Genomic DNA, 70,514 nt, shown 5'->3' with positions numbered 1-70,514 from the left:
GACAACATATTTTGGTTATGGCTTCCATAAAATTTAGCTCAATGTGAACTAGTTTCAGATTGAATGTAAGAATCATTTTTTCTTGAGTAATTCTACATGTAAATTAAGTATTTATCAAGTGTCCATAAAAAAATGAGGTGGCATTTAAATTTATCATTGGGCATATGATTGATCAAATAATGATTTTGATCAAATAGTAATTTTAAAAGCCACCTTATTTTTTTATGGACACTTAATGTACTATTAGAATTACTATTTTTCTTCGATATGACCTAAGTTTTTATTCACCATTACTTTAATATTTAGCACTATCCTTCTTCCAATAGAAACTTTTGGCAATTAGGATTTTTTTTTTATATAAATAATCGCGAGGAAGTATTTTTGCCGCATTTCTTATTGGTTTACTCTTTGGTACAAATTTTGTGATTATTTAAAAAAGAGAAATGTTAGAGGTACTAAATTTTTTACTAAGAGATGTGTACCAAGATGATGTGGAGCTTATTCATTGGAGATGATCAAAACAATTAATAAAAAGAAATGCTACAAGTACCAATAAATAAACTCCACATCATCTTGATATCCATCTCTGGATACCTCTAGCATTTCTCATTTTGTTGATACACAAACGACTTGTAGTATTATGGGTCTGTGAAGAATTATGAATCAAAGTCTACTTCGTAGTGTTATTTGAATTTCCCAATACAAGGCTGGGCTTCGGCCCATGGCACCCAAATGCACAAAAGCCACTATGTTGTGTTCCAGAATCCTCTCCGGTCCAACTGTTCCTTGGTTTGGTGGGAAGGCCATGTCTCGGCCCTCTAAAGCGCGTGGGGGTACAGATAGTACTTTAAATCGGGCGGGCGGGTCGTCTTTTACGGGTGCCCCATTAGCCCTTTCAGAGTTTCAAGTCTGCAATTTTCCACTTTTTTTTTTTTTTTTTTTGTTATAGTTTTTCGTATACATATACGTACGGAAATACAATCGAAACCGGACTTTAAACGGGGGATCCACGACAAAAAAGAACAAATTAAGGCACATCACTAAACTCAATTATAAGTAAACCTTTACCCACCCACCCGTTGAGTCGGGGCAACTGTCCGAGAGCAAGGAGCGCGTGAGTTGTCAGCGTCTCCCGCAAACCTCTTACGCCAAAATTCTAGAAGAGTCTTTTATCTCCTGATAAAACCCCTCTCTCCTAACTCGCTAGGGTTTTATCCTCTCCATTCTCCAAGCGTCCAAACTTCAAAACAAAAAAAGTCACTCATTTCCTCTTTATTTTATCCTAAAAAGGTATGAAGATACGCCCTTCACTTTTCTCCTTTTGAATCCTATGCTTTGTATCGCTGTGTTTGTGCAAAATTGGGAAGTAGTGTGGGATTTGGGTCTGTCAAATTCTGGCTTAATAGTCTGATTCTCAATTTTTTTGTTTTCTGGGTGGTGTTTAAGAGTAGACCCAGAAATGGCTACGGCTCAGCTGACAGCATCGTCGATCTCAGCTAGAAACTTGGCGTCGTTTCAGGGGCTTCGGCCTTTGGAGGCTGTGAAGTTTGGTGCTTCAGTGGGGCACTTGAGAGTAGGGGCTGGTCTCTCTCAGAGGTCGTTTAGTGGTCTGGTTGTCAAAGCCGCAACCGTGGTCACTCCCAAGGTAGTGTATTTAACTCACCCATTTCTGCTCCTTGTTGATTTGTGTTGTTTTTGCTTAGTTATGAGAGTGTTTTGTATTGGGTGGTTGATTCAAAGATTGTTGTTATGTGGTATGTGGGGTTTGCTTGTTGTGGATTAACGCACTGGTGTGTGGTTGGTTTGGGTTTTCTGGGATAGGTTTCCTTATAATTTCACGTCTGGGTATTGGTTTGAAATATGTGATTGAAGGGTTGAAGTTGATGCAATGTGATTTGTTACGTTTTTGTTTGATAAAATTAAAAAAACTGTATTAATCGAGTTTAGTTATCTTCAATTCTACCCGCAAATTTTAGAAAGATAAGTCCTTTTAGTGGATGCTATTTCCTAGGCTTGGTTAGGAGACCCTTGTTTTATGATCAACCTGTGACTGCGGTATATACACAGAGTTTATAACATTCATGCTATTTGTGGCTTATCTGATAATTGTAGTGTTCTGTTCTTATTTCTGTAGTACACTGCGATTAAGCCTTTGGGTGATAGAGTGTTGGTGAAGATCAAAACTGCAGAAGAAAAGACCGAGGGTGGAATCTTACTTCCAACATCTTCTCAAACAAAGCCTCAAGGAGGCGAGGTGGTTGCTGTTGGAGAGGGTAAGACATTTGGGAAGACCAAAGTGGACCTCAGTGTGAAGGTAACTTTTGCTTATGCTACATCTTTTTACCCCCCAATTCTTCATTGTGTAGTCCTTTCACCAATTGCTTCTACAGACTGGCTCCCAAGTTGTGTATTCCAAGTACGCTGGGACTGAGCTGGAGTTCAATGGCTCAAAGCATCTTATTCTGAAGGATGATGATATAGTCGGTATTCTTGAAACAGATGATGTCAAGGATCTCAAACCCCTGAATGATAGAGTTCTAATCAAGGTTTGTTTGTTACCCCTTTAATGTTTGTTACTCTCGCATGTATTTTCATCAAGTATATATTACTGAGTACAGCCAAGCATAATTCGCTTGTTCACACAAGTATATATCTGATACTTAGGGTGTTGTCTGTGAGCTGCCTTTAGTATGCTTTGGAAAAATAATCCTGGAAATGGGTGTAATTAGGCTTTCGCCCTTGGACTTAGTTTGCACAAGTAGGCAGCTGTGCTTGACATTTCCTGACTGTGATCTCGCATTACACTTTGGTTACTCTTCTGATTTGTCATGTGGGTCGCTCAGAAGGAAAAGGTAATCTTGGTATTTTACCTTATGTGTTTTAACTATGAGTGCAGGTTGCTGAGGCTGAGGAAAAGACTGCTGGAGGCTTGTTGCTGACAGAGGCAACCAAGGAGAAACCTTCCATTGGCACGGTGAGGGTTATATAGCATCTTCAGCTTTGTTTTTTAATCCCAGGCACTGACTGAATACTTGTAATAGGATTGTATTAAGTTGAGCTTTTGGTATGTATTTGGATGTGACAGGTGATTGCGGTTGGGCCTGGTCCTCTAGATGATGAAGGCAACACAAAACCGTTATCCATTACCCCTGGGAGCACAGTTATGTACTCAAAGTATGCTGGGAATGACTTTAAGGGCAAAGATGGTTCTGAGTTCATTGCTTTGAGGGCTTCAGATGTTATGGCTGTTCTTTCTTAGGTCTCTATTAATCATGTGCTTGACATGTACCCCGGAATTTTAATGCGAAAGTGCCTCAAGGCATTTGGATTTTGAATGTAAGCGCACTTGAGAGTATGTTGGTTTCAGTATTTTCTTTTCTTTGCATAGTCAATACAAGTTCATTGTAACATTGCAGGTTCATCTGGCAGTGAATGAATCCATCCTGCAAGGGAGTTTATGACCACGTTTTGTATTACATCCAATCAATTCCCCACCCAGTCAACATTGCTAATCTCATAATGTTAGAACTTCTGTTTAGAGGACTCTTTAAGCCCATTGAAGACATGATTTTTCTTAGTACAAAAACTATTGGAAAACCTAATGTATTGAACACAGATTTCAAACTTGAGGACTAGACCATCAGTGAGAAAAATTCACTGCCTGTGTGGGATAATTCAATTCGCCCAAGTGGTCACCTTTTCACATTCCAATCACGTTTCCTGCATGGTTCAACAGAAAGGCAAGCATTTTATAACTGGTGTATGATGAGGTGCAGGGTTGATGGTTGCGAGAGGATACCTACCTCGAGTATTCATGTATCTTCAAGTGCTTATTCCTCAACGTGGCATTCCTTATATGTTGCAGTGAAAATGACTGTTAATGTGAAATATTGAGATTAACCCTTCCAAATGCTACATGTAATTCCTTATTCTCCCCATTCGGTAGCAGGTGATTTTCATATTTTGTCAGCAGTCGAAGGCTAGCATGCAGCTTTTGCTGCTTGTGTAAATTCCTTTTAAAAAAAGAAAAAGCTAGAGAAAAAAAACTAACGATTTGTTGTTTGCTAGCTAAAATTGTTCTACGCTTTTATATCCTTTTTGTGTACTAGATTGTGCTCACTTTCTAATAAAACTAAATTACTTAGAAAGTGTGCAATAGTTTTTTTAGGGCTTTCTAATGGAATTGAATTACTTATATATTTTTCCACAATCTTAGGGAACAAATACCAAATTCTGCCAAACAAGAGTCCATATCTATAAGAGTAAAGTGCAATGCTACATATTACATTCTCATTTCATTGGCCTTGGGCTGATGTAGCAGTGTTAAAAAAAAAAGGACTAATGTGCATTGTTACATCGGCACAATGAGATGAGTATAGTATTTAATATTTTTCATTAGAGTAATGTCATATTTCACATTTTTATCATACCATTTCACAATACTTACCCCACCACGTCAACAGGACATCTACACTACAGCATCGCTATGAATATGATACACTAAAATCTCACTAGAAGAGCATTATTGCATTGTTGAAAGAGAACATAATTGTAATCTGAATTTCTTCCCTGAAGATGAAACTGTCCAGTAATTATCTCGTGGGAAAATAGCAAGCACTGGTTACAAAACTTATAAATGGCGCCATATATGGTGCATAAATATGTCCGGTCGGAAGTCATACTGCAACTACTGCACATTCTGTTGCACATTTGTCTCCATCTTAGCATATACAAACAGCCACGAAAGTGAATGTCAAATCAGTTAAGAAAGGGTTAAGGAATCATATCATACATCTCATCTACTTTTTCTTGATGCATCTTGCCGTAAAAAATCGCCCCTTCCAAGCTAACAGTAGCTACGAAAGCAGGTGCAAGGATCATTGGATCAAGCATGGAATGAATGTCGGCTTGAGCTCAAAGTCAGCACCAGTATTTACGAAAAGCTCCCCCCCCCCAACCCCAAGTAGAACTTGGTGTCTTGTTTATGGGGTAAGATCAATAACAACGTTGTTCTGTTACCAAGTAACTAATATTTTATGGGGGGGAGGGGAGAGGCTCCCTTTACATCTCCTGCTAGAGCTGGGAGAAGGCAACTAGATACTCAGATAAAATCTTAAACAAACCGTGATCTGTGCCAGAAAACCGCATTCTTGAGAACCCCTATCGATTAAATGAGGCAGCAGAGTTATCATCATACCTCCATGCATTACCACTGTCAGTCCCACTACAGGCTTGATTTGGGACAGGGACATTACCTAGATCTCCGTCTAAACTCATCTGCTGTACTTCAGCAGATGACAATATCTTTATGCTCTGAACACAACTTACGAACTCCCTGAGGGCAATCAGAGAATGGCTAGTTAAGAAAAATAAACTGGAAAATCAAAATGAAGTAACTAAAGTGAACTTTAGGGGTGCTGAACTTACTCCCAAGGATCGTCACCAACAAGAAGAATGTCATTCTCATGATCCACATAAACAAGTTTCCAGTCGTTCCGTTGTGGATCTTCTAGCTGCCCTTCAATTCCGAACATGCGAGCAAGATCACGCCTGAGCTCATTATACCCTTTGTAACGTGTTACATCAATACATCTCCCCACAGAGCCACGCTTTTGAACCTTCAGGTGTAAAGCAGTATTAGGAATTAGAGAATTTCATCGAAAACTGTGCCCCATGTATTTGAAGTTCTAACCTAAAGCACTCATTCCCACTCAAAATAGGAAATGTAGTAATTGTTATAGACAGTGAAATGAAAACTGCATAACATGCTTTCACTAAAACCACTTTCATATAGAATTACTAAATATAAATCTTCTTCAAAATGGAATACAAAGATAAAACTATATATAAAACACAACTCTATATATAAAACACAACTCTTTAGAACCCTTCCCCTCCCTCCTTTGGGAACTAAAAAGATTTGACAGTAATATAAGCTGATGATGGGAAAAGAGAATACAATAACAAAGCCTGTGAGTGAGCCTTCTGCTGCTTTTCAACTTGATTTTCTTAATTAAGTTGAAAAGAAGATTTAGGTAGCTAATAATCATGTTATAGAGTAAGCAGCCCAACAAGTTATCACTATATGTGCAAGTGGCCCCACAAATTATCGAATATGGAACACTACTCAGGATAAACTAGAAGCCAAATTTTTTATTTCCGCCTGACCTCACATCTAAACGTTTCATCAAATAAAACACTTGAACTTGTAGCAGCCTCAACTCCTACCACAAGCAAAATATGATGCGGTAATAAGCACTTCAGCTAAAGGAATCTTTCCATGATACGAATCAAATGTGTATGTGGCCTCAATGTAGAGTATACCACGTGCTACCAACAAAGGAAGTAAAATGTTTCTCTACATAAGAGAGAAAAAGAAAAAAGAAAAGAAAAAAACCATGCTGAGAGCTCAGAAGACTCATCTTAAATGATCAATCCTCCCAGCGAAGGTAATATTCAAAGTGCAACTTGATCTAATTTTACTGATTATCAATCAAACAATTTTTACCACAGCTCTCTCTATTATATCATGCAATGCATCTTGGAAGAAAAAAGATGAGAACTAGGATCATTTAGTTCGAAGAGAATTTTAGCTGAAACATGCATAAGAGCTCAATTTTACCAGACACACAGTGATATTTGACTTTAAAAATAGAACATCTTTCTGCATAAAATTGCATTATATCAAAATAGTCGTGTCAAACTCTGGAGACTCATACACTCAGGAAACGTAATGAAGCATGCAGATCCACTTTGAATGAAGGTTAGCACAGCTGGGTATCAAAAGAGACTCTTTTTGGTAATAAGGCTGCACTGACTTGCAGAATATATTGTTGTACCTAACCAATGCTAAAGTTAAAAGAGGAAAATCTACCTCGCTTGGTAAAGCATTTCTAAAGCAAAGAGAATAAGCAGATCAATAAACCTTGGTAAATGTTCGCATTCGTTGATTCTGGTTAGCCCACAATCCGCCGCTCAAAACTCCAGTGTCGTTGATAGCAACATCACTTGAACATCCAGGCTTGAAAGGCATGTTTGGCACCCCAAATGTCTGAGAGCTAATCCCAGCAGTGGATAACTCTGCTTCAATATCTCTTGGAGTACCACCATAATTAGAAAGTAAGTTCTGAAGATCTTTTTGAGAGTCATACCCCCTCGACAACAAAGTGTCAGGTGCCAATCCTTCAACATTAGCTACAAATGAGAGATTGTTCCGAGGATGCGATTGGACATCACCATCTAAACCAAAGGTGGGGATTGAGAAGTTCTGCTGGATGGTACCAGCATCCAGACAATATGATGTTCCAGAAGAGGATGCTTCCAACTGATCTGTGATGGTGCTTTTATATTTTAGCTGGTCTGGTCCTTTTGAGCAAGGCAACTCGTGTTTGATCTGTATATCAGATTTGCTCTGCAGCTCCTGAATCAGATTACTCGCAGGCTCAACCAATGAATCCCCCAGTAACATGGCTGGTCCTTGTTGGTTTCTGTTCAGGAGGTTGGATGGGGGAACCTGGCAATTATTAGTAGAAGGTGAGGTTGAACACGAAGGAGCATCTCCTTCTGTGAGACCAGAATGGGCTCCGATTGCTGTAAGTGGCTTCTGCTGGCTCTGAGGCTGGTTCAAATGAATCTGTTGAGATTGCATCAGTGCAGAAGTTGAGAAGCTATTACCATTGAGAAGCTTCTCTGTTGAGAAGCTATTGCTGCTTAGCTGTTGCTGCGGATGTTGAGACAAAGGAAGTTGTTGTACTTGCTGGTTTTGCTGATTGGGCTGCTGTTGGTGTAGCAACTGAGGCTGCAAAAGTGAGCTTGCTGGGGGGAGCAATTGCTGCTGCTGTTGTTGCTGTTGAAATTTCTGTAGCAACTGTAACTGAATTTGTTGCTCCGGAAGGCCTTGTGGCTGCTGCTGTGCTCTCTGTGATAGGCTTTGTTGCAACTGCAACAACTGCAGTGGGGACTGTTGCAATTGTGCCTGCTGCTGGTGCCTTTGTAAGAGACATGATTGCGGTTCAATTTGTTGCTGAAACTGCGAGTCTTGTGGTACAGATGTCAACTGCAATGAACTTTTACTGTTAGAGTGGATACTCTGCTGAGATTGGGTATTGCCTGTCAGTATTTGCTGTTGTTGAAGCTGAGAGTATAGAACTGGTTGCTGCAAACTCTGATTTGGGATCTGGTTAGGAGCAACAATACCATTATTTACAAGACCCGGATGACATATCTGTTGCTGTTGTTGCTGTCGTTGCTGTTGAGGCTGCTGTTGCTGTAGTTGCTGATGAGGCTGCTGTTGCTGTAGTTGCTGATGAGGCTGCTGTTGCTGTAATTGCGGCTGCAGTTGCTGCTGCTGTTGCTGCAGTTGCTGCTGCTGTGGCAGCTGTTGTAGTTCTTGCTGTTGCTGATGTTGCTGTAGCTGCTGTTGGTTAGTAGGATTCTGCAATAATTGCTGGAGGTGCTGCTGTTGGGGCCATGTGACAGGTTGCTGTTGCAATTGACTGACTTGGTTTTGTGGATTTGCTTTGTTAAACTGGAGACTTGGTGAAGACATGACAGGGGCTTGAAAACTCAATAATTTAGATGGATCATCAGCATTAAGGTTATTGTGCATTACAGTTGAAGAAACCATGGATGGGAAAAATCCAGATTGAGCAGCTGAAAACTGATTATTTTGCTGCCTGCTCATCCACTGCACCAAACTCAAAGCAGGAAAGATTGAGCCAGAGGCATCCTTCATGCCAAAGTCATCGCCAAGCCAGGGCATGGCTCTCTTGAAAGCATTCTCTATGTCAGACTCATCATCTGTAAAAGCACTTCCAAAGATTACAATTATGGAACATACAGCAGGAGAAGTTTTGCAAGCAGATTTTGACAAGTGATAGTCCTTTGAGTTTGTAGACTGTTAGGTTTTAATGTTGACAAATTATGTGTCAAAACATGTGGTCTGGGTTGTATTATTTTAGGTTTTGGTTAGGGTTGAGTCGGTATAAAATGGGGTTTAAGAAAAGCAGGAATTGAAGATTTGAAGACTTCGATCGCAAGTTTGATCGATCAAAGTGATGAAGCAGTTCGCATACAAATTTGAGAAAGGTTTTTCGTTTGATTGAAACAGAAACCCTAAAGTTCAATCAATCGAACTTAAACTTGGATCAATCGAAACAGCCGCAAACAGTTTTAATTATTAACCAACTTAGCTTTTAAAACCAAGTTTTCACCTCAACTATATAAGCCTAATGACCCACGGTTTTCAGAAGGCAGAGAGGTGGTAGTTCATTGTTCTTGGAGAGATTCTGAAACAATTTTGAACCTAAACAGATACATCCTCTCCTTATGTGTTAACAATCAAGCCAAAGAAAACCTTCAGTCACCAGAGCTCTGAGTTGTAGCGGACAAAGTTTGTTCATAAAGGAAATTCTTGTAGAAGAAAGGCAAAAGTTCTAAAGCCAGTGCGGTGGGAGGCGAATGGGCCGTTTGCCGTGGTTGCAAGCTGAGTCTAGAATTACAAAGGTTTTGTAAATTGACTAGTTTGTAACATAAATCTTTTATAGTGGATACCTTTGGGGTTGGCTGGCCCCCATAGTGGTTTTTCTTTTAAAGAGTTCTTCAAAAGTTTTTACTTCGTTACCAAAATCTTGTATTTATTTATTTTCTGCTTGCTTTGATTTTCGTATTGATAACTGTGATGTCTGGCTTAATCATTCTTCTAATTGGTAATCTGAATTGTGATAAAGATGGAGATATTCATCATTTCTTAAACATTGGTGTCAATCTGTATTTTTCACAGACCCACACAGACCATACACACACGTCCAACTTTTAATTGCATCACAGCAAAACAGATTTTTCCACCCCCAGAGAGAGAGAGAGAGAGAGAGAGAGAGAGTCTTATATTGTTACAAGAAGTTAATTTTAAATACCATGTTTAGCACCCGAGATGATTAGGGTACCAATTTGCAATATATTCAATTAACAAAATGATAAACAAAGCAAACATAAATTCGGTTCTTAAAAAGTTCATGAAAAATGACTCATCCAAACCAACAAAAATTCATCCCTTCCATCATGTTAGATCCAGAATGATCAAGTTTACTTAACCATTATATTAAGGTGCCTAATGCAGCTCTTAGATGCATTGCTTATTTTACAGGAACTAGTTTGTTTAAAATTTTTGTATTAGGCATGAAATCATATTTCTCAAAGGTGAGCCACCTTCCACACACTGTAACGTCACTTTTAGAAGGAAGGGTGGGGGGTATGGTTTACCTGGCATCCCTGGTTGTCTGGGAAACTTGGGTCTGAAAAACGGAGGCGGACATATGTAGAAAGGAGTTACAACAGGTTCAATTTCCCAGATCGAAACTCGGCTTGGCCGTTCACCAGCTGTTGATTCATCCCATCCAACCTGTCAAAAATGTGAAACGTTGATCGACTAGGTAAGCTGATACAGAAAGTTAACAATGCCCATAAATTTTGACTTCAACATACCAACTAAAGAGCTATTTCAATGGCATGGAGGGGTACACCCTTAAATGGACCCAGAATGATTGACATGTAAAACCACAGTGCACACCTCCTGAGTGATCTAGAATTAAGCAGGATGACAAACTACGCCTTAACCCCCAACGCTAGCATATATTTAGAGAACTAGGCCTGGTAAGAAATTACCATGTTGCCAAGTCCATATAACTTGGAAACATCCTAAAATGCATTATATTGATTATCTACACATACTAAATGCATGTTGCAACTACAAAGCTAATTCCTAAGAAAAGAAGTAATGAATACACACCCTAGAAGGCACAACACAGTAACATATTATTACTTGTTAACAGGTGCCATGGATTCTATTAAAAGCCAACTTATATATGCTAAAGAATACCTGAAGATTGCGCCACTGTGAATTTTTCCATCGCAAAGGATCCAAATCACTGATACCAGTAATTGTACCCATGTATCTGCGTACTCCTGACTCCTCAGTCTCAAACATCATTCTAAATCGCATGCCAAGTGAAACTTGGGTATACATTGCTTTATTATACTTGGCTAAGGGAATCACAAACTCAGAAGGGCTGGCCCTGTCATAATTAAATGTATTTTGTCAGAACTTGTCATAGAAAAATTATTGAATTGTCTTTATTACATAATAATAATGACAACTTAAAAAATCTTACAGCAGTACCTTGGGTTGTAAAATATAGTAAATGGACTGTTATTTGCAGCAGCATGAGCTGCAGCAGCAAGAATTCCGATATGCATGCTATCACTGGATATGACTGATGAGGAGAGAGCTGGCTGCTGTCTATTCGCACGCTTTATGCCCAGGAGAAGCTGGGATTTTTCATCTCTACACAGAACCGGATTATTTAAGCTTAGTAACGGGAGGGAAAATATTCTAAGCTTATTACGTCTCTGTTTCATACCTTATAAAAAGCACAGAATCTCCAGCAAAGAGTCTTTTTGTGCTAACAAAGACACTCCAACCTGTAGTCAGCAGGTGCCTTTTTGGTTGGCCTGCAATTAACACACTATGCAATTTTAATGTATTATTATACCTGCCTTCAATAATCCAACCCATAAAAATATCTAATACAAATTCTTCGTTTGGAACAATGGATCTAAAAGAAAACATTAATAGATTATATATAAGCAGGCATAGTGAAAAGGAAAGAGGGAGAGGATGAATGTGCTGAAGAGATCCATACCGCGATAAATATGCCTGAATGTCCACGGACTGTCATGTAAGTCTCTAGCTACTAACTCCTGAGCTGGGGGTTGCATTGAAAAATCCTATTTAATAAAAAATGGTGATCACTTAGAGAGATAGATAGATACTGGATGTACAAGATGGAATTCTCTAATGGAACAAATTAAAATTTCAAAAACTGGTACGAACTAGAGCCGGGAAGATCTTCTCAGCTGCTCGACGAGGTACTGAAAATCCACCATGTGTACTCGTATCACTAGCTGTAAGAGTTTTGCAGAAGAACTCAGAAGGTTGTCTGCTTTGCTTGAGGCCCAAGTCAGATGCCAGTAATGCTTCCTTGTCATACTGTAGAACAGCCATTTCAACCAATGTTCTATATATGCATACATGATTACATGTGAAAAGAGAAATGTTTCAATATGGATATATTAATTTTCAAATTGAATAGCGGACCTACTTTGTTTACGGGTTGAAGGGTCATCTGTGCATAAACCTCATCAGTTTCAGGATCAGCCTGATTCAAAATGTAAACATATGCATCAGAACCCAATAAGATTTCACTAATTTAAAACAATAGTGTTACTGTGGAAACTCTCATACATGCAATGTGACATTATGAAGCATGCAAATCAGCTTTGGAGGAAGGTTAGGGTAGTTGGGTATGAAATCAGTCTCCTTTTGCATTGATGCTGCAACCTGAAAAAATCAGTGGCCAGAAATCTCCATCAGAATCCAGAATCCTGAAATTGTTGCATTTCCAATAGAAGTAAAAGAGGGAGAAAGGGGGAAAAAAGGTGGCATACTTGCTCGCTGTGGCCTTGAGGAAAGTAAACTACAAGACTTCCAACTGGAGGCAAAGAAACCAGAGGTCCCGCACAAGCATGCCATAACTCTGAATTAATACTCTTCCTCTCTCCTGTTCTCAATCCAGACAAAATGTTATCACCATCATACAGAACCTCAGAAATAATGAGAGAACTATAAATGTCAAATACTCAAATACTTCATACTAATTTAATTCCTATGAAACTTTGATAATAGAATTTCAAATTTCAGATATGGTACTAATTAAACAACTCATTTATATTTGCAAAAACCCACAAGGGTTAGAGAACTGTAGGAGAAATTGTTACCTAAGGCAGGGGCTAAACAGCTACTATTAAGCTCAAGGGTTAGAGAAATTGTTTCACGCTTTCCTTTCACAAACATTATTGCAAGACCCTGATATTAAGATAGTTGTGGGGCACAGCCAAAAACTAATTCCATGCTCTCATAAATTTTTAGGAGAAAGAGTATTACAATAACTGGGATCAAACAAAAACACTGAGGAAGGCCTCATAATCACTAAACCACAAAGATAACAAGTTCAGTTTTCGCAATTAAATACTTAAAATAATAGTTGACCCAAAGACTTAAATATTGAAAAGTATTTATTGTATTAGCAAATAATCTTTAATATCAGTGAGTGCCATAGGGACTCATAATAGCCTGCTCGTGTTCGTTGTTGTAATTGTCGTAAGAACCTTGTTTTGATTTATCTGGTTACTGATATGCCAAATGAAAACACTAGCAAATGCAGGGAAAAAAGAAGAAGAAGAAGTCAGTTTTCTACTATGTAGACAATGATCTCTCAGTGGCTTTACTACTCACAGGTGATCAGAACTCCGCTTTCCAAATTAAGGGAAACATTTTTATATTTCGGAGTCATGCATCCACATTTTCACAGCTTTTCACAGCAAATCATCAACATATTTTGAAATTTGGTAATCATTCTCATTGTTCAAAGGCACATCTAAACAATGCCACTATTGAACTGAAGTTAATTTATGCAGAAATAAATTTTGGCTGAAAAAGAACTAAGTAATTAGAACAAATTGGGAGAGAGAGAGAGAGAGAGAGAGAGAGAGAGAGAGATCAACTTAAATATCATCACATTTTATACGTTCTACTAAACAATTAAAATAAAATGGTTCAAGTTATACGGTGAACTTAAAAAATACAGACGTAATACAATCAAAAGTGAATAAATTAAAAATCTGAAAATCCTCAGTGTTAATTCAGCAATTAAGAGAACATGAAGTGTGCTACCCAAGACACCCCCCCGTGGGGGCCAAAGAGAAACCCTGGAATTCATGATCGAAATCCGGACACAGGGTATTCACAACTTGACATCACCAATCAAAAAGCGCATGAGATACAATTAACTTAAACAACAAACTGGAGTCCATTTGTCTACAGTTCATGGATGCAGCATCAGAAAATCTTGGTTTTTTTTTTCCCCTCTTTTTTCTCTTTTTTATAGGAGCAAAAGAAGAAAACTCCACCACTAGAAGTCTAGAATCCATCACTCCATAGCGAAATATATACTCTTTTATCAACCTTACACGCTGAGAATAACACTGAAGCATCAAAATCAGTTTAAACCCACACAAGAAATTTGAAAGGAGAAAAATTCAAACAAACAGCTATAACATAAAATATATATTTATATAGTAAAAAATTGAAACTGTAGAAGTGGAATCAAGCAACTAGACCTTCTCCAGAATTTGGCGAAAACCCATTTGGGGGCGCCTTCATGCTGATAGATATGAAGGAGCCAATCGAACTATGAAGAAAGAAATTCAATCACCTGCTCAGTTCCACTAAGATATACACCATTCAAACAGTTCTAGTTGAAACCCATTGCCCAATTACCAACAAGGGCTTTAAGAATCGCCTTCGATGCTCAATACAAAGCCTACCCTATTCACATTGAATCCTTGCAATCAAACCCCATCTCCCTACTGCAAAACACAACCCACTACTAGCTATGTCCCGAAGCATTTAACTATGCAACTTCACCAGCTTAAAGAAGCCCAGCAGAGAAAAAGTCACTTTTTCCAGCTATTTCTCTTTTGGTAGAGAGACAAAGCTCAAATATTGGAGAGAATTCACACCCACAGCTCAAAGCTTACTGATAATAACTCTGAATTCCCAGAATAAACTCCCCAAAAGAACCTAAAAATCAGATTTTCTGCAGCTGAAGATTCGAATCAGCAACTGCGGAAAATAAAGAACTATGACAAAGAGATTCCAATTCCAATCCAATCCCACCTCGGAATCCAAATTCCCCAAGCTCGGGAACCGGAAATCCTCTGCAAGCAACTGGGGTAAGAGTGCCACCGTACGTGGCTGTGACCGAATAAGTTACCGGCGGTGAAAAATGGATGGAAAGCTGTGAAATGGAAAGGAAGAGAAAGGGTGTAGTATCTTGGGGTCCGAGCTGGAGAAGATCAAGGTGGAGGGAACCTGAGCTGTCGCCGAAGATATCAGAGACCGAACAAAAAGCAAAGCAAAGCTAAGCAAAGGCAGCTTTCTTTTATGTGAAGAAGCCGACATGAATATGAAACAAACTGAAGCAAGTCAGTCACGGTTAAAACTAAAAAATTACCACCTGTAGAAAAGTTTACCAAAGTTTCATTTTATTTTTCCAACAAATCATTATATTTATTTTTCCAATAAAGCATTAATTTTATATATATATATATATATATTAATTAAATTAAATAATTAAAAGAAAATTTTATTCAATAATTCTTTTAGAACTACTACATCTACATCAGTTTGTAAATAAAAATATTATTTCTAACCTAGATTCATTGTTGAGATAAACGGTAATTTTTTTGATAGTCCGGAAAGGTTCTTGCTCGTTGACGTGGCTAAACATGCATGTTTGACTCAAGGATAATGTAAAAAGTTTTCGTTGAAATTGGGTTTAAAATAATTATTTAAAAGGTTTGTAAGAATTATGCAAGTGTTTTAGAGATAAATTTAAATTTAATAAATTGAATTGAAATTTTTTGCTTGAATCCAAATAATTTGAACAAAAACTTTTTACATTATCCTTGAAGGCAAACATCGATGCTTAGCCTCGTCAACCAGCTCAAGAACCTTCCTAGACTATCAAAAATTTAATTTAAGAAAAATGCCACATGTTTTGTTAATTTTTAATTAAAAATATATGTGAGAATTATATGTTCTAAATAAAAATATTAATTTAATAAATTGGGTTGAAAAAAAAATTATATCTAACTTAATTTGAAAGAAAAAAAAAAAAGTTTATTCAAAAATAATTATATGGTTTTCTTTCCCGGTGTTTGGACCCACCGAACCACATCTTTTTTCTCATGAAAAACAAGATTTTAGTGATTATCTCTTGTTTTATTAATTGAAGTATAGGATTAGGGAATCATCAAATCACTTTAACTAAAGTTAACTTTGTTGACTTAAGTCTTGTTTCGCGTCCACTCTCTCCATGTATCACATGCCCTACTTTACTTTCTTCTAGTTTCTTCAATATATATATATATATATATATATTCTTTGACACTCTATCTACTAATTAATCGGATGAAAGGAAGCTGAATACTCAAATTTTTTTACTCAATAAATAAAATGTCAATAAAATAAAAGGGTAGTTTCCAATTCCTCTGCTCTTTGTTTTTAGAATATATATATTTTTCGTATATTCTTATTTGATTGATATTAAAATATTATGTATTTACGGGTTAATTGTAATCAAATATTGAGATTTGATTATTATATTTTGTATTTACTCAAAACCCTATAAATAGATATATTTGTATTGTAAACAAACAAGTTAATGAACACAATGTAACCCTTGAGCTAATTCATAATAGTGAACGTAGGTATTTAACACCGAAACTACGAACTACCCGTAATTCATTGTTTTTTTTCTACGTCTTACTTTTGCTTTTTTGTTATATTTTACATTTTTACATTTTTGAACCTTTTTTTTTCAACCAAAAAAAATCCGAACATGAAAAAATGCACGATCTATGACATTATTCTTTTACAATGATTTAATTAGTTATTTCCTATTAATTTATGTTTTTATAATAAGTAATGATTTAATATAGTATCAAAGCTAAGATGATGAATTAGAATTGTGTTTTTATCATTTACCTCTAATTTTAATTAAATATTTTACACATTATGCTTTACTTATTAAAAAGAATGAGTATACTAATTCAATGATTGCAATTAATCAATTTTTTTTTATATAAAGTTTAACTTTTAAAATAAGCAATAATTCAAGGTAAAGACGTAATAACTCTCATGCTTTACCTTAAAAAATGTTCAACAGATTGTGTTTATTTCTTGTAAAATAAGATAACTTTGAAGGCAAAAAAAGAGCATAATGAAACTCGATTCTCTCAAATCCCAAATCCATAACCTTACCCCACCGGCCTCCACCCTCCAATAAAAAGAAATAAAAATAGAAAAACAACCACTTTATCTTTAAAATTGTCAATAAGCTATTAATATTTGATTCTTGACCCATGAAAAAGGTACCCCCCAAAATATAAAGAAGAATGAAGAAAAAGGAAGAAGATTTTTATATACACGCTAGAAAAGCCACTAGCCACAAAAGCAGGAGATATTCACATGTCACAAGTTCGGCGATTCCTATTTCAGACACGAGACATCATTAGACTGCAATTAAACAAAAAATTTAATTTGTTTTCCTTTAATATTAAACATTTTTATTGACTACTCTATGTTTTTCCGCAGAAAGTCGTGGTGCCTGACGATTAATCTGGACAATGGGAAGATCCTGATTTTGAGCGTCCATAATGCTGTAGGACCCCCTACCCTTATATTCCTTCCATCTCCTCCAACCCAATAATAATGTACATAAATAAATAAATACCTTATTTGCTATCAATATATTATGTATCATTCATTTCTATGGGCTCGGTAACCAACTACACACCCAAAACTAATTGATGCCTTTATCTAGTGGTGGAGCCAATAATTTATGTTTGATGGGCCTGAATTGAAGCATAAATTAATATTCCTAGCTTCGCCACTGAATGTGCTTGCTTAGAATTTGGTATATACCAAATTTTTTACGAACACGAACATGATAACATCATCGTGACTTATTCAGCTACTCTACATGTTTCAAGCTACAAAATTAAATTCATATCACACTATATAGTAAACACATTAATGACACGAACATGGTAACACAATTGTGACCTATTCAGCTACTCTAACTATACGTTTCAAGCTACAAAATTAAATTCATATTACACTATATAGTAAACACATTAATCACATCTCTCATAATACTTTGTTTATGTAATCTAATATTATGAATTATTATCTAAAAGAAATTTAGACAGGACTATAAAGGAAGAAAAGAAAAGAAAAAAATAAGCATCTATTATTTAATTAGAAGAGAAGAAGTAGACCTTTTTTTTTCTTTTTTTTTCCACTTAAGGTTTAAACTTTTCAATAAAAGAGTGAAACAAACAAAGTTTTGTGAACTTTGTGTGGGGTCATTTCGAACGGGCAACAAAATCTGTAGGAGCCCTTTAACTCTTGCACATATGGAATGAGCTCCCTATTAGTGGCTCTACCACTGCCTTTATCATCGGTTAGAGATGAAGATTCATATTCATATTCTGCATGTGTAAGTAATACTGGTCTCTAGGAAATTTCAATGTGTTAGGATATATATATATATATATATATATATATATATATATATATATATATATATATATATATATTATAAGTTGTAACCTAGGTTATTCTTTTTTTGATATTGTGAAATAAGTTATTCATTTAGGTGGATGCATGCAGGCACATTGCTGAATCACGTAAATTTTATATATTCTATTCTATCTCCTATCTCTCTTTACTTTTTACTATATCGCATAATCTCGACAATCCTAACAATATCCTAATGTTGTACCTAAATACTAGTTTAAGATTAGGGAATATTTGGGGTACTACTATTTTTAGTACAAAGTTATTTATTACAAAGTTATTTATACATAGCTTGTAACTAGCTAGTGAAATATTTCAAGAGCAATATGTAGCTTTGAATATTTGAGAGAGAAAAACAAGCCAATGATTTATGGCGAAAGTGAAATCTGTAGAGGAAAGAATTAATACACGAGTTTGAAGAAAAGTGGATGAGAGAGGAGGAGAATACAGAAAGGGGGACTGAGAACTCCCACGGGAATTAAATCCCAGCCAAGCATGTGAAGTATTACAGCTTTTGTCGGGCCAACTGCCACCAACTCTGACCAGAATGTGGGGTTTGATTTTGGTTTCAAATTAAATACTTTCAATTTCAGTTATTTATTTATTTATCTTTAATCAAATCAAATCAAATCAATTTGAGTGGCTATCATGGATTCCCCGGTTGGCCACTGCCCTTCTCCTCTTCTGACCTGGCCTTGTACGGATTACGTACCTTTTATTTACTTTTGATTATTATATATATATATATATAAATACATATGTATATTTGTTACTATTAATTTTTATTAGAGCCGCCGTACGTTTATGCAATGAATTTTTTCTGACTGCAAATCTGCACTATTTCTATGTTTAGCTGAATTGAAGGCTCTATATATAAATCAAACTCTGAAACTGACTTCTTTATTACACGGGTTAATAGGCCCCATGCCATTCATGAAATGACAATATATATATACACATTGAAATGTGTAACGTTATTCTTAATAATGTGCAGTAGCACTATTTATAATAAAGCCAGATATTCAATTACTCCTATTCCAATATTAATGGGTTTTTATTAATCTTCCACCAGTAGGATCCTCTCCATTATTCTTGGATCTTATTAAAAGCTCATAATTAAGAATGCATGCATATATAACTCCTTTTCTGGATAATAGGATCCTCTTCATTATTACATACATGCACCTATTCCAATGGGTTTTATTATTCTTCCACCAGCATTCTTAAATCTTATTAAAAGCTCTTAATTAATTATGAATACATGCATGCATAGTCCTTTTATGCCAATAAGAATCTTTTTCATTTCACATGAAATATAAATTCATCATTTTATGGTTTAGATTAAATTTCATACATAACACATGCATAAAAATACATTCCAGCAGCCTCGTTACTATATATATACCCAAAAAGTTTTGGTGAATGAACAGTACTCACCAACAATAGTACTGAACAATATTCAATCACAAAATCAATTTAAATTTTCTCTCTCTTCATTATTTATTTATTTTTCATGCATCACACACAACCTCCATTTAAAAAAAAAAAAATTATTTAAATGAAATAGTGATAATGAATAGCTAAAATAGTGAGGCTGTTGAGGATGCTTTGAAAAGGTGGATGTTTAAAACAGAGAAAAGTAGTTTTCGGCTATTTTAGCTAGTAAAATTTGATGAGGCTACTAAAAACAATGCATATATTGACTACGTTAATTATTTAAAATAGAGACCTAATTGGTGCACAACAGTTGTGTAACTGTTGTGTATGAATCCTTTTTCCTTTAAAATATGTGCAAGATAGCCGGTTAGATGACACGTAGAATGACGTGCATAAGTGAACATGTTATTGAAGGCCTATAATTAAATTCTTCCTTTTTAGTTTTCTTTATGCTAAATAGAAAAATTAATCAAGGACGGATGCAATCCAACTTGCGCATGGTTTTGGGAAGGATCTTGAGCAAATGAGGAGATCGAGCTTATGAAGCGTGGACATGTGATTATAGAAAAATATGTGAAACAGAGTATTTGTTAAATCTCTGTATGTTGTTTTGTTTGGTCGTTTTAGACCTTTTGTTTGTACTTTGATGTTTGGTTAGTAAAAGTTCACTTATTCATAATAAAAATAATAATAAATAAATAAATAAATAAATAAGGCAAAAATCCTAAGCGGCCTTGGCTTGAGCTGGAAATCTTGTGCAACCCTAGCTTGGACGATGTTGGCTCGAGCGAGATTATGACTAATTGTGGGACAGAAATCTAGCACGACCTTCATAAAACATTGGCTCAAGCGAGAATGCGACGGTTTAAAATAAATTATACTTTTCTAATTTTACTTTCATGTTGAAACCCTACTTCCATTTAAGCTGCAGAAAAAGAATGACTTGATCGATCACCAACAATTTTAGTGGACGAGAAGGGAAACATGATACGTAAATTAGTGATCGAATCGGGATAGAAGAACTACAACGCCATCAAACCAATTAAGCAAAGGAGACAAGACATAACTAACACTTAAGTCGTCATATGATTTTGCAACCGCATTGAGGATGATGCCCTCTGCGCACAATTTGTGATATTGGAATACAACTTTCTCTTTGCAACGATAAATATGTCCGAAAAGAGTGTCTGCCATTACTAGTTACCGGATGCCAATGCATCCTCTACCACGCCTAAAAGATCTTTCATGACACCCATAACGTTATCAATTCAGATTGATCACCACTTTGATTAAAGTAAATCCTTCTGGGGGTGTTTGTCACGCAAGAAGAACTTATTATGAGAATACAAATGCGCTTGATTGACGTACAAAGAGATTATATATTATTATTATTATTATGTTTATCATTTTATTATATAATTACTAAATAAACATGTATAAGATTTTTTTTTTTTTCATTTATGTTTTTAATACTGTTTTGTTTAAAATATGATGCAAATTTAAAATTTAAGCATATATATATATATATATATATAAATGAATAATAATCATGTCAACTCTCAGGAAACAATCAAGATTTAAAAATTTCAACATTGGAACATATTAGTATGAGAAAATTACGGGTTCACAATTAAACCGAATGATTCCGTTGCCCGTGGTGCTAGCAAATATATATATATATTGCCAATATAGAATGATCCATGTTAGGTATGCACATGGCGCTCGGAGTGCTATAAAAATGATGTTGAGGCGATAAAAAAGAATTAAAGAGACAAGAGAGAAATAAACTCATTAGGGTGTCTTCTTAAACGAAGTGCCTTTGATTAAGCTAATCATGGGATTAGTCCCGGCCCAGTACTAATTAATAAACAACCTGGAGTTGTGTTTTTGTTGTGGCTTCCAATGAAAAATTTTATGCATGCAGTATGAGATGTTAGTGTATCTAAGGACAGTGACATGACATGCATATATATATATATATATCTATCTGATATATGGATCCGGCATCCCGTTGAACCCGAGTCATGCATGGTCCCTACGCTGCGAAACTCAGCATCCACATGAGAGGAGCAGAGTAAAAGTTGTCCTTTCCAAGTGGTGGGGATGACTGACTTTATGAGTTTTGTATTCCTTCCTATTTGATTATTGTGACGGCACAGAAAATGCCGGTTATTTTGGTCACCAGCCTCTATTATTGATGCTCTACTTCACGCAACACTAATGGCTGTAGCGATTCACGTGTTGGGTTCGACCTATTTAATTAAACGAGTCAAAATTATTAATCTTAATTCATTAATTTCATGTTAGATTTGTGTAAAAAATTATCAATCTTTAATGTCGTTGGGTGTCTTATCCGATCGAGTCGTGTCAAAATATGAATATAAAAATAAATTAAAAATTTTATTAGTGCTAAATTTATGGATTGTATCAAAAATTGTCGGTCATGAACAAATCTTTGTGAGAGACGCAAGAATATATAATTAGAGAGAGAGAGAAAACTAGAGAAAGAGAGAGAGAGAGAGAGAGAGAGAGGGGGGGGGGGGGGGGGGGGGGGAAGATCGAGTCGATGTTGATAATGGTGCCACTTAGGTCACCATCCAGGCGATTCAACAATATCTCTTATTTGGGTGATCTCAAGGTTCTTTGTATTATCCACAATATATATATATATATATATATATATATATATATATATATATATATATATATATATATATATATATATATATATATATATATATACTGCATGTTCTGTTTGTGGACCATTTTAACGAGGCACTTTAATTGCGCGCACTATTAAAAAGTGGGGTTTAATCAATCAACTTCCAGCTTGTGGATAGAGATCGGGTTTTGGAGGTGGGGGAATCGTGGGCGAGCATTTCCTTTTACTCCGATCCTTCCCCCTGCGCGCCCTCTCTTGCACCCTATCATTCCCTGCATTTCCTCGATCACTCTGATTCATGCTTGCTTAATTTGCATTTTTTTTTCAATCTATTAATTTTAAATATTTTTTTTTACGTGCAAGTAATAAGATTAACATAATTATAATATTTTAGAATCCCATTCGCTCGATCTATTTACAACAAATTAATATGAAACAAATTTGATGGCTAGCATTTTTGCTGAGTTTTAAGCCCATGTATACCAGTCTTATCAAGCTTATTTGTTCACTCATTCAGAAGATATATATATATAAGTAGTAGATCCCCTGCAGGCTGCAGCATATATATGCAGTGCATGGAAAAAATAGAAAACGTACGACCAAACTAATTGAAGATATTATTGTCATGTCAAGGTACAACCCTAGCTAGCTAGGTTACACATATACAGTGAATTATAATTAAACGTACCCCGGCCCCCATTCAAAGAACCCTAGAGGGTGAGCAAGAAGCGAGATTCACGGCATAGATCATGACTGTTGCCGCGAACCTTCTCATCAAAGCGTCCCAAAGTTTATAATAATAATGACCGTAAATATCATTGCCCTTGTCCCCTTTTTGTGCCACACCCCCACGCTTCCCTTCTTCCATACTCTCGAGTCTCGGCACCAGCGCTTAATTAAACCCTGTTTTCTTTTGTTTTTTTCTTTTCTATTAGCTACACCAACAAGCCCTTTAAAAATATTTCACCAGTTTCTCTCTTCTTCTTCTTCTTCTTCTTTTTTTTTTTTTATTCTTATGATCTTCACAACTATTTGTCTTACCTATGTATATTAATACACGTCATGTCAGTTGATAAAGTATTTAAAAATATTTTGGAGGGTTTTTTTTAAAAAATTTTAATTGGTTTGACCCTGGACTAATGTAATTACTAAAAAGTACGTGGTATTATTGGCATTCACGTGGGAGAGTGAATATTGCTGGGTTTTAGAATCGGCTAGAATTATTGCAGTCCTTCCTCTGGAGCGCGCATCATCATCATTAGACAACCATTTATTTAGTGAAAAGTTTGTTTAAGATTGTTGCTAAGAATGAGAGAGGCAAAATTAACTAACACTTAGAATTTAGAAACTCACTTATATTTGGCACTTTCTTGCAATCCATATTAATTAGATATGTCTTTGTATATATAATTATATATCATAATATTCTCCTATATAAGCTTATAATTAAGGTAAGAAATATATATATATAAAATATCGATTTGCTGGGGGCCTTCTTAGAGCATTCCTAATAGTATCACCAAATTTTATTAGCCAAAATAACTAAAAGTCGTTTTTCTTTATTCAAGTGAGCTATTTTTTTAAAGCATCCCCAGCAATCTGATCACCATTTTAACTATTCACTATCACTATTCAATTTAAATAATATTTTTTTCCGAATTTCTTTATTTTTCTCTATTTAATTTTTATTGAATGTTTGCCTTTTCCTAACGAAAATTGTTTTGTTTTTCGAAAAAGTTTTATGCTTTATTTTGATAGAATGTATTAATAGTTAAGGCCACATTTAAAAACCTATTTAAATAATTGATATTCCAAAGTAATTTCCAGCATTTGAAAAGCTCCCAAATTTTATTATTTTATATTAATAACAGAAATTTTTAAAAGTATTACCAACGGACATTCAACATGTCAAAGTTTGGTCGGATTGTAAAGAAAGGAGAAAAAAGAAAAAAAAAGAAAAAGAGAGAGAGATAAATGACAAATTTTTATAGCTTTTTAATTATTTGGCGAGTGAATAGTACTCATCAAAGTTGATGAGTACTATTCACTCATCAAATTTTTGTAGTTAAATTTGTGATGCTGTTGGAAGTGATTTTTGTACGTTTTCACCAAATTACCTCATCAAAATAGCTAAACTCGTACTTAATAAATTTTATTTGACAACTTTTTTGAACAACAAAAGTTGAAACTTTTATTAGAAAAAACATTAAATTAAATCAATTAGGGACATGAAAATCCTTGCCTACAATACCACATATACAATTTGAGTTTTTTCAATTCAAACTCTATTTATGACACACAAAATAGTCTTTCGGTCTATGATATATATAAGCAGTCTCATTCGCATCCCTTTTGACATATATAACGCTCCACGATCTCAACTGTCGCAAACCCTATTTGATTCGACAATTAATTAAACGTAATTAGTAGTAGATCTATTTTGGTTTGCATTAGGTTGGTGGTTAATCGTACGTACGTGTAAAATGAGTACATGACTTAATATCTTGATCAGCTTTTCATTTATGAAAAAGACGGTGATAATTTGATACTATAATTGTGGCCGTCCACCATAAATTTCTGCAGGGTTTGTTGTTCAATCGTGATCCTAAAATAAAGGAGCAATGGCCCAACTTCTGCTGTACTACTCATGACATGTTGAGAAACCTCCAACATATATATACATATATTTATTTTTCTTTTTTTCTTGCCAGGTCATTCATACCTACTAGCTAAAAGTTAGGAATAAAGAATAATTTTAAATGTCATATTCATATATGTATAATAGTGATGTGACTTTTAAAATTATTATTTGTTTAAAATTCAATAACAATTAATTACAAGTTCAATTGTAATTTTAAAAACCACATCATTATTAAGAAGATACAAGAGGGACACGAGTATCACCTCTAGACTTATTTAAAAGTTAGTCATGATGCAAATTTGAGTGAAAAATCATCCATATCCGACTGGATAATTTAACAAAAAAAAATTTGGTGAGTTGCTACAAATGCACGATCACCAATTTTTTTTTTTTTTTTTAAAAAAACTTTTTTATTCTATCATCCTTTCTCCTCTTAATAAAGAATAAAGAGAGAATAAATAATTTTTTTAGAAATAATATTTAAATAAAATAGTGAAATTTGATGCTTTAAAAAGTTGATAGCTAGTTCAAATAGAAAAATGTAATTAAAAAAAAAAAAAAAAAAACTAAAATAAAGAGAAAATTAGCTGAGGGCGATGTGAATGCTAAAGCGTCTTATTATGCATAGAAGAGAGGCCCAAAACAAGTAGTTAATATATAATTAATTTTGTGCTGATTTATTATGATTGTAAACAACTGAAGACAATGAAGCATCGATCATGCATGCGAAATGGATGATTAATTGCATTTGGGACAACAACAAAGCCATTTTTAGTTTGTTAATTTGATCACTACATTTCGTTAATTATCTTGGATTTTAATGCTTCATTGTAATTGCTTTCTTGGACATGATGGCTATACTTATTGTTTTTTTGCTAATTAGGACTTTTAATTTTAGTTTGTATAACTAATATATATATATATATATATATATATATATATATAGAAGCTTAAAGTGGATGGCAGCTATACATATTGATAATGACTATAATCCTCTCTAATAATGCTTCATAACCATGCATGTATGCATGAATGGATCATTGCATTTGAGTAACCATGCATGCGCCAGACCTTTCCTTCATTTGAGGAGGATGTTCTACCAAACAAATATGCGGCCTTAGTTTGGTAACGGTTTCAAAACACTCTTCTATTTTTAAAATAATAATTAAAAAAAAAAAACCATTAATTTAAAATGCAAAACATTTTTCAGATGTGGACCATATAAAAAAAAAAAAAAAAATTGCCTTCATATTATATATCAAAACACTTTTCAAAACTAATGGTATGTATTTTATCTTATTTTGGATATGTTGTTATGTTATTTATAATTTTTAAATGATATGATACAATGTATATCATTAAATGCAACAAAATAAAATATATATGGACCATATAATGATTCCTCAACATTTCACTTGAAATGAAAATAAACTTATTCCAATATACATGTGGGCACGTAATGTTTACGGGTACATCTTTAATGTACACGTGGGTCGTTATGCTATGAAGAGAAAGGTTTATCGTTACTAGTATTTGAGTAGTGCTACTTTTCACATCTACTTATCACTCATTTTACACCGGTTAGCATGACTTGTTTTAGATGGCTTTCTCTTTACTTTTCTTTTTTAAAAAAATTACTGACACGAAAAGCTATTTATAAACGATAAGTCAACCGATGTGAAATGAATATTATTTCTCTGCAACCCCACAAAAAAGAAGAAAAAAAATCACAATCAAGATGGGAATTTGGGGATGGTGCATTGGAGCCGCTGACAATGGGGACGTGAAGTGGGCCAAACCACGGACAGTGGGCCTCATATTAATTAATATTGGCCTACTTTGTCTTCCAATTGGGTCCAGTTGTGGGCCCAAAAGAAAACCTATCCAAGGGAAGCTAAATTCACCTGACGTGGGGGGTATAGACACCTCATCATTGTGTTTATTGGGGTACGGTTGGTTTAGAGCCTTGAGCCCTTTGATTTTGATCCTTCCTCAGTATGATGTTGACTGGTTATGAATCTGAACCTCCATGTTTAAGTATATACCTACGGATTAGGTGATCAAGTCCAATAGACGAATGGAGTGCAACTGACTAAGCCCCACAAGCTTATAGTAATCAATCATCCTATAACAAGATAAGAATAAGAAGAATGATGTAACATAAACTTAAACCTAGGTACCTACACTTATATAAGTATTTATCGGATTCGGATTCAGCTTGGGTCTAGTTTCAGTAGGAACTGGACTTGTTGGAATCGGGACGTGTTCTTTATGCTCTGTCATGGGACACATCTCGGTTTCAAGCAGTAGTTGAATGCTTGTGTATTCTCTGTTTGTGTCAGAACTTTAATCATCAAATCTCAATACAAGCTCCTAAACTACAGTAGAACTACATGACCCTCAAATCATTCCTGAACTCAGAACAAGCAGAAATACCTTTTGCATCTGTAATTGCTTTGGCCCACTGCAAATGGAGCACTCAAAAGCATTGACTATTCAAGTCCCTCACTCCCAGCTTCCATTCGTTTACCCATTGTCTTCTACCCAGACAATGTAAAAGCTATAGACAATTTACCAGCATAGCTTTCATCAGCAGCAGCATCCCCCTCAACAACTGATTCCCATTGTTGCTGCTTGATACTTAGCACTCATGTTTTACGGGCAAACTTCCTCTTTTTGGACAGCCCCCTTTGCTTTTCATCTCTCTTCCTCTTCTTTGTTTGCTTTTGGAATGACTGTCCAACTAAGGAAGGTTGTTCTTTCAATGCAAAGCTCTTTGCGACATGCCCTAAGTGAAGTTTCTTCAGCATAAAAATTCTTTTCAGCTCACCACGGTGGGCAGTGTATGCACGGATCCAGGAGCAAAATGCGTTCTTGGCCAGGTTCTTGAAAGTAGGCTAAGGAAAGATATGAAAGGAAAAACGTTAAATTTAGAAAGAATGAAAAGCAACATACTAAAGATGAAATATGTGATTATCCTAGCATACCCAAACCGAGGGAGTGATTTATTACAGATCAATGTGCAAATATTATACCTCGGCCAGGATAAATGATTCAAGTGCTTTCTGCACAAGTAGCACCCAGGGATGCAACTCGAAAGTCGGAACCTTCTTGACATAGTTCTTCTCATTGTACAAGGGAAAACTATCCAACACTTTAATAAGGGGATACTCAGTTAGTGATATGCCATGTTTCTCCAAGTCCTGTAAATAATCCAATTCAACTGGCTGCAAAAACAACAATGAATCTCCTCTTTCACCCAAGCGAGCAGTTCTACCAACTCTACATCACGGATCATAGAAACCATTAACCTCCAAACGGACAATTTATACAACATTAACAAGAAAGCTGCATGGGCTAGATTTACATATTCTAAGGACCCAGCCTGGGGAATCTCAAATGCTCAGAAATAAAACTCTATGACAATGAACCCTACATGTAACTTTAACCTCCAATCAGAGAGCACTATTCCGATTAGTCCAGTAAGATCTGGGGAAAACATGTTTGCCTTATTTTCAAAGATGTTTGAATGACTTAGGATGCCTGTGTTCTGAGATGCATTCAACCAGATGAATCTGGTGTTCACTCCACCCTGTATGAATCTCGTGCTCAGATTTGGGATATTATATCATGATGTTTGTCAATTGACTTCTAAATCAAAATTCATTGAATGGGGTCATCTTAGACTGGATAGCATGATATCAGACAACAGAACTCTTGGCACCACTAACAGTTGCCGAGCGAGAAAAAGATTAAAGTAGCAAAAAGTTCAAATAATAATAATAATAATATGGGAAAACTTCAGTTATAACTCCTGATATTTCATCACTTTTGAAAAAATGTACTAAAACTTTAAAAGTGTCAATTTAAGGTATCTATCTTTCAATTTTTTTGTCAAATTCAACCATCCGTTACAATTTTTTGTTACATCCTATCAAAATTTTCAAAATACCTCTCATTTTTTTTGGAAAAAAAAGAAAATTGCTATGATTTAGGTATTAGTCAGAATTTAACGGAATTTGAAAAATAACTATGCTTGAATCTTTGAAATTTTAGAAAAAAAAAAGAGACAGATACCTTAAATTGACACTTTTTAAAGTTTAGGTACATTTTTTCAAAAGTGATGAAAGATCAAGGGTTATAAGTGAAGTTCTCCCTAATAATAATCTTGAAACAAAGAACTGAGGAAGTCTTTGATACCTATGCACATATTCTGTAGCCTCCCCTGGAGAATCATATTGTATGATAAATCTAACTTGTGGAAAATCTAAACCTCTAGCAGCAATATCTGTGGACAAGAGAAGAGAAGAATTTTCTGTTTTAAAAGCCTGAAACGTGGTCCTTCTATCCTCCTGCTTCATATTCCCATGTAACCGAAAAGTTTTGCATCGAACAAACATCTGTCTTAGTTCTTCTTCTGGTTGTGAATAAGCTGAGAACTTGAACGCACTTAACAGAGAATAATGAAAATCTACTGCATCGCATGTTGAAAAGAATACCACAATCTGTATAATGAGTATGTGAGTGAACTTAGACAAATTGAACCATAAAAAGGAAATAACTATTACATCATGAAGATAAACTTTTAGAAACAGTCTGTAAGTAGAGGCAACAATGGCCTTATCCTCAGGCAAAGTATGACGCCATAGCAGTAAGTAATATTATTTATCAGTGAAATCTGGAAAGTACAAAGAGTTTCACATTTTGCTAAAAAATTAGGAATCCGTCAGGATAAGGCAAATTTTCTGAGAAAATTTATCATGGAAAGTTAAAAATGCTATTGATCTTGATATAATATGATTACACTCGGAAACTCTAAACATTTGAAGATAATTCACCAAGATATTTGGACTAGATAATCAAAATCAAAGTTAGACAGCTCAAGTCAAGCCATCTCATATAAAATTTATACTCAAAGTGATGGCTGGTTTGGTCAATGGCGACTTCCTAAAACTAAAATAAACCTGACACAGGGATTTTATTTTACATTTACTTATTCTCTTCTTTCCTTTGGTGGGTTGGTGGGCCGGGGGATTACACTGGGGGCAGAGAAGGATATAAACCTGACACAAGGATTCTATTTTATATTACTTACTCTCTTCTTTCCTTTTGTGAGGTAGTGGGCAAGCAGGGAAGGGAGAGAGAGAGAGGGGGGGAGGGGGGGTGACCAAAAATTATACTGGGAACAGAGGAGGATACAAACAGCTATAGTTAAACCTTTTTACCCGCCAAATCCAGTTTAAAGCAGTTTAGGGCATTACAAAAACTAAAATCTCCCATGATACATTAAACAATGAAAATTTTAAAAGTTCAACTGTCTTACCTTTTGGTTTGTTCCTCTCTCAAAAAGATGCTTTAGAATGGAAAGAAGTACAGCAAGCCGTGAGCCGCAGGGTACTGCATAGAAATTGGGTCAGGACGTTTGTATAGCAATGCTGTGAAGGTTCACAAAATCAAGCTTTCTGTCAGCATATACCTTTCACATATCTCTGAACTAATTGATCTGGAACCCGGAAATCTCCAATTGAAGAGTGTGTGGATTTAACAGGATGCTCAAATTCATCATTCACATCAGATCCCAAACCTTCAACTGATAATACCGGCTGTATCTTCTTGTCATCAAGGCCAATCATAACAGGATTCTCTAAACTAATTTTAGCAAGATGATTTACTTTTTCATTTAAGGTAGCTGATAATAACACATTCTGCCTCTGAGGTTTAGAACTATATGAATCAGCATTCTCCTTGCCAACATGCCCGTTTTTCCTTGAACCCAAAAGATCTAGTATTTCCTCTATTTCTTTCCCAAATCCTAATTCCAAAATCCTGTAAAGCACAGGGAGATATATAGTTTTTTTGATAAGTACACAGGGAGATATATAGTTATAACAGTACTATACATGTCATGGTTAAAAGTACCATAGGAACCAGAGATTGTAGGGTTTAGACTATACCTATCTGCTTCATCAAAGATTATCCAACGCAAATTAGTGTGCAAGAAGGATGATGTCTTCTTTAAGTGGTCCAAAAGGCGCCCAGGAGTTGCAACAAGAATAGATATGCCTGCAACGGACAACATAGAATATCCACATATTGTTATGGACGTGTCCAAGACCAAAGATATTATAGTAGAAAGAAAACTGATTTATTATATCAAAACTAGACACGATTTCTTACCTTTGCGCAGCCTGGCTTTCTCCTTTGACCTGTTTTCACCACCCGTTATATAACCCGGGACAATCCAATGAAATCGGTGCAATAACTTCTGCAAAATTTCATAAACCTGCATGCATAGCTCCCGCGTCGGTACAAGGACCAACGCTATAACCAGGAGATCAATTAAAGTAGAGGATTCAAAAAAAAAGAGCCTATAATGGCATGGAATGAATGGCAACATATCTTGGTTCTAACAATAAACACCAATATTATTTCCCCAGTAAAACGTGATTGTGAAAAATCAGCAACAAAAAAAACTCAAGATTCCATTTTCATAACCATGAATAGAGTTACTAAGACGCTCGTTCTCCTCCCTCAATGCCTGGATTTGAATCCCGCTACACTCATTTTACGTCTCTCTAAAAGAACATAACATGGAAAGCTCAACAAACAAAGCAGATGCACGATTAAAGAGTACGAGGGTGTTTGACTCTCCATTAAAGAGAACACGTACCAAAAGTTCCATCAGAGCGCTGAACACGAGGTTGGTCCCCCTGCAAGTGATGAATAATCGGAGCCAAGTACGCCACAGTTTTGCCCGTCCCAGTAGCAGCATTCACAAGTCTACAGCGCTCAATATTGAAGAGCACAAAACACCAAACAGACGAAACTCTCAAAAGAAGAGAAAACCACCAACAAGTAGAAGAAGAAGGAGAAGAGAGAAGGTCCAGAAGAATACACGTGACGCCCGGAGAGAATAACCGGAATCGCTTGGGCCTGTATCAGGGTCGGGACTTCGAAGCTCATCCTTTCTGTTTATAACAAAGCCGTGCGTTTGCGACTAGTAAAGCTAATTTAACCCAAAATATTAAACAAAAGAAGTTTCTTTTTTTCCAAATTTCTTGCTGGATTCTATGTAATCAGTGAGATAGATTTCTCACAGGTTCAGTACAATGAGAGACAGAGAGAGAGAGAGAGTGAGACCTCGGAGCTGGTCGCATAAGGTGGGGTGGAGGCCGAGGCTGGAAAAAGAGCAGGATGCGAATATCTCGCTTTCTTTGAGTTCCTTGCTCTTCTTCTCTGCTTCTTTACTGGTTTTTTCGCTTCTCTTCGTCGCCATCACTTGGAGGACCTTCTTCTTCGCTGTGTGACTCGGGGCTCGCGTCCTGGAGGTGCTTGTGTACCTCTTCAGATTTTTTACCTAAACCTGAACGGTGTCGTTTTCGTTATCCATTTAACATTTTATACAGTCCGCATCAGGGTTCGGTCTGTACAGTGTCAGTACTTGTATTTGACTACCCGGAAACCGACCTGAACACCGAGGTATAGCAATTAGCATGCTCCACTACCAGTGGGCTTATTGGGCCGGATCAGCACCCGAGCCCGATCCAAGAGCAATGATCAGGCCCAGCCCTCCGTCTGCTACTTGTAAGTCAGCTGCGAAAACTTCCGTTGAAAGAGCGTCAAATCGATTGCTCAGGTAAGCTTTCAATAGCTCTCGCCCCTTTCTCTGTGCTTGGACCCTGTTGCTTGGAGTTATTCGGTTTTTGCCTTTTGGTATAGATTAGGGTTTTGCAATTCGGTGCTTGAAACAAGTTCCAGCTCGATTGAGATCGAAAATCTTGGGTAATTTCGCTGGAACCAAACAGAGAAGTTGCCGAAGATTGAAGGCTGATTCGATGGCGTCTGGAAATGAGGTCGAAGAAATCGATAGCTTGGAGAAAGGTTTGTTGTTGTCTCAGGAGAAACTGGAAGCGGAGGCCGAAGGCGAAACGGTTCTGTATACGGCGTCGTTCCAGGAGACGGAAGAGAATTTCGTCAAGCATCAGACGGCTCAGTGGGTTCTATACTCCTTGCTTCTAATTCTGGCCTGGGGGGTCGGCTTGTTCATGCTGCTTTATCTACCAGTCCGAAGATATATAGTGCGCAAAGATATCCGCTCCAGAAAGCTCTATCTCACTCAAAACGCCATCGTATACAAAGTAAAATCAGCAATTCCATTTTCAAGTTAATTCTTTAGGATCACATGCAAAATTGATATTACTAGCTGCGATCACTTATAGTTGTCGAATTTTTTGCACTTTGTTCCTTTGAGTAGTTCGTCCGTAGTGACTCGTGGAAATTGTTGGATCCTCGTTCATGGATTTAAGACAATGCTTTTCTTGATGCTATGCGGAAAGTGTGCTATGTGTGGAAACCATTTGGATAATACTCTGTTTCTTTAGCTCAGGTTACGAGGCCGGTACCATTTCCATGCTTTGGAGTGTTGAAGAAAGAGAAACATGTCTTGTTGCCTTCGGTTGCCGACCTTGTAATTGAACAAGGTAGAAAAAGTGTTGGCATTATTCTTTTGCATTATCTCAAATTTCTGGCAAATTTCATCAGTGTTCTATTGTTGATTGTTTCTATCAAACTTGCACTTTAAGTAAGATTAAGTAATGGCTAATTGCTTTTTACTAGCCCAAAAGAAGGGGAAAACAAGTAATGACTAGTGAGGACTGATTTTCCACCTCATAGTTAAAGTACTAGATGATTGCAGTTTTGTTGACCCTTAGTTACTGGTTATTACAAAATGGGTTTGGTAGAAACTGGTTGTTACAAAATGTTCATGCCTAAGTATGAACAAAATATATAGCTTAAGGTTGGACCTTCAATTATTCCTGCTGCTTTTGCTCTTCACATGCATGCGAACACGCATACGGGGGCTATATATTTGAATTTTCTTTTGTAGGGTCTCTGATTACCTCAATCCTGGTAACATTTTAGAAATATTTATTGTTACCTTCAGGATATCTGCAATCCCTGTTTGGTGTCTACTCTCTTAGAATTGAAAATGTTGGTGTAAGACGGCCTCCCAGTGACGATGTTAAAATCCATGGCGTTGCCAATCCAAGTGCTTTCAGGAAGGTATCTCTAGTTTAAAATCACATTTGTCTGGTGACTTCAAGTTGATGCATATGATTTCCTTTATCTCACTTGATGCCCTTTTCAGGCTGTTCTTATGCGTCTCGTGAATATGAGAACTGAGGCTTTCTCTAGACAGGTTTCCACAATTGAAGACATTCCAAATTTAAGGGTAGGTCATTCATTATATGCTGCAGACATGCTATTAGAAGCATTAACCGGTTTCATCACTTAATTTTACTGTCACTAATGTATTGGATTATGTTACTTTTGGCATTCTTGTGAAATCATGATTCTAGCATTTTAGTCTCGAGCCTAGTAACAATGTAGGGAAATCAAAATGCTAGCTATATAGCCCTCCTCGCTCTCCTCTTGATTGTATTTACTGAATCTCAATTTATGTCTCACTTTTTATCAACAGCTGGCGTCTCCATCAAAATATTTCAGGCATGATTCTTTTCCGCATTCTGGGGAGCTAATACTACTGCAAAAACTTGAGGAGGTTGGAAGTTCTATGAAGGTAGGAAACCAATACAAGACTTATTTACCACCATAAGTTGGGTATGCACTCTTTTCTTATCATATACATATTTCTTGTATCCACCACAGAGAGTTCAAACTTTAATTGAGGAGCAACAGTCTCAAACATCAGAAGTTATAGATTGAGGTAAGTAGACTCATAATGCTCAATAGAATGACCATTTTCTGGTTTGTGGACTTTGCTTTATTGGACATCTCTTTTATGCAGATTGCAGAAGCTGAATCTTTTGAATAATAAACTGAATGAACACGTATGTAGCACCAACCTTAGTCTACTAGGAGTAACTGGTGGCAAGCTTTCCAACTGCATCACTGTGGCAATCCTAATTGCTTTCGTCCTCTTTTACTTGTCTTTCAAAAGAGAGTGGGCCCTCCAATTAATGGGCAGCCTCTTGGATTGGTAATCCATAGGGCAGTTTCAGAACCCTAACCATCCAACATGTGTGTTTTTGTGCGAGTGTTATAACTATTTATCGTCACATGGGCTTTACGTTATTATTGTCTATTGACTGACTGGTACATTCTGATGCTTTGGAAAATGAAATTCATCTTGTAAATACACTAGAGAAAATTGTCGAGTTCAAGAAGCGTTGTTGGGTTCATGGACAAACTTAATGTATATAGACAAGGTTCAACAGATTCATTTAGGCAGGGATAACTAAAACACAAGTGAATTCGATGAATGTTTAAGTTGGCTACACTTGTACAGTACAACTCTGTACTCTACTACCACTACCTTTGTTTACACATTGAAGAGAGGTGAAGATTATTTATAGGATGGTTTCTTGAATATTCTTATAATTGGTTTGCTTTTGCTCGTCTTTAATTTTGTTATGTTGGTATACCAGTTATTATTCCTAAGTTGACCTAGATCTTGATCTGCAGTGCAGGATGCAAAGTGACATAATAGTATCGTGTCGTGCCTTTTAGACTGAGAACCAACACATATTAGTATTTCTTGTCTGAGCCGCCATTCGAGGAGTGATACTTTAGACCTAGAAAAGTTTATTAATTACAATTGAATTGTATTTGTTTAATTGTTTACATGTATAAGTTGGTGGGCAAGGTCGCACTAGTCCAACTGACTAGATGGGGTTGTTGGTCATTTCATTTAGTTTGTATTTTATCACTTACAGGCAGATGAATTATCTTTTCCATATACATATTTTGATTGATCATCCCTCTCCAGGTCTCTGAATGTTTTGTTATCTTTTTTATTTTTTCCTTTAATCTTGTTTAACCCTAGATATTGGCTGTCACTGTTGAAGAAAAGTGAAGTTGGTCAACTAAATATATATAGATGGAAACAGGACGTGTGAATGTTGATGTACTTGGCCTTTGTAATGTTATGAATTAATGCAGACTTGGATTTTTTCCTTTTTTACAAAATTTTCCGTTCGGCAAAACGAATCAGGATTCCCAATTTCACTTGAAATAAGGAGCATTTATTTTATGATTCAGATTTTGTTTTGTTGTATTTAACTATATATAACCGTGTTGTAACATATATATACCAGTAAATTCATAAAATTTAATCTGGCCATAAAATGGATCTTGACACAGATTCTGATGGCTGAATATGGTTTCTTATAACCCCCGTGTGGGCAAAGGCGGCTCAACTTCCTGAATGAACAGCCCATGACTCGGTGAAATGTGCAATTTTTAGCGCCAATAGGGATTTAGGCAACCCGGTGTGGGGGTACTGGGGCTAACATTTCGGCAATCCTGAAGCCCAGAGCCAGTGGAAAGTGTAACCCCGGGAGGAAATTTTCATTAAAAACAAGACAAAAAAATTCCTGGGAGGGGATGTCTGGAAATAGTTATTTTTCCTGGTTCATGGGAATTACATGGGCATTTAGCCCACTGGGCTATTGTCTTCTCCTCTGAACGTCGTCCACTTCTGCAAGCTGGTGCTGACGGGTTCTTCGGTTGAAACTTGCTGTTAGGCCGTTCTGGTTTGCCTTGGTAAGTTGCTGCCTGAGAGGTGTTGTGCCTAATTTTCCTAGCTTAATTATCTGGCTTATCTCTCCCTTTCAAGTGTTAAAATGGTCATGATTGAAGAAATATTTATTGGAGCTCCAATGTTTTATCTACAATTGGAACTTCCCACGTTAAAGTCTTCAAAATTGAATGATTGTTGAGACTTTGAAAGGGAGTTGGATTGTGGGAAAAGGAAAGTTGGTTTGCAGGTCATTCTCTTCGATATTTTTTATACTCATATGGGCCAAGTGTATCGTTTGGGCGAACAGAGAATTGAAAATATGGTTGAGAAAAGATGGGAGTTTGGGTCACCAATTTCTGACTTCCCTTTCTGGATTCTGCACTTCACGTGCCCTTTTTATTGGGGTCTTTCTCTTGACATATCATTCTATATGTTGCATTTGATAAATAAATAAAAAAAAAAAAGAAGAAAAAAACCAACAAATATTTCTTCTGACTTGTCCACTGTTCATCGCCTGTTTGTACAAGGTTTCTTGCTTCTGTTCCCAACTTCTCAACTACCAATTGAATGTATAGTATTTTCAGTTTTCAAAGTGCCCTGTACCTAAAAGAATAACTGGTTCAGAAAAATGTTTAGGAGGGGGGATCTCTTTTCAGTTTGTTTAGCGAATTTTACCAGTTTGAGTTGATAATGACTGGGCATGGTATGCTACGGTCATTAGGGTTTGTGAGTGATTTATCAAAATCATGAACAGCGCATGGACCCGCAAATAGAGGGCAAAGTACGGATTTGGGCAAATATTTTTTTTCGTTGACAATTTGCGTAGAATTATTTTATTGGCTATGATTTTATAAAGTTGCATACAATAGGCTGTAGGGGCGTGATGATTTCAAATTTTCAATGTGTTTGCATTTGTGCAAAGCACATGTACGCATTTAAGGTTCTTTATTGCGAGGGTCTACAAATGTTTCATTTGTTCAGATTTTTTTTTTGAACACCTACTCAAATAAGTGAATTTTGAACACATTCTCATACGAGCTGTTCTATTGCACATTACATAGGATTCTCATGTGAAAGTGCTGACTTATGTGGTCGTTTAGGGAGAGGATGTTTGTATTGTAGTAAGTATTAACAATGAGAATTGAATATATTTTTATCAGAGGTTCTTACACTTTATGTCGTAGAAAAGCTTTGAGTAAAAAACTGTCTTTTTAATTTAGTAAAAAAGAAGCGTCTCTTAAAAAATGAATAAAAAGTCTTTTTAAATGATTTTGTTTTTGTTGCCACAGTAACATGTATTTTTAATATATAGCATTTTTTACATTATTTAATGTTGAAATTGATCTAAGCAGCACAAGCAGATAAGTGAGCAAAAAGAAACTATATATATATATATATATATCAATTTGTTAACCATAATATAGTGGAATCGATTGATTGGGAAGTGATATATGAGAATCCTAAAAAGCACATGGAACACAAACCAAGGACAGAGTCTGGAATTATGTCAATAATTACCAATTCTGAACCATGGTTTCATCAAATTGCTGACCAAATTTAGGTGAAACTCAAGTTAATCTTGTTCATTGCCTTTTGTCATGCACGACCATTTTCCAATGCAGTCCTCAAATTAGTCATGATCTTGTAGAATCCAAAATTTAGGTTGGAAGTTGACATGGAATTATTCCTTGATCCCGCATGGCCGCATCCCCTCAAAATAAGTGTTAGATGATGGTGATGTGGTTGGTCAACTTCGTCTCCACCCAATACCATATATATATATATATATATATATATATATAGCATTTCAAATAAAAAAAAAAAAAAAAAGTACTCATAAAATGCATTGACAAAAAGATCCATTTTTGAGGAGCACAACTACTGGGATCTTCGGTTCTTACGACACGCAACAACTATTGATTTCACGTTTCCTGCGTTGTTGCAAATGTTGGGTAGTTTGTTTGTCCTCCATTGTTTCTTAACTTCCTACTGCAATCTTTAACCTCTTTTTTTTTCTTTTTTCTTTTTCCTTTCTTTTGTTTCTCTTAATGTCAAAACTGCTAGCTATTTTTTGGTTTTTGCGCAAGTATTACCGGAATAAATTAATGAAAAAGAAAAGAAAAATACCCAATTGTACCAAAAACTTCAAAATAAATAAGAAATGATAAATTTATTTGTTTAAATTATATTTACTCACGTGCTGGCTGACTAACAAACTCCGGGAAAATAGGACTTCCTGATTTTATCTTATTAATTTATATTTTATTAGGAGCTGTGCAAAGCTACTAGTATATTATATTTCAGTTTCCGTAGAAAAAAAAAAATAATAATAATAATATTTCAGTTTTGTTCCCCCCTGTTGTTCTCTGCACGGAACACATGGTTCAGAAATTAATCTAAAAAAATGAAAAACTCTTTAACAATCTTTTGACATGTTTTAATATGTAATTAGAGAGTGTTAAACTTTTTTCGTTAAGCTAACGGTGACTCTAATCACACGCTAACATGTTTTAATAAATTATAAAATAATTATCGATATAACATTACTCATTTCCATATACAAGCAACACATCAATTTGTGGCACACACTCCTGTCTCCGCTAAGTTATTATATAACAAGAACGTGAACAAAATGTAAAAACTAGAGTGTGCCCAACTTGATAGCTACTCACGTAGAATGTTTAACAATGACATGATTCTCTTCTGTCTTTAATGTTGTATATGGTTTTTATGTTGTCATGTTTTTTTTAAAAAATTTGTAAACAATGTGACACCATGTACACCGTTAAATAGTAAATAGTAATGTCATTTTAATAAACTGCTATACGACTGCCATATAACTAGAAAGATTGACATTTAGTCTCTTTCTATTTTTTTGTCATATAATAATCTAGAAAATATTATTATTTTACTATAAAATATAATATAAATTATAAAATAATTTCTCTCCATTTATCTAAAAATAAATAAAAATTCACTCCATCTCAAATGAGTATATATTGATTCACGGGTATGATGGCTAGTGACGTGAAATGTTTAACGTGCGCGTTGATGCAGGAGGTTGAAAATTTGCTCTACCATCCACTTGTAGGTGTTATTACTACCACCCGTTTGTAGGTGGTACGGACCCACATCACATGAATATGAGAAGCTCTCAACGCCAGGATAATAAAGATTAAAGAAGAAATTGCATGACCCTAAGATTATTATCCCATTATTATTATTATTTATGATTTGTAATTTTATTAAGATTATGAATACTATTTATTAGAATTTGGATTAAAAGTCTTAAGGATAGACATATTATCCTTTAGAGTTGCAATTTCATTTAAATTCTTATTGTAAGCCTCTATAAAACACCCTACATTCAATAATTAAAAGAGAGATAAATTTTTTTTTTTCTTATTTGTTTTATGTTTTTAAAATAAAAGCATTAACAAACAACTCAAAAAAACAAAACACTTAAAACTATTTTTTACTTTGATATCATATTAAAACACATTATAAAAAAAAAAAATTAAAAAAAAAAAAAAGGCTATAAGAAGCATTAACAAATATAGTTCCCAAGGGGTAGCTCAATTGGCTGGGGAATACACCTCATGAAGTGGAGGTCACTAGTTCGAATCCCCTCTCCTCCTCTTGTGTGGACATGTCAAAAAAAAAAAAAAAAAATATAGCATAATTTTCTATTTGTTTGTCATCAGGGGCGGAGCTACCCCCAAGGCCAGGGGTTTCTCCTAAAAAAAAAAAAAATCCTAAAAAAAATTAAAATTAATTAATTTTACTCTTAAATTTTGTTCTTTTTATAGTTTTAGCCACCTAAATCTTAAATCCTAGTTCCGCCTTATTAATATGAAAATCCCCCCCAGGTGCCCATGGCCCATGGGCAAAACAAAAAGACAAACACCAGAGATCCACAGAGTCCACTTGCCGTGGCCGAGAGACAAAATGCAAAATTCCATCCTAATTTTATTAATTAAAAGTAATAGGAGTGGGAAGAAAACCGCATATTAGCTGAGTTGGTTAGAGGGCGTGCTAACAAATAACCAAATAATTATAGAAGAATTAATCAATTTGATATAATTTTTTTTCCAACTCTTTGATAGGTATTAATAGGCCACCATGGGAGAGTGTAAATTATTTTTTATTTATTGACGGGGCTTCAATTACAGGCTTTCAAGCTTTGATGAATGATGAGTAAGAGTACTATTGATATTTATTTTATATTGATTGATTATTAATGTGTAATTTAAATAACTTTATTTTCTTTAAAAAAAAAAAAGGTTAACATAAAAATATATTTAAAATACGTTATGTTAACATAATCCGTGTAAAATGTGGTGATAAATAAATGTGAAGTACTCTTAAAAGTTATTATAAATTAGTTATTGAAGAAAGAATAAATCAAAAATAGCTACAGCAAGGGCAGGGCAGCAATGTCTTTTTGACAACTGGTAGAGTGATAGGGTAGTCGCTCAAAATGGCGAAAACAGGACAACCTTTGGCAACACCACCCAGGGCCAGCGATAGAATCCAACATTTAATTAACAGATTAATAATTTAAAAAGAAAAATCTAATGATTTTTAAAATTATTTCTGGTCGTAGATCCTTTGTGTATTTGTTAAGATTTTTTTTTTTTTTTTTGGGTTTTGTATTGTACTCTGGTGTCTCATAATATCGTCGAACAAAAATAGAGATGGAGAGAGACAGAGCACTTGGCATTCTCTTCAGAGGACGACTCAGATAGCCCAAAACTTGGCGTCTTCAACGCTTTCCCAATCCAAAAACTCAAAAAATCGAATACCACTTTCCCTTCTTTTCCTTCTCACCCTTTGTTTGTTCATCAGCGCTACAACTGCCATCTCTATACCTCTCTCTTTCTCTCCCACATTTCTATCTTCACCATCCATGAACCTCTGCATCTTCTTCCTCGCCTAGATTAACAGAATCCAATCCAAGTTCGTTTCTTTCCTTCTGGGTTTTCGATTTCAGCTTCTGGGTCTTCTTCGTTTTCTTCTTCTACTACCACTACTTCATCGCTCGCTCTCATGGCTGCTTCGTCCTTCACATCTCCGCTCTGCACGTGGCTGGTCGCTGCTTGCATGTCTGTCACGTGCGGCGCAGACCACCCCACGTGCCCGTCCATGCTCGGTTCCTGCAAGAGACCGACCAAATGGGCTCGCAAGAGGAGGGTCTCGTCCAAATGCAGTTCCGAATTCCAGAGGGGCTTGATTTCCTCTCTCTGTGGATCCAGCATTCAGGGCCTCATGAGTACGTGCCTCGCTTTCGAGCCCTGCAATGAGTACTATAGCTCCAAGGGCCTCTCTTCTATGGGATTTTCCTCTCTGTTCGGATCCAAGAGTGTTCCTCTGAATCGTAGACAGAGGCGATTGAGTCGACCACCCCATTCCGGTAATCCTCTTTCTTTCTGTGATGCTATACTTAGTTTGAGCTGTTATTGGTGACTGCTAATTAAGTTCTTTCTCTTTAAAAGAAAAATTATTCATTGAATTGGAAATCTGAGATTTTGTTGACATTTGTTACATTTCCTATTTGATCTGGTGTGTGTATTTTTCTGGGTTTGCTTCGAATATCTTAATTTTAATGGGCTTTCTTATGCGCTTGGAGGTGGATTTGACTGATTAATTTAGTTTCTTGTTTTTCTTATGTGGTGTCGAAATTTGGTTTTATTCATGCTTCATTTGGTTGCATAATGAACTATGAAAAGACGAAGAACTAAAATAATTGAGTCTGGAATTATTTATAATATTGGATAGCAGTCCACTCCAGTTACTGGTAGAGAGCAGTTTGGCTTATTGGAAAAGCAGTTCTTCATTTTACTTGCATGCCAAAGCTATGGAAAGTGGGAAATTGATACTAACAGGGGATGTTTCAATTTGTGCTTTTGTTTGGTGAGAACTGATTGTAGAAACGTGGTTCATTCATTTCTTCTTTCATATATAGTTAAATGAGTATACCTGGAGTTAGGATTGAAAGTTTCGCACATCTTAGGTTGTTTCTAGTTACACATGTGGCTATCTTTGGCATGTTATGTCTGACAAGTATTCTGAAGAAAATTAAATTCAGGTGGTTCCTGTTATTGCACGTGTATGAAATGGAAGTTCTAGATTTGCAAGGTGCAAGAGTATTGTGGCTCTTCATTCTTCAATTCATATAATAATGCAGCTCTCTCTCTGTCTGTCCCTGGTGAATGGGTTGGTTACTTGAACAGTCCACTTATCTTGATTGTTGTATTGTTAGCAACAGACATGATTATTAATTTTTGGGCTTGCTGGCGTATTCCTACTTTCTTGGCTGAGTAGCATTGACGTTGAGGGCTTGCAGCAGTCCTCTCAATTCAAACCTTAATGTTGATATTTGTTCTTTGGTTGTGGACTGAATTTTCTGTTCAACCTAATGTAGATATTCGTTCTTTGGTTATGGACTGAATTTCATATGCAACATAATTTTGATATTTATGGTTTTGTCTTCACTTACGCAGGTGTTAGTATTTCTTGTTTTGATACATAAATCTTTTTTGATAAAGCTTTGAAATTATAAATTTGTGCTGAGTACTAACTACATACACACACCACCTTTGTGAATTTATGAATACTCTAGGGGAAGCCATGGCTGTAGCAGTGCAACCTGTGGAGGAAGTCACCACGAGAAAGAAACCTCTCACAAAGCAAAGGCGAGTAGTTGTGACAGGGATGGGTGTCGTGACCCCACTTGGTCACGAGCCAGATGTCTTCTACAATAATTTGCTTGAGGGTGTCAGTGGCATAAGTGAGATCGAGACTTTTGATTGTGCCCAATTTCCAACGGTAAACCATATTTAAGATCTCTCTTATTCTGCTGCTCGCTCTGCAGTTTGTTCTTAGAATTCTTTTTCTCCAGAGAATTGCTGGAGAGATCAAGTCTTTTTCAACTGATGGATGGATTGCGCCAAAACTTTCCAAGAGGATGGACAAATTTATGCTTTACATGCTTACTGCTGGCAAAAAAGCCTTGGCAGATGGTGGAATTACAGAAGATGTAATGAATGCTTTAGATAAAACAAAATGTGGAGTTTTGATTGGCTCAGGAATGGGTGGCATGAAGGTACATCAAGCCTTCAGCAGTTTGATATACAATATATGATGAGAATGGAACATGGTTGAAAAATATTAAGTTAACCTGAACTTATACTGATTAATATGCAATCTGATTGACAACAAGAGGATTCTGAAGATTGTGTAGTTGCTGTCATGTCTGCTGCCTATGTGGTTTCCTACTGCAGTGAAATTTGCAATTTAAATCAAGTCCTTGCATTTGCTACTTGCTTTGGTATTGGAATGGTGCATGTTTCAAACTTGTTTTCTGTATCTCTCTGGCTGTAATGAGTTCCTGTCAGGAAATGGAATCCAAATTGTACTGCCTTACATGAAGCCACATGACCTGCAGATGGGATGAGAAAGCAGATTAATTATGCAAGTTAGCATTAATTATGAATTGACTGCTTGTTTTGGGTGTTTTGTGTTTTGAACAGGTTTTTAACGATGCGATTGAAGCTTTAAGGGTCTCATACAAGAAGATGAATCCTTTCTGTGTGCCTTTTGCAACTACAAACATGGGTTCTGCCATGCTTGCAATGGATCTGGTCAACTTAATATACATATTTTTTAAACTTTATGATACACCCTGATAAGAGTTGCAATTTGGTACTTGACCTTTTAACGGCTAATTTACTTATCAAATTACAGGGATGGATGGGCCCAAACTACTCTATTTCTACTGCCTGTGCTACAAGCAACTTTTGTATATTGAATGCAGCAAACCATATCATCAGAGGCGAAGCTGTAAGTGTATGCCATGGAAGTGTGGGAGTCTCATATTATTTTAGTTTGTATGGGGTTCAACCTTGGAAAGAATAACTAACAATGAAATAAGTCCAAAAATCTAAATTGCAATATTTACCAAAATTGTTGTGCAGGATGTAATGCTTTGTGGAGGCTCAGATGCAGCAATCATACCTATTGGTATCTCTCTTTTACTTTCCCTACATCAAATTCATCTCATCCTTCGCCAACTTGTAATAGCATGAAGTTTACATAACCTATTTTCTACTTGTTGATGCAGGCTTGGGAGGTTTTGTGGCATGCAGAGCACTTTCCCAGAGGAACGGTGAACCAACAAAAGCTTCGCGCCCTTGGGATAGTGTATGTTATCAACAGTCCTTTTACTTCCATATCTTTTTTTTTTTTTTTCCCTTTTTTTCTTGTCATTGTTTACATCTCAGAACTTTTACAAAATACTTTTTGAAATATGAAAATAATAAATGAAAATAGGAATGAATCAACTATACGTTGTGTTCTTGTCAGCGAAACTAGTTATTGTAAGTGTTGTGATTCAAAGGGTTTACAAACTTTGATTTATGGATCATGTGGATTTAGTGTTCTATTTTCTCGTAGAAATAGGAAACTATGTTCATAATTTCTTGATATTATATGTAGTCAATAGCTCTTATGTTGATAACTAAGAAGTTCTGGATCTGACCTTCTCTACCGAATGAATTTTAAGCAATTCTCACAAAGTTACTTCATTCATTTCTACGATGCTGATTGAGGGAAGATATTTGAGACCTCAATCCTGGTAGCTTCATGTGTACTACTTACCATGAGATCTGATTTTTGTTAATGAACAGAATCGTGATGGATTTGTTATGGGAGAAGGAGCTGGGGTTTTGCTCTTAGAAGAATTAGAGCATGCTAAGGTATTTTCACCCTAAATTGAATATATTTCTGTAGGCACTTCCATTTTACCAGTGAGCTCTTCTTGGGGCTCGCTCCCTTTTAGATTGTTGTCCATTATGTACCTTGACCCCCTTTCAATGGCATTTCTGCTGTCCCTCTGTATATCCATTGGTAATCAACTTACAAGAGTGAATCATGAGATGACTTTTCATTGTGTTATGCTCAACTGCTACCGCCTCTGATTATTCTTGAACTGATCTTCCTATCTATATATGCTTGCTTGCTAAAAAGTAGTGAAGTTCAGTCACTTCCTTCCATAACCTGTGATAAGATGTTTCTTCTGGGTGATAAATTCTATCAGCTGATTTTTTTTTTTTTTTTTGGCAGAGAAGAGGTGCAAATATCCATGCAGAATTTCTTGGTGGAAGCTTCACCTGTGATGCTTATCACATGACTGAGCCACGCCCTGATGGTAATGTGCCTTCTCTTGGGTACTTGAAATTCAACCTTGAAAATGTCGTTTTTCTTTCATAATTTTTCTTTTCTGAAATTCAACCCTAACCTGTATTTCTTTTTTGACTTATCCAAAAAGAAAAAAAAAAATCTTGAGTGAACATGCACAGTGGACGGATGGCCTGCACCAACTCTTGAGTTCTGGATTATTTATATGATTCTGCTCTGAAATCGTATTCCTTTTTAAATTTAACTATCTTGAAATTTGAGTTGCAGTTAACCAAATCATAAAATGCTTTTTTGTACCCATGATATTGATAACAAATGCCTAGGGCACAGGAAGGACAAATAAAACCTGAAGTCACGTAATTGTCAAAGCTCCACTCGGTTAGACTATCTGGAACCATATCCTCTGTTAAGAAAGTAATCTTTGTAAAAAAAAAAAGTAGGCCAAACCCACACGATTGGCAACCTAGTTGTGTTGAAAATGCCAAGGTGCCTAGTTGATGGATCAAATTACATTATATACACATATAAACTGTCATATGGATAAGTGAGTTTCATAAACATTTCTATATGCAGTTATTTAGTAACTGTTCTAGTTGGCTGTGTCACATTGGAAGCTGAGGCAGGCTCCTTAGGTAGATTCACGGCTGAGCTTACAGTTTTGTCCCCGTGTAGGACTTTTCGTGTCCAAAACTTGTGCCAATTTTGATACATGACACTTTTGTTCATGTCTATCATCGTTTAATTCTAAAAGTTTCAGCTCCTAGTATCTGAACTATAGTTTTGACCTAATTTATGTTTATAAATTTCCAGAAATAGTTATTAGTATTTTGAAGATACATACAAAATTCATCGTGGCTTAGTACATCCAGAATTGCTAGAAGCACTTTCTTTCGAGCATGCATTTTTATTTTTCCCCACTCAAGTTAAGTATGTTGTTCACTACCCTTTTTTGAGCGCTTTGCTTTACATGGGTCCGAGGTTGGTGGGTACACGAAGTGGCCCTGCTTTGGAGGGGTTCCTCATCATCACAAAAAAAAAAAGAGAGAAGAAAAAAATCTTGGGCTAAAATTTGTAATTCATGTCCCTGATATCCCTTCAAAAACAGGGGCTGGTGTTATCCTCTGCATAGAAAAGGCGTTAGCTCACTCTGGGGTATCTAAGGAGGATGTGAATTATATAAATGCACATGCTACATCCACACCAGCTGGAGACATGAAAGAGTACCAAGCTCTTATTCACTGTTTCGGCCAGAATCCTGAGGTAACTTGGATGCATAATGTTTGTCCTTTATGTCACCAGGTTCTAATATTATCATATTGCAAATAAATGACAGGATTACCATATTTCCATACTTAATAAGATCTATGCTTTCTACAGTTAAGAGTGAATTCTACGAAATCTATGACTGGTCACCTATTGGGAGCAGCTGGTGCTGTGGAAGCTGTTGCAGCAGTACAGGTAAACAATTTATGTCTTCAGTATCGTGATTTTAAATTCAAAGAACCATATTTATAAAAAAAAAGAAAAAAGAAAAAAAACTTCTAATAGAATGTCATATAGTTTCTGAAAAGGGTTATAGGAATTGTTCTTTTTAGTCCTTGTGTAGGTGTAATTTCAATTAAAGAAAGCAGACATAACAAGTTGCAGTCTTTTGCTTATTGATATGCTATTGTGTTTCTTCATATAGGCAATACGGACTGGGTGGGTTCATCCAAATATCAACCTGGAAAACCCAGATGAAGGCGTGGTGTGTTTGCTCACTGCATCTTTTGTCACTTTTCATTGATATCATGATGTTCCATGACATTGTTTGTCCCTTAGCTTTGATGATTTAACTTCAATTTGGTTATGCTGATGGACTGCAAACCCAGGGAGCCTTGGTTCAACACTCCCTGGCCGCGCACACTTACATTATTCATAAAAACAAATAAATAAAAAATAAAAACAAAAGATTTAACTTCAAGCATAGTATTATCTGATGTTTGCCAATGTTTCAATTCAGGATACAAATGTGCTGGTGGGCTCAAAGAAAGAGAGACTGGACGTTAAAGTGGCGTTGTCTAACTCATTTGGGTTTGGTGGTCACAACTCATCAATCATTTTTGCTCCTTACAAGTGAAATAGACCTGGTGGGCTACTCCAACCTGCTGTTTGATGCTGAAGGTATGTAGGTTCCAAGGTATCTTCTATCTGTAAGCAATAGAAATTTGTGTGTGCGCGTGCCCGTGCCCGTGCGCTTGTGTGTGGGAGAGAAAGGTAAGATTATACAAAGAAAATTTAGTAGATGAAGGTCCTTTCTTTTTGCTACATGATAACAATGAAGGCCCCCTCTTTGCTGACATAAACTATTAGGATATAGAACACTATGTTATAGAAACTATAGTCTTTGTCAGGTTCATTGTAGTATTTATGGGCTGTTGCTACATCATGCAGTTGGTGAGTACCAGGAAATTTGGTTGGTTGCCGGGCCTCGCGCAATCGAATTGGTTGGACTGCTGGTCACAAGAGAATACAGATAGCCCTATGGACCGAGATAAGAGAAAGCATGGAGCTACACCGACGGGTTAATCATGTAGTACTCTTGCTAACATTGTTAAAAGACTTTACTTTTATCAGACTTGACAAAGTAGGGCTCGATCTACTTGATATCCACAATTGAACCAGTGTACATTGCAATACTGGCCTTGTCTTAAGTTTCTTTCTTTTCTTTTTTAATGTACAAGTAAATGGCTGATCTAATTGTTATGATAATCATTTGTAATGAATTTTGAGATGGCAGTTTCATAGGTTATTCTGCGATGTTCTATCTTCTATGTAATTTGAGAATAACTTTTATAAGAGCCTATCATCAATCTGGTTTTTCATGCCTTCCAATAAAAATTAGACAAATAAAAAAATTACACCAAATCAAATAAACACATAAACACACAATTGAACCTTCTCCCAAAACCTATAGTGTCCTCATCGTGATTTCTTTTCATTCATGACCCACAGCCCCACTGCCAACCCATTGCCCACGCCATCCCCGAGCTGAGCACCGCCGAACCCCACCGCCGTCTCCTCCAATGTTGCTCCACCACCTTTGATTCCCCACACAAATGATTGCAGGTGAGTGGTCTAAAACACCACTGTCAAGAAACTCAACTGAAGCATATATGCTCATACTGTTCTAACCAAGAAATCCCACGAAAAAGTCTGAGACCACAGTCCACAAAGTTTGATACGCAAGAGAGAGAAACCAAGAAATATCTAGAACTAGAAGGTTTGAGGTTGCAGGTTGAGGAACCAAGAAACCCCACATGATTTTCCGACGGGATTTTCCCATGAACCAAGAAGTCCCAAAACGATTTCCCCATTTCTAAGGAGAGAGAGCAGAGAGAGAAAGTAGAGAGAGGACAATAAATCTAAGAACTTACCGGTGGTGGGGTTTGGTGACGCTTGGCTCGGTGGTGGCCGGTGTGGGCAGTGGGTCATGACTGAAAAAGAGAACATGATGAGAAATAAAACACGATGGGTTTTGAGAGAAGGTTCAATCGTGTGATTTCGTGTGATTTTTTGATATGTTCATTTTTTATGGACCTGGTTTGTGACAGGTCCTTACAAAAGCTATTCTCATATAATTATCTTGCAAATCTACTTTCCGCTTTATTTAGATGCTTAATTAGATCGAAGAGATAACGTTGTTTTTTTGCCTATCAAGCAAGTCAAGTGGCTCATCTTCTAATTGGTCGAACAAGTGCTCGGGCAAGTGCTTTAGCTGCTCGATCTACTCTTGGAGCTGGAGAAGTAAAAGGAAAATTATATCAGTTTTGAGTTGTGAATCACAAGTTCATCAAATGCATTGATGATGTTCAATGAAGAAGCTACCAATATTGGTAAAGGAAATTGTCTTGTCACGCCAGGACAATTTGATGGTAACCGTAGAGAGAGAGAGAGAGAGAGAAGAGGGCCAAGAGGCTATACTGCTCATGAGTGGATTGGACTGTGTCAACTATCAGATCGATCTCCAGAAAATAATTGATCAATGGAACTCTATTTTGACCAATATACATGGCATTTGTAAAAACACCAGCATAGTATCATTATGTCTCATACATGGAACTAGAGATATATTGGAATGTTTTAAACACATATCAGAGCATTAGATTCATGTATTTATTGATGGCAGATACACAAAAACATGCATGTACATTTGGGTACATGTAGTTTATGTATATACATCATTAATATTATATTGCAAGACTCATCAAAAAATATTATATTGCAAGAGATTAAACCTGGATGTAGTTGCTTTTGCCAGTTGATATCTTGCTTCTGATTTAGCACTTATTAGCTTCTTCTCTTTCAGTTCCTTGATTGACAAGAATGAAGTACATCAAAAATGACACCTACCTAAGGTTTTTTATTTTATTTTGTTTATTATTATTTTATGACGCGAAACCCTTTTAAGGTAAGTACACTTTGTGTACCCAGCCACTACTATCAAGTAAACTTTGAACCTGTATAAAGTGTCCCTTCTACACTCTTTGGATAATACTTTGACTTTGCCGATGAGCCGGTTCCAAGAAATTGTTTGCACTCAAGGAGATTCAAACTTTAGACTTCTTAAAATACTACAAAGATTAAGACCTTACCATATACTTGAAAAAATCTCTCGGAGTTCACACCCACTCAAGTTTTTTTTTCTAGCATATGATGATTTTCAACAGACCTTTCGTATATTATATTAGTAAGGGGTTTCATGTGTTCTTCGGGCATCACAGCCTTAACTGCCTCCAGACCGCACTTCTTGACAAAATTTCCAGAAGATGGTTAACCTGAAAAGGATTAAGAAATGATCAAAGAGAATTTGGGATGATCAGTGAACGAAATCATGGCCATTTGCCATAGCAATTGAAGGAGTTACAAAAAATTCTGATTAGCCAACCTTGGCATTAAAGTGGTTTTTGGTGTTAATTATCTTGCCACTTCAGCAAGCCTTCCACCATGCTCGTCAAATGCATTTGCAACACTTTAGAATATATAAAGCAGCATGTTTAGAAGCAGTTGTGTGTGCGCGCGCGCGCGCATGTGTGAGAGAGAGAGAGAGAGAGAGGGTACGTAATTCAAGCCGACACAAGTTACATTTTTTTTCCTCAATAATATATGTTTTAATAGATGGGACTGAACACCGTACAAAGCAATCAATGAACCATCAACGCCGCCATTACCATTAATTACCACAACCACCGCCATTAACACCACCTGTTATTCATTACACATCCTCAACTGCTGCAACTAAGGCATAGACTGCAACCAACATGCAGTCTGTCTGTCATTTCATCAATCAAGATATTTTCAACAGAACCAATCCAAAGAGAATCAAAAGACTTTCTTGATCGAACTATATACGTACCAAGACAAGGATCATTACAAGATAGAAGGAATATGTAAAATAATTTTTTTTAAGCCAATGAAAGTTTTTAATTAAACAGTAACGTCAAAGAGAATAACTTAGACAGACAGAAGAGAAAGGAAACTTTAAACCTAATACTTTAGATAAATGATAATGACAGCAAACTTAAAAGTGTATCAGTTAACCATGGTTCCTCCATTCTACAAACCCGTGATATTACAGTAAGGTAAAATGGACAAATTATCTGCAATATGCAATGACATGATGGTAAGGATAAAAGTTAAAAGCCTCTGAAATTTCAAACAAAAATACATTGAGAATAACTGAAAGAACTTTGTACGCCTTCTTTTGTATCAAACCTTCAACATCCTGCAGTTAAAAAGCTCTAGCTTCACACTCTTAATTACATCATCCTTTCCGTTATAAGCAATGCCTTCTAGAAATTTACTCCATAGACAGCAAAGGTAAATCACCAAATTATATAGACTCATTTAATTTACGAACCTGTAATGCAGGCTTTATTGCGACAAATAAAAGATCAATCTCTTTAGCGTTATCAAACCAGGCAAAAGTGAAACTGCCAAGTCAAATTAATAGTCGTGCCCTGCAGATAATTAAGATGAAGGAATAACTACAATGCCAATATCGCAAACCCCAACACTTATCATTCGAAGTAAAAAACAAGAAAAATATTTGAGACTTTATAATTGAAAATGATACATAGGTGACCAAAAAGCTGCCATGTGTGACCAAACATGTTGCAACATATATATATAAATCTAAAGGGTAATTACCTTTTCTCCACATGAACTACCGGCTTGTATCATTTTGCTCCACGAACTACTACTTCGACTAAAATAGAGCATCCAACTAATATATATAAAATTAAAGATGTAAAATTGGTAGTTGGATGCTCTATTTTGATCGAAGTGGTAGTTCGTGAGGGCAAAATGACACATGCTAGTAGTTCATGGGGAGAAAAGGTAATTACCCCAAAACTAATTTTTTGTTCCAAGTAAAGAGAAATGAGAAATTCAAATCAGTGACATCCGCTTCGTGAGACGCGCATAACCTTTAACCAATGGGTAGTGATTAGAGGGATCATTGACCGGCTCCTTATTCCTTTATATTAAAAAATCCAATTTTATTCCAAAGAAAAAAGAAATAAAATAATATAAAAAATTAAAAGTGAAATAAAATTGAACTTTTTAATATAAAGGGAGGGGGAGGGAACCGGTCATTAATGGTCCCCCAATCACTACCCTTAACCAATTAACCTCTCGTGGGGACAAGAAAAAAGAGGAGAAAAAGGACCACCTCAAAAGTACCTCTTAAAATAGTAATTTTTAGTTTCTCAACCTCTCAGTATGGTACGTAGTGAGAACTATCACCTGGAACACTCCGTGATCATTGCATTAATTACAGCCAAGAATAAAGGTTGGCTTCAGCAAATCATCAAATACTTCAGAATCATTGTATCAAGTGTAGATCAGATGCAACAATCTAGTTCTGTCCTTGATTTTGAATCCAGTTTCAAAGGCCGGAGATAGATGCAAGTATTATATACATTAAAACATTTTTTTTTTTTTTTTTTTCCAGAGCGAGAACATAGGAAGTTTGACGTACGTTATATCTATCCTCTGCTAACTGCCAAGGCAGATTGAGTAATGCTAGCTAGTGGCTCTCTTTTTATTTTATTTTTATTCTTTTAATATTGTTGTGAATTTTAAAATTGTTGTTGAATTTGTGACAAATTATTATTAAATTTAATATAATGATGGTTTTAAAAGATTAAAAAAAAAAAATGATAATCAGGCAAATTATATAAATTCGTTAACTAAAAGAGATTTATTTAGTATGTCGGTTACTAGTTGGTCCTTGACTCCTTGGACCTTAACAACCACGTAATTAAAGGCAATAACTAGCGTTACAAGAGAGCTTTATTTTGAGGGATAATCGCACCGTTGGTCCCTGTAGTATACCATAATTATTTTTCACTCCCTATGGTTTAAAAAGTTCATAAGAAGTCCTCGTGATATGCAATAATTACAAATCGATCCCTGACGTCAAATTCTGTTAAATTTTTTAACAGATTCCGTCAAATGCCACGTCAACGACACGTTTCGCCAATAAGATGGCGACACGTGTCCACCGTAGTAAAAAAATATAAATTTTTTTAAAAAAATAAAAATACTTATTTTTTTTTTTAAAAAAAAAAAAAAAACTGAAGGGGCCGGCCACTGGGGGGGGGGTGGTGGCCGACTCCTTCAGGTTTTTTTTTTTGTTTTTTTTTTTTAATTTATTTTTTTAAAAAAATAAGTATTTTTATTTATTTTTTAATAAATTTATATATTTTTATTACGGTAGACACATGTCGCTGACGTGGCATTTGACGGAATCTGTTAAAAAATTTAACAGAATTTGACGCCAGGGATCGATTTGTAATTAGTGCATATCACGAGGATCTCCCGTGAACTTTTTAAACCATAGGGAGTGAAAAATAATTATGGTATACCGCAAAGACCAACGATGCAATTATCCCTTATTTTGAAGGACGGCGCCATAACAAATTCGAACACCTCGCGTCGACAAGTACCTACACAGCGGTATTAGATATGGGCCCCTTACTGAGGCCCAGCAAGTACGAGCTAGCCTCCTGGATACGAATTATCCTACCATGAGGAAAGCATGCACAGGCTGGCATGGACCCACGCATTGAAGTACAAATGGTCCATGGAAGAGATTAAACGCATCAGACACCTGTCCAGATTCAAGACTGTAAACTTTTACATTTACCTGCAAACATTTTTTTCTTTCACTTCTGGCAGTAAAAATACAAGTTCTGGAAGAAAAATACAAGTTCCGTTACGATTGATAAGCAGTAGATAGTAAAAACATATAGCAATACATATTACATACAACTTTTGGACAACAAAAAGATTTAAATTACTATCGAAACTCATCAGAAGCGGCATATCATATATATGGGGAATGGGAGCGGAGAAACGACGGCCGTCCATCATCAAAGATGCTTGCCACGACTCTCATCAAGGCGTTTGATCATGTAGAGCGCGTTACTAGTAACCCTACCCAGATTCGTGACCTTCCGCTTCACATCAGACTTGACCTTCCCATCAATGCCCTCAAACCCATCGAGACAAGTGTCATCGTTGGTCAAGGCCGCGCTCACCCAGGTCTGCGCGTTGCTCATGTGCCACTCGAAAGTCTCGCCACCTTGAAGGTGCTGAAGCTCACCCAGCGTCATGCTCAGTGAGTCCACCGAGTCCGATATCTGCTCCGTGCAGTCACTCAGCGCCTCACGCTGTCTCTTGCTGTCGCCGGCCGAGATATGGGCGAGGTAGCTGGAGACTCGGCGGGTCCTGGAGAGGCTCACATTGACGGCGGCTCGGGCCAGATCGCGAGGAGTCTTGCAGGCGGAGCCCGCGTAGGACGAGAGAGTGCGTACGCAAACGTTGGGGTAGCTGGCATGGACGCACGATGAACGGACGATATCATCTGTGGGCGCATCGGATTTTCGTGCTGCGGCGGCGGAGGAGGAGAGGAAGAGTAGGAGAAGGAATGTGAGGATTGAGAATGGGAGACTCATCTCTGTTGAGAGACGTGACGCTGCGTTTTGGATGCCTGCGACTGCGAGATCTGTGCTGTGTAGAGTGGAGTGGAGTGGAGTGTTGTGTGTCAGTGCGTGTTGGTTTGGTTTAATTAATAGGTGTTTGTGCATGAAGCTGGAACTGGAATCTTATCTTATAGTGTGGTCATAAAGTTGGCATATTATTACTTAACTGCCATTTTAGTTTGGTTACTTATCGTAATGCAAAGTGATTTCTTGCTGTCGCTGGCGGGATTCAATTTTGGACACTTATCTCTTAAATGTTTTTATCTGAGGGTAATTTAAACTATTATATATGGGTGTTTTGTTACAAATTTTATCTCCATAAAATTGGATTGGCTAAATGCCATTTGTGTGAATCTGAAACATGAGGCTAATTTCATTCATTGAAATGAAAAGTGATGGAGACCAGCCAATGACCTGATTGCCCCCAGTCTACAAAGATCTCATCTTAGATTATTTCATATCTTCTAAATTGTGTCGGTAAAAATTATTCTAAATTTTTAATAAAATATTTAATTTATATGTAACTTTAGATACATGCTAATTTAATAGATTGAATTTAAAATACAATTAGCCACTAAAAAAATTTGAAAGCTATTTTACAATTTTTGACACGTACTAGCACGTGATTAGAGACACATCGGCCACTAAAGAAAAATATTTAATATATTTCAATCTTATACTAATACGTGTCGTAAGTTATAAAAGAGTTGTAAAATAAAAAACTTTTTTTTTTTACATTAAACTTTTGTGGTTTTGTTAGTATCCCGGATGCGGTAGAAATATCTCAACTTTGCAGCATATAAATACAAAGCTTCTTTGGGGGGTGGGGGGCTGGTTAATCATATAGGTTTTGCTATCCCATCATCAAAGTTCCAAAGTTTAGTGGAGGGAAAAGCCAAAAGAAAAAGTTTGTATACTATAATTTACTGCTTTCACCGGATGATCCAATAAGAGTAGCCCGAAATTGTTACTTTTATGTTTATGAAGGGCAGCAGAAACGTGTAGATAACGTAGGCGTTAACGGAGGCTCTTCAGATGAGATTTTTGTAATGATGGCTCTTCAATTATGTAAACAGTAGATAGCTTAGAAGAATTAAAAGTTAGTAGACATATATTGCAGCTGTTAAACGTTACGGTGGCTTGGAAGAGTTTGAGAGATAGTTCTCCATAGACTATGTATATACAAATTTAGACAACGAAACTGTTTTAGTATCCAAAACCTTTCTCAAAATTTGTACTTTACTGGACGGAATTTGAATCGTTAATAATCTGAACAACAAATATGAGAAAATTCTTATGAAATTCACATATTCAAATGGGTAGGCGAAACTCGGAAGAATCAAAACTTATTAAAATTAATAGATAGGTCGGGAAGCAAAATTATTGAAAATCTTTATTCAAAAGTTTGTGATAAGGGAAACTGCACCATGGAACATAAAGTGCTTTCGTGACCTTAGCCTGGCCTTCCACTGCAAATGCATTATTTAAGCTCTGAAACAGAGCATGTGCACCATCTGGTACATATTGCAGGGACTAGAATGACCCACCCCAGGCCAAGACAGAAACTGCAAATGCAAACTAAATTTTGCGCGGCAATTTCACCAACTTGTCCATCGAATTTGATGGCAATTTCACCAAATTGTGCACGGCAAATTGGCCGGATCCGCCCTTCCTAGTTAAGAAATCGCTGCATTTTTGTTCCCCAAATCCAGCATTAATTAAGGATCGGAGCGTCATTTCCGTCATACCTCACAAATTTGGATGTACGTACTCTTCTTAGATTGAACGCTGTGGGTACCATTGACCATAAAAATCGCATAAAAGTATGGTGTAAATAGCATTATTCAAAAGACTTTGCTGTTGATGTAGTTGTGTCAATTAATTATTGTTTAAAAAAAAATAAAGGGTTAATCGGCGATGACACATTAACAAAGAGAAATAAAAAATATGATCAAATTATGGTATTTAACATTTTTCTTTATCCCACATAGTAATGCTATACGTACACAGTACTTTTATTAATTTACTTTGTTGATGATCAGTATTATCAATAAATTTTTGAGCCAACCGTTATTTTTTAAAAAATTTAAAGGCCGATAAATAGTATCTCATTAATAAAATGAAATAAAAGTGTGATAAAAATGTGGTGCCATTTATCTAAAACCTAATAATGTCATGGCTCATAGAACATAAATTTGGTTGTTACCGGCCACCCATCCAGAAAAGTTAGAAAACGGATTAAATGAACTGAAGGGTATTTAATTCCTTATCATTTAAGAGAATTTTAATGCTTTCACATTTTTTCTTGAACTAAAATACCACTGAATTATAGCCTTGTTTGGTAAGGGAAGGGGAATCGATAGTGGAAGTTGAAAATGATAGATGTGATATAAAGTAAAAAGAATTTGTATAGAAAAATAAAAAAATTTTATATTATAGTGTATTTTTTTTATTTAAATAATAATATAAAATTATTGATGTGATATAAAGTTAAAATATTTTAAAGTTAATTACTTTTGAGATAAATGAAGAATTTTTTTTTCCTTTTTGAAATAAGTGAAAAGATTTTATTCCTCTGGTCAAACAAGCCAATAAGGAACCGAATACACTCCAATTCTAATGAATATTGGAGACTCTCCTGCATGTTCAAGTATCCTACCCCGGAGAAGCGAGCCTATGTTAGGCCTGTGATTAAGGGCTATTGACTAGTGTTAAAGGAGCCTATGTTAGGCCTGTGATTAAGGCCTAGTGACTAGTGTTAAAGGAAATGTTAGGAAGCTAGGTTCCGTACTAGAAATAAATGTGTCCAAACAGGTGAGGTGTTGGATGAAAGGGGATTGGTAGGAAGGTTTGACAGCAAGGACGCACCCCGGTTTCCAAACCTGGGTTGAGTTATTTACATGCATGGCGTGTGTGGACAAAGGTGGCCGGGTGGACTTTGGGTAATGCGTAATGGGTATGCCCTTAATTGGCTGCAAAAAGAGATTGGAATTGGAAAAAGTTGGCTTTCACAAGCAAGAAATGGTTGGGTGGGGGTCCTTTCCATTTAATGGATGCTACTGCTTCATCTAACCGGTTGCGGCACACTGGACCCTGGACCCCGTGGACCGTCGGATGCAACCGGTGATTGGAGTAGTACTAATAATGCCAATAGTGTGTCGGTTGGATGACGATCGTCCAGTACTTTTCACCAATAATTGAGACTTGTTTTGGTGGCGGTATATATCCTGATGCATTAACTATGGAAACATGCTTCATTTCTAGCTGGCTTTAGGTTTTATATAAGATTTACATTTGAAAAGTATTGTATGTGAGATCATATATATATATATAGAACACTTGGGGGGTTATAGATTGAACTGGAGATGAATTGGCAGGTGGGGTTATAGAGGAGATCGAGCTAGGTTCAATGTATTCTTTGTAGGGGTTGTATGGCTTGACTTGATGATGAGGAAAAACATCTTGTCTACTGTCTAGCTAGCTCTAGCTCATTGATCTTAGTCTGAAATCTTAAGTATGGGGATAAAGGAAAATTTATGAGAAGTGTTTTGAATGTAGATATTTGTCAACCACTGAGATTCTGCATTGATTTCTTTGTTGTTTTGTAGATTTACTTGTAATGGTTTGTTTTAGTTGGGTGGCTGGAAAACTTTGGGTCTACTGTTAGTTATTTTGTTTATATTGTTGGTTTGGTGATCTAGCTAGATGCTAGCTAGATTTTGTGTACATTTGTTCTGAGTAATGAATTCAATCATACATCCCTTCAAAAATAAAAAAATAAAAAAATCATACAAAAATCATACAAAATAAATTTCTTTTAAAAAAAAAATAATAAATAAATAAATACACAAGCTTATTGCTTTATATTGTCGAGGCAGACTTCTTTATATATATATATATATATATAATAGAGAAGTTGCCTTGTAGGCACCGGTAGCATAAGAGAGGGAAGATGCGGCTACACAATCAACTGATCTGCCTAACTACAACAAATAGTGTGGCTACTCTTATCTAATTGGGGTGGTCAAACAACCACCCCTTTTCTCATTTAGGAGAGGTCATGTAGTCACCTTTATTTTGTAAAAAATAAATATAGTTTCTTTTTTTATGCAATTAACGAATCAGCGTACACATGAAAAGAATAATCACATTTTTCTCAAAATATTCAAACTTTCAAAAGTTTTATAAAAATTAAAGTGCGTTTTTTTTTTATTTATAAAATTTAATCTTTGTTTATTTTACTATGGGCATAAGCATGGTCAGAAGTTCAAACAATATCATTAAAAATGGCAAATGTACGTGAAATGTGATAGTTGTTTTATTTTTTCATTCATAAGTTTTCAAGTCACCCCTAGCCTCTCCTCCGTTGAGGCAATATTGAGGGTGCATGCCCACATGAAAACAATTATTATTTTTACAAGGCTCAATTTGGGTTTCTCAAAATAAGCAGGCGAAAATATTTTTCTCAAATGTAGACCCACCAAAAAATACTTAATTTTAAAAACAATTTCACATTTATGTTACGTTAAAATACTTTTTCAAACACAAAATACTATCCAAAAACACATTAATTAAAAACTTAACCAGTATATTCATTTCACAAACAAGTTTTTATAAACCGTGCAAATTAAAATCTCGTGTCTTCCTATCTAATTTTTGTTCCAAACTTAGCAAAAGTTACTAATTTTACCCCCACACTGGAGAAGCATATTGCTGCTTGGTAAACCCGAACTAGTTAAGTGGGTTACACTCTCGTTTCTCCCGGAAACTTAAGAGGATGTTTGAGTGCGTGATTTTTTTATATTATTTTGTATTTTTAAAAAATTTCTCAAAGTTATGAATACCGAGAAAAAAAAAAAAGAGTAGAGAAATTACATTTAAATAGTTGAAAGAATAAAATCAAAATTGAAAAATAATGTTTGGGTAATAGTACGTTGTTTTTGAAAAAAAGTAGAAAATAATCATGCATCCAAACATCCCTTAAAGCTCCCTTCTCTTTGCAAACCTCACCCCAAATCCAAGCTAGGGAGGAGCCGCACCCCAGCCTTAAGAACTCCTCTCCTCCACCTTCCATCAGTATCCCCCTTAGCATTTTTTTTTTTTTTTTTTTTTTTTTTTTTTTTTTTTTTTTTGTGTGTAGATTTTGGAGGCTAGATCCACTGTTCTTCCTCCACCCTCACCGGTTGTTGCTCCACCTTTTTCCATTCCTTGTCCCCGCATGTGCACTACACACGGCAACACCACTTTTGGTCTCAAGTGGCAGATTCTAAACTCCTCTACTCCGCTAGCTCCTTTGGCTTTTTTTTTTTTTTTTTTGTTTTTTTGGAGTTCTTTTGAAGCATGTTGAGAATAAGGTTGTATATTAAATCACACATAATATTGTACATGAGAGGCCTATATATATAGGCTAGTAACACAAATCTACACACCAATAAACTATGTGGGGCAAAGTACATACGTACACATAATGTAATCTAATAACCTCCCTTAAACTCAAGGTGGAGTGATAGACCATATTGAGGTTGGACACAAGATCGCGGAACTACTTGGAGGATGAGACTTTGTGAAGAGGTTTGCGAGCTAATCATGATACGTAACAAAATGAAGCTGTAGAGAGGCTTGAAGGAGATGATGACAGACAAAGTGACAATCAATCTCAATATGTTTGGTCTGTTCATGAAAAACATCATTATGGGCAATCTGAATAGCACTTCTGTTGCCATAGTAGATAGGAGTAGCTGAAGGGAAAGAAACACCCATATCTTGTAGAAGCCATCGCAACCAAAGAAGCTTCGAGGTGGTGTCAGCTAAAGTACGATATTCTACCTCGGTGCTAGATCGAGCAACAACAGACTATTTCTTATTTCGCCAAGAAATAAGAGAGGTGCCAAGTAGGAAACAATAACTAGTGTTAGAGCGACGGTCTATGAAATCACCAACCCAATCCACATCAGTATAAGCATGTAACTGAAAATGGTCGGGGACCATAAAATGAGAAGTGGAGCCCATGAAATAATGTGCCTTTGAGATAGCGAAGGATGACAGAAAAGTAAGTAGAGCGGGGAGCAGCCATGAACTGACTCACCTGATGGATAGCATATGAGATATCAGACATAATAACAGTAAGATAGACAAGGCTGTCAACCAAATGCCGATATAAAGTGAAATCATGGAGAGACTTGCCATCATGGAGAATAAGACGAATATTATTGAGCTTAGTATCTGTGCTATGATACCATGTTGAGAGTAAAATTGTATATTGAATTACACATAATATTGTATATGAGGGGCTTATATATATAAGCTAATAACACAGATATACACACCAATAACCCATGTGAGATAAGGTACATATGTATACATAATATAATTTAACAGAGCAAAAAAATTTGCATATTCAAATTCAGGCTATGAAAAATATTATCCTTAATAGTATTTGTCTTTGAATTCTTACAGGGGTCTCCATTGCAGCTTATTTTGTCTTCTCTTATTCTCGTCAGCTCTTTCAAAAGGTTGTTTAAAAATAAGAAACATAAGAGTGTCTTTGGATGCAACACCGCACAATGGGTCATTACAACCAGTTCTACCGTTAGCTTTAATTCTTACTCGTTTCCTCCTTTTCAAGGTTTTCTTCGAAGCTATGGAAATGATATACTTGAATTGTTGTTAATTAAGGATAGTGTTCTTTAATTGGCCTATAATGTTTTTGGCCTACGTAATTTTTTTTTTAGAAATGAAACAAAATTTCATCTAGCTTGTCTACTGCCGTCAGAGGGGTCATGATAAATTCAGAGGCAAAGAATATCCTTTTAATCTGCTACGACTTTGATACTAATGATAAGCATGCCTTTATAGGATAATATGCTGAGCAGGCCAATTTGGTGGATGCTCAGCTACCTCAAACAATTTTGTCCCTATTTGCTAATTAGAGAGAGAGAGAAATTGGATTTGCAAAGGAATATACCAATATATAGCACCATTTAGACTTGGTCTAGGCATGGCTGCTGGGAATTTTGGTTGGGAGAAGCAAGAGCCAAATTTGTGGACCTCATACCCAAATCCATCAATCAACGATTGAAACAAAACAAAAGAAAACAAAGATTAGAAAAATAAAACATCATAAAAAAAGCATTTGAGATCTAAATTTTGTGCCCTCGCATGCATGGTACAATCATTAGTTTCCCATCGTTGTTGGGGATTGATCGATGAACATCATGGCGTGGCCTTCGGATCCCTTGCTCATCCATGTCAGCACAAAATATTTAACATAAGCAATACTTTAATTTCTCCAGTATTAATTATATATATATTAGTCTTTTCTAGGGAGTAGGGACCTTTTCAATAATTTTAATTCAATATTGACTAATGTGTTTTTTTAAATATTCGTAGGCATACCAAACACATCAACCTCATCGGATTCAGGAAATTAAACTGATGCTCTCTTCTCAATTTATATATATATATATATATATATATATATATATATATATATATATATATATATATTATCTGTTTTTCCACAATCATTAAAAATATAACCATTTTCCACAATCTTTTCAATTCAATAATATTGACTAATATGCTCTTTTCGCTATCACATTATTAAATATTTGGTAGAAAACACAACACCTTAAAAAAAATCTGAAGCTCTTTTCCCTAAAACATTATTATATGGTTTGATAGGCCTCATAACTTGGGATTTGCTTAACGGGTGTTTTATTCTGTGGGGTGTGGAAGCTTCCTTAGCAACGCTCTTCCCCAGTAGACACTGGGCTTCGGTTTAATTAGGTTTTCGCTCCTCAAAATAGGTTGTCATGGTGACGCTGAGGTTTGATTGACGCATTGCTATCTCTATTTAATTACCAAACTATGTAGAAAACGATACCATATATATATACCTTTGTACGAGTGGCTGAGTCCTGCTCAAATGCTCTACAAGTATTTGAGGTGACATGTTTTTTAACCAAATCGCTTTCTAAGCTTTAAATTGTATCAATTTACTCTCTTGACTTTAATCGTTATCAAATAAACATTTCTATTAAGGTCCATTCGTTTTTTAACATCTATATCACATAATAACCCATTAAAAGTTGGCACGTGTTATAATAAAATAGTCAGTAGGTTGGAACACCGTGACTTCCCACATCAAGTTTTTTTTTGTTTTTTTGTTTTGGGAGAACATCATTTTTTACTCAATCGTTTTCTAAGCTTTAAATTGTATCAATTCACTCACACTCTCTCTCTCTCTCTCTCTCTATTATAATCGTTATCTAATAAATCTTTCTATCAAGGTCCGTTCATTATTTAATGACCATATCACGTAATAGCCAATTAAAAGCCAACACGTGTTTCAATAGTTTAAACAGCATGTCTTAAAAAAAAAAAAAAAAAAAAAAAAAAAAAAAAAAAAAGTTAGGAAGGCTGCAAGAGGAATTTTGCTACGAGGTTCTTGCCGAGCTCCAACCGAAAGCTGCCAATGCCATTTGATGTGACAATTTCAGTTTCCAAAATTAAGAAAACGTACTATGTAACATCAATTTGCGTATAACCTCTGTACTCGTGTATAGTTCCTTTTACGAATTTTCTTGTGATATCATGGACAAATTAGTTCAAAGACCCACAAATGAGTTCACTGATTTGAAAATGCTGGTTTCTGTTATTCATATATCATTTACATATTTTTCATGCATACAATTTTTATGTGTCAATTATATACTTGTGAATTTTAATTTAAAATCTATTATACGAATGGGAGTCAACACATTCGCCAAGAAAAAAACACTCTTTAAAATATGAAAATTCTGCTCGGATAAATGAACTTTTTTGGCCGGGATCTTATCTCAATTGGCTGCAATTCGTGTGGCCAATTGTATGGTCATGATTAGTTGCAATTCATTAGTTGAATATGCCTGACCACTAATAAAAGAGGTCTCCAATAAAAGCTTACATGCCCAAATAGATATACGGATAGCTTGAAATGTGAGACCACCTATTTGAATAGGTGAACCCCATCACAACTCTCTCGGATGACTATCCAAATTAAATGCAATTGTGGATCCCGATCCTACGGCCTCATGGGGGTTAAATAAGTGCGGAAAATGACGTGTTTTGCACCCTAAAACAAGAGGCTCACTTATAACGTTGTAGGTTTTGTTTGATAACACAATTTTTTTTGTTCTCCTTTTGTTATCTCTTTTTGAAACAAAAGTATTAGCAAATTAAACAATAAAAAATACAAAATAATTAAAATTATATACGTAAGAAAAGCACTTCGAATTGTTGATTTCGATCTATTGTCATCTTTATATAATTTTAGAACATGTTTTTTTAAATAAAAAGATTAACAAAGTTACTAGGTTAGTGCTTAGAGAAGGTACTACGCTAGCTGCAAAATCCCTCACTCAATTGAACTTCTCAGTTCCAATGGATCCGGTAGGTATTTCACAAAGTAATCGAAAAAATAAAGCAAAAACAAAAAGAAAGAACGTACTATTCGATTCAAATATTCAATGGAGATCGAGCCAGAGAGAGAAAAGAAGGTGCAACAAAAAAACATTGCATTTACGGTTGGAATGATTGGTTGTTGCAACCAACAGAATACATACACATTAAATATATATACAATTTCATAAACTCCAAAACCAAACCCCCCCCCCCCCCCCCCCCTAATTAAATAAATAATTACTAATCCAACTACCACGCAACACAGCTTGAGCTGTACCTTAAACTCCTGGTACAGGTACTACTGTCCCACAATCTGACGACGTTGCCGTTAAGCACCGTCAAGTCCTGGTACCTGTACCACCCAATCTCCCCCGTTCTCGTCCTCAACATTCTCTCCCAGCTCTCCCACCACACCCCACAACCCTCAACGCCGTCATCGTCACCGTTCTCCTCCCACTCATTCGCTGCCGTCAACTCGCCATCACCTTCCCGGCCGTCATCCTCACCGTAATATACAGCAACAAACTTCGTGCCCTTAGTTACTCCGTCATCAACTTTAACGTCGCCAAACACCATTGCCGAAGCTGGGGCTGGTGCTGGTGGCTCGTCAGCCGAGACGTCAGGGACCGATATCCCGGGCACCGGCTGAGACCCGCTTGAGCCTTGATCATTGCGAGGAAGCGGTGGAGAGACGTCGGATTTCAGGCAAGTGGGGCCAGTACCACCGGCGGCTCTGATCCTCCAGAAGCTAACGGCGGCCGTTATAACCGCGACCCACGTCCATAGATTATTGACTACTGTGAGGAACCCAACGCTCAAATAATTGAGAGCGAGGGCTTCCAGAGGAGAATCCAACAAGTCCATTGCCGATCAAAAAAACCCGTTGGGTTCTCCAACCTCTGCTTTTGTTTTGGTTTTGTGGGGCGTGGGGCTGGGGCTGGGGCAGTGGTGAATGAATACGAGGAGGCCTGGGCATATGATTTATGGGGGAGGTGAGAGAAGGTGAGTATTAATAGGTGCCGTTGGATCAGACCACTTGGGGTGCGGATCTGATGGAGATGCCGAGAATCGAGAGCTAAGATGCCAATTGCTGAGGTAGATCCGAAATTTATACCGAATTTTTCACAGTTGTGGTTTTTTCGATGACAAGTGTATGGCCATCAATGTATCTCGTAACCTGACCACTAAGGGTGCATTTGGAATTGCGATTTCATAAACAATAAGTGCAATTTTAAACTAAATTGCTGAACATAAATCGTTTGAGAATTGCGTTTTTAAAAATTGCAGATAAGATAGTACTTTTTTGAAAACGCAGAATTTTAAAAGGTAAATTCGCGATTTTAAAGGCTAAACTGTAATTTTGCCAAACGCTTAATTGCGTTTTTAAAAATCAATTTTTTCAAATCGCACATTTTTAAATCATTATTTTAAATCACACTTTTTGAAATCGCAAACCCAAACGGACCCTAACGCAAAAGCATGATGATGTATATTTCATGGGACTTGGGACTTGGGAGAACAAATTTAAGGAACGTGAAACGTGACTTTTGGGTGACGCTGTAGCACGTGGGAACACGTAAGGCGGATTGTACCGAATTTTTACACGCTCACGTTTACCTTGTTTTATTTATTTTTTATTTTTATTATAAAAAAAAAAAAAAAAAAAAGTTGTTTTAAATTTATCTCACGGTGAGTTCAATATCGTTATTTTGCAGATCAAAAGTTTGATTTTAGATTAAATTTTTTTTAAAAAAATGTATGATTTAGAAAAGTATTTTTAAAAAATTACAATTTAAAAGCATAAAATATTTATATTTTTAAAAAATCACAGGTAAGATTATATATATACTTAATTACGTTTTACATTTTCTCAATGCATATATGATATTTTAAAATGGCAATTTCAAATAAATTTTTAATAGTCGTTACTCCATGACTCATTTTACTCCACCAGCCGGGATGGTGTGCAGCTGCAGCTGACGAGTGTTAAAGGCGATGGACCTTCATGTGGATTCTCCTTTGGATTATTAGATCGATGTATGCGAAACCGATGGCATATGATGCAGTTGGTGGTAGGTAGATCGAGAAGGCTTGGTAGGTGGTAGACCATATTGGACGGTCAAGGCAAGACACATAATAAATGGTTACTTACTAGAGACTAGAGAGTAATAACGTACTATATGAGAATATATAACACATTTAAGCAATTAGGTGCATGTGAATTTGTTGAAACTTGCAAGTCATTATTCATATGGTTATCCAACGTGTTATCACAAAAGTAACTTTTATCCTTTCACTCCGCACCGTTGAATCACTTAGACGTACACTGACTTTAATCCTTGCTCAATGGTTCGATCTGTCCACCTCTTTCAAAAAAAAAATAGTAAAAAAAAAAAGAAAAAAAAAAGAATGAAATCCATAATTCATATGATAATGCTGAAATCTGCACGTGTAATTTTATGCTGAGAAAAAATTGAAATCACTTAAACAAACTGGCTAAGAGGCCTGTCGAGGTGAGCTGGAAGGAAATATTTTCTGATGTCTAAGTGAGTACGTGGGTAGCTCTGTCAAAATCCTTCTGAATTAGAAAAAATTTAGTAGACTCATAGCTTGTAATTCTTCCTATTTTTCTTGGTAAGTAGAGTAGCACAAGTTACCTTCCGAGAAGGATTTTCTTTCGGAAAGTGATCTCTACACAACACATTTACACAACATACTCACATGGAATGGAATCCACCACATATATTCCACTCCATATGAGTATCGTGTAAAAATTGTGTAACGTGTGTTGTGTTTCTACCATTTCTCTTTCCTTTATGGTAAATTATTCTCGCATGGTACTTGTTAAAGTGTAAAATCAAAGCATGAGTTAATGGGCCGGGAGAGAAAAATAGACAAAATAAAATCAGTAAATTATATTATGGCAGCTACTAAAGATTAATTATTGTATAACTTTGTTTTGATGTTTTTTACTAAATAAAAAAACGAAGTTGTTGAAGTGGTTTAGATAATTGACTAATAAATCAAGTTGGGAAAAAACAAAAGGAAATGACGACTAAGTATCATCAAATTTTGATATAAAACACAAGTCAGGTTGAGACTTGTGCATGCTTTTGTCCTTTTCTTCACGTCTTGCTATATATCCTTCAAAATCCTTTCGTATAAGCATTAATATGGCATAGGCATCATGTGGATTGTGGAAGAGAAAAATCTAGGTTTTTTGTTTTTTGATTTTTTTTTTAAATAAAATAAAATAAAAGAATTTGCACATTTTTTTATGGACAAAATTTTTCTTTAAGTAGGCCTCCAACCTTGTTTATAAAATTGATATATGCTTTTATAATCACATATTCTAAGAATGTATGTCATTTTAATATATAAATTGAGTTGAATTTAATTGAATGCATTTCATTCAAATCCAGTTTGAAAGAAAAACTTCATCATTTTTTCTTCTGTAATAAAATTTGCATTCAATGGGTTTTTGTAAAGTTCCGTGACTGAAATTGATATTGGACTCATACGAAAAAGTTAGAAAAAAGGAACTCGATCTTTACAAGAAGATTCATTTTTTAGGCAATTCATATATTTCCATTTTCTATGCCGACTATATATGCATATAAAGTTCACATGCCGATTCCATAAATAAGCCTCGGGTCTAATTAACAAAAGAGCCGAACCACGAAAAAGGTTCACTCCATAAAGAGGCTAATAAAAGTTTAAGAGTGTATTGTATGACAATTTTTACTGCAAAACACCACAAAAGAAGTCGGTGAAACTCACAAAAAGAAGCTACCTAAGACTCCCATTTATTCAACGTACCATAAAAAGTACCCTCTTTCTATTAAGTCTTAAACGTTTTCTCATTATTCTCTTTCGGATTTGAGGATAGTTTACTGATTCCAGTGATAGCGTAAGCATAGGCACATTAGGGAGCTCTAACTAAGTTGACTACATATCCGTTCTTATTCATTACATAAACCAAGAAGGACACTTCTCTAAACCAAAACTCACATTTCATGAGCTTGGCGAATGATTTCTTTTCTCAAGCACTTCCGACATTGATATCAAGTGTCTTTCATGCTCGACACGATTAGTCGAATAGACTAACATGTCATCGGTAAACGCTACTACACCGAAATCTAAGTACTCATGGAATTCTTGATTTAACAAGTTCATAAATACTAATGATGTATTTGTCGATCTGAATGATATCACCAAAAACTCGTAATAATAATACCGGTTCGGATCGCTAACTTTCGAACATTTCTTTTTTGCGTCGTGAGTGTATGGTATCTTAAAAGAAAGTCAATCTCCGAGAATACCAAAACCCCCTGAGTTGACTGATCAAGTCATCAGTTCTCAATAAGAAATACTCATTCTAGATCGCCATTTGGTTTAGTATACGATGGTCCATGCACATTCACACAGACTTGTGACTATAGCGAAAACATTAGAATAGTGAAATACCACTTAAATTTTCTCAATTCAAACTCAACTTGGGCTTGGCTTGGACGTACACACGAGGGCATTCAGGACATTTTCCCGTGTTTAATTTCTCAGTTACAAGTGTGTTTACGACCCTCCACTTGTGATGAGCTTCTTCATATTCAATGGAAATTGACCTATGAAGATGTGCAAAGCGGGTGGTTTGTAAGAAAATACTAAAATTATTTTGTTAGTGAGAACTCTGTGGTAAAATCACGATGTTGAGGAAGCCACATGAGTGCTCAATCGTTGAATGTGAGAATGATCCCCATTTTAGCGAGTAAATCCGGATATGATTGTTGTATCATACCACTTTCGCGTAAATATCTCATGTAAAACGCATACTTACATGAATGTTTCTAATATCGAATGCATGCTCGTATGTGTGTAAAGCGATTTGATGTCCAAATTTCGAAGACGAAATTTTTAAAAAGTGGGAGAGATGTAATGTCCAAGAAAATATTTAATGAGTTTATTAGGATTAAATAAAAATAAGTTTATTTAGTATGGTAAAATAAAACAATTTATCTTATGAACTCGTAATTGGTAGCCAAGAAAAGAAAATGCAAGAGAATATTTTTAAAGTCCAAAGAAAAGAACAGAAAAATAGAACGAAAAATAGAAAATAGAATAAAATAAATTGAAATGAAAATATAAAATAGAAAAACAAAACAAAACAAAAGAATCATCGATTAAGGAAAAGTCAAAAAAAAAAAAAAAAAAAAAAAAAAAAAAAAAAAAAACCATATGTGGGGCGACCTGCGCCCCACAAAAACAAGTGACGGGCCGTAAGGCCCTTCACAATAAACAGGCGCCCAACGCCTGTTTAATTTAATGAGGCAGAATGCCTCTTTCCTTTAGAAAAATAAAAAATAAAATAAAATAAAATAATAATAATAATAAAAAAGGTCGTCGCAGAAGCTCTTTTACTATCCTCCAGCAAACGTCACTCCGATAGTTTTCTTCTTGTCTTGAAGATGACCCATGGTTTTTGATAATAATAAAAATTTAGTAGACTCATAGTTTGTAATTCTTCCTATTTTTCTTGGTAAGTAAAGTAACACAAGTTACCTTCCGAGGAGGATTTTCTTTCGAGAAGTGATCCCTACACAACATATTTACACAACATATTTATATGGAGTGGGTTCCATGCGAGTGGAATTCATTACATAGGTTCCACCCCATATGAATGTGTTGTATAAAAATTATATAATATATGTTGTGTTTTTATCATTTCTCTTTCTTTTAAGGTAAATCCTTCCGGCATGATACTCGTTGCAGGACCCGAAACACATGAATAAAGTAATATAAAAAGTAAAATCAAAGCATGAGTTAATGGAGATCAGAGAAAAATAGACAAAATAAAATCAGTAAATTATATTATGATTTTTTTACTAATAAATCAAGTTGCGAAAAACGAAGTTGTTGAAGTGGTTTAGATAATTGACTAATAAATCAAGTTGGGAAAAAACAAAAAGAAATGACGACTAAGTATCATCAAATTTTGATATAAAACAAATTCAGGTTGAGACTTGCTTTTGTCCTTTTTTTCACGTCTTGCTATATATCCTTCAAAATCCCTTCGTTTAAGCATTAATATGGCATAGGCATCATGTGGATTGTGGAAGAGAAAAATCTAGGTTTTTTGTTTTTAAATAAAATAAAATAAAAGAATTTGCACATTTTAATTATGGACAAAATTTTTCTTTAAGTAGGCCTCCAACCTTGTTTATAAAATTGATATATGCTTTTATAATCACATATTCTAAGAATGTATGTCATTTTAATATATAAATTGAGTTGAGTTGAATTGA

The 70,514-nt window shown here is 35.8% G+C and overlaps 7 protein-coding genes across 15 annotated transcripts; 3 read left to right on the top strand and 4 right to left on the bottom strand.

The window, feature by feature from the left end:
- The first annotated feature begins 1,156 nt into the window (after positions 1–1,156).
- On the top strand, positions 1,157–3,464 carry LOC133857178 (20 kDa chaperonin, chloroplastic). Of its 3 annotated transcripts, XR_009898316.1 has the most exons (7): positions 1,157–1,290; positions 1,452–1,645; positions 2,135–2,314; positions 2,391–2,546; positions 2,897–2,974; positions 3,086–3,336; positions 3,417–3,464. XR_009898316.1 is itself a non-coding variant. In XM_062292328.1 (6 exons), the coding sequence occupies exons 2-6, from the start codon at positions 1,460–1,462 to the stop codon at positions 3,257–3,259; spliced, it is 774 nt and encodes a 257-aa protein (XP_062148312.1). In that variant the 5' UTR covers positions 1,157–1,290; positions 1,452–1,459; the 3' UTR covers positions 3,260–3,464. The 3 variants fall into 3 exon arrangements, 2 of the variants coding, with proteins under 2 accessions (XP_062148312.1, XP_062148313.1); XM_062292328.1 differs by having other exon boundaries at positions 3,086–3,464; XM_062292329.1 differs by having other exon boundaries at positions 1,169–1,290; positions 1,447–1,645; positions 3,086–3,464.
- Positions 3,465–4,508: 1,044 nt separating this feature from the next.
- LOC133857177 (auxin response factor 19) lies at positions 4,509–15,056 on the bottom strand. Its single transcript, XM_062292327.1, has 13 exons — positions 14,236–15,056; positions 12,505–12,617; positions 12,302–12,397; positions 12,159–12,215; positions 11,891–12,046; positions 11,700–11,784; positions 11,418–11,508; positions 11,177–11,341; positions 10,877–11,072; positions 10,261–10,399; positions 6,926–8,799; positions 5,428–5,618; positions 4,509–5,335 (listed from the first exon to the last, which is right to left on the bottom strand). Exons 1-13 carry the CDS (start codon positions 14,276–14,278, stop codon positions 5,161–5,163), a joined length of 3,381 nt encoding a protein of 1,126 aa, XP_062148311.1. The 5' UTR covers positions 14,279–15,056; the 3' UTR covers positions 4,509–5,160.
- A 12,026-nt stretch (positions 15,057–27,082) lies between these two features.
- LOC133857044 (DEAD-box ATP-dependent RNA helicase 17) lies at positions 27,083–32,367 on the bottom strand. The gene is made up of 10 exons (XM_062292144.1): positions 32,143–32,367; positions 31,898–31,970; positions 31,673–31,782; positions 31,180–31,323; positions 30,957–31,065; positions 30,479–30,828; positions 30,326–30,399; positions 29,203–29,507; positions 28,038–28,284; positions 27,083–27,899 (listed from the first exon to the last, which is right to left on the bottom strand). Exons 1-10 carry the CDS (start codon positions 32,276–32,278, stop codon positions 27,651–27,653), a joined length of 1,797 nt encoding a protein of 598 aa, XP_062148128.1. The 5' UTR covers positions 32,279–32,367; the 3' UTR covers positions 27,083–27,650.
- Positions 32,368–32,620: 253 nt separating this feature from the next.
- On the top strand, positions 32,621–35,780 carry LOC133857045 (uncharacterized). 7 transcript variants are annotated; one of them, XM_062292146.1, is made up of 8 exons: positions 32,621–32,638; positions 32,722–33,140; positions 33,389–33,482; positions 33,947–34,065; positions 34,151–34,234; positions 34,484–34,582; positions 34,672–34,729; positions 34,811–35,276. In XM_062292146.1, exons 2-7 carry the CDS (start codon positions 32,838–32,840, stop codon positions 34,726–34,728), a joined length of 756 nt encoding a protein of 251 aa, XP_062148130.1. In that variant the 5' UTR covers positions 32,621–32,638; positions 32,722–32,837; the 3' UTR covers position 34,729; positions 34,811–35,276. The 7 variants fall into 7 exon arrangements, 5 of the variants coding, with proteins under 5 accessions (XP_062148130.1, XP_062148133.1, XP_062148134.1 ...); XR_009898291.1 differs by adding an exon at positions 35,493–35,780 and having other exon boundaries at positions 32,622–33,140; positions 34,811–35,002; XR_009898290.1 differs by adding an exon at positions 35,488–35,780 and having other exon boundaries at positions 32,622–33,140; positions 34,811–35,002.
- Positions 35,781–41,208: 5,428 nt separating this feature from the next.
- Positions 41,209–48,546, top strand: LOC133857192 (3-oxoacyl-[acyl-carrier-protein] synthase II, chloroplastic). Its single transcript, XM_062292351.1, has 14 exons — positions 41,209–41,957; positions 43,167–43,372; positions 43,446–43,649; positions 44,077–44,187; positions 44,291–44,386; positions 44,521–44,566; positions 44,667–44,746; positions 45,232–45,300; positions 45,668–45,752; positions 46,848–47,002; positions 47,120–47,200; positions 47,430–47,489; positions 47,745–47,905; positions 48,176–48,546. The coding sequence occupies exons 1-13, from the start codon at positions 41,594–41,596 to the stop codon at positions 47,859–47,861; spliced, it is 1,674 nt and encodes a 557-aa protein (XP_062148335.1). The 5' UTR covers positions 41,209–41,593; the 3' UTR covers positions 47,862–47,905; positions 48,176–48,546.
- A 5,431-nt stretch (positions 48,547–53,977) lies between these two features.
- Positions 53,978–54,848, bottom strand: LOC133857712 (pectinesterase inhibitor 3). Its single transcript, XM_062293037.1, has one exon. It carries the CDS (start codon positions 54,742–54,744, stop codon positions 54,160–54,162), a length of 585 nt encoding a protein of 194 aa, XP_062149021.1. The 5' UTR covers positions 54,745–54,848; the 3' UTR covers positions 53,978–54,159.
- Positions 54,849–64,295: 9,447 nt separating this feature from the next.
- LOC133857709 (uncharacterized) lies at positions 64,296–65,283 on the bottom strand. Its single transcript, XM_062293031.1, has one exon. The coding sequence runs from the start codon at positions 65,077–65,079 to the stop codon at positions 64,465–64,467; it is 615 nt and encodes a 204-aa protein (XP_062149015.1). The 5' UTR covers positions 65,080–65,283; the 3' UTR covers positions 64,296–64,464.
- Between the last annotated feature and the right edge of the window lie 5,231 nt (positions 65,284–70,514).

Source organism: Alnus glutinosa, chromosome 14 (genome assembly GCF_958979055.1).
Source record: "Alnus glutinosa chromosome 14, dhAlnGlut1.1, whole genome shotgun sequence".
Lineage (NCBI taxonomy): Eukaryota > Viridiplantae > Streptophyta > Magnoliopsida > Fagales > Betulaceae > Alnus > Alnus glutinosa.
The sequence above is the reverse complement of the archived record's forward strand: the minus strand, read 5'-3'. Positions and strand labels throughout refer to the sequence as shown.

Bases quoted from the DNA above. Each gene is read 5' to 3' on its own strand.
- LOC133857178 (XM_062292328.1), top strand. From the start codon at position 1,460: ATGGCTACGGCTCAGCTGACAGCATCGTCGATCTCAGCTAGAAACTTG. The intron at 2,315-2,390 runs GTAACTTTTGCT...TTGCTTCTACAG, and splicing joins AAGTGGACCTCAGTGTGAAG to ACTGGCTCCCAAGTTGTGTA. The intron at 2,975-3,085 runs GTGAGGGTTATA...TGGATGTGACAG, and splicing joins AGAAACCTTCCATTGGCACG to GTGATTGCGGTTGGGCCTGG.
- LOC133857177 (XM_062292327.1), bottom strand. From the start codon at position 14,278: ATGAAGGCGCCCCCAAATGGGTTTTCGCCAAATTCTGGAGAAG. The intron at 12,398-12,504 runs GTATGCCACCTT...TGATTTTTTCAG, and splicing joins CTCAAGGCCACAGCGAGCAA to GTTGCAGCATCAATGCAAAA. The intron at 11,509-11,699 runs GTATGGATCTCT...TGTTAATTGCAG, and splicing joins ATTCAGGCATATTTATCGCG to GCCAACCAAAAAGGCACCTG.
- LOC133857044 (XM_062292144.1), bottom strand. From the start codon at position 32,278: ATGGCGACGAAGAGAAGCGAAAAAACCAGTAAAGAAGCAGAGAAGAAG. The intron at 31,066-31,179 runs GTAAGAAATCGT...TGTCCGTTGCAG, and splicing joins GAAAGCCAGGCTGCGCAAAG to GCATATCTATTCTTGTTGCA. The intron at 29,508-30,325 runs GTAAGACAGTTG...CTCATTATACAG, and splicing joins AGAGAGGAACAAACCAAAAG to ATTGTGGTATTCTTTTCAAC.
- LOC133857045 (XM_062292150.1), top strand. From the start codon at position 32,838: ATGGCGTCTGGAAATGAGGTCGAAGAAATCGATAGCTTGGAGAAAGGT. The intron at 33,141-33,388 runs GTAAAATCAGCA...TCTTTAGCTCAG, and splicing joins AAAACGCCATCGTATACAAA to GTTACGAGGCCGGTACCATT. The intron at 34,235-34,483 runs GTAGGTCATTCA...TTTTATCAACAG, and splicing joins AAGACATTCCAAATTTAAGG to CTGGCGTCTCCATCAAAATA.
- LOC133857192 (XM_062292351.1), top strand. From the start codon at position 41,594: ATGGCTGCTTCGTCCTTCACATCTCCGCTCTGCACGTGGCTGGTCGCT. The intron at 43,650-44,076 runs GTACATCAAGCC...TGTTTTGAACAG, and splicing joins CAGGAATGGGTGGCATGAAG to GTTTTTAACGATGCGATTGA. The intron at 47,003-47,119 runs GTAACTTGGATG...TGCTTTCTACAG, and splicing joins GTTTCGGCCAGAATCCTGAG to TTAAGAGTGAATTCTACGAA.
- LOC133857712 (XM_062293037.1), bottom strand. From the start codon at position 54,744: ATGAGTCTCCCATTCTCAATCCTCACATTCCTTCTCCTACTCTTCCTC.
- LOC133857709 (XM_062293031.1), bottom strand. From the start codon at position 65,079: ATGGACTTGTTGGATTCTCCTCTGGAAGCCCTCGCTCTCAATTATTTG.